Here is a 72,089-nt window from a genome sequence, read left to right as displayed (position 1 = left end):
CTGTGTGTCTTCCGTATTTTTCACACATTACATACCTTGCCGACCCGACTGGTCGGTTTACAGAATCAACCCGAACCGAGGTTGATCGCCCCCTTCCTGAACAACTGGCCCCCATAATTTGCAGGTGTTGCTTGCTCTACCTCTGACCTTTATATCAGGGTCTTCAGCGAACCCTTACAAAAAACCAAAATATTCAAAGATAGGTTGACGGTGAAGTTTACCGAGCACCTCACTCACTCGCCCACGCCGACCAATATGCCCACACACTGATATAGTGCTGGCGTACTCGACCCAGGGCCCCTATTAACCTTAGTTTACTGGAACATGTAGGTATGATCCGAAGAGCATTAACCCTTTCCAGTAAAGGTGGGGTTGTCGGATAGTTCTAGAGTGACCAGCGAACTTCCCTTTTTGAAAAAATAAAAAATTACACAAATCACGTCAGAATGTACAAATAGCGTTTGTGACCCCTTTTACTCTAATGGTACTAGGTCAGATTACTAACTAATGTACACAATTACATGCGGTACAGTCGTTCAGCACATAAGCAACTAATCTTATGTACGGAGCGACCAGTGGAATCGACATTCGGTAGCTGCGAATTCCTTCAGCCTGAGCTTTATTGGCCTATATGGGTGTTGCACCAACCCTTCTTGGTGTTGTGCCTTGTCTCTATAGCGGACTTCCTTGTCTGCTGTACCTGGACCTCCTGGTCTGTTATGCGACATCCTGGTCTGTTACAGTATGACCTCCTGGTCTGCTACACTCTAATGCTCAAAGTTTATGTTTAACCAGGGATGCCTCCCTAGCCACCGTGCATGTCACTTACACGTATGTACCTTCACGAGAACTCGATGATTTCTGTGGTTCAATCCCCAAAATTGTAAAAACAAACACTCACTCACCATATATACACTTTTGTTTCTATTTCTATTTCTGCGCAGAAATTTTCTTTAGACCAGATGTGTTGTAAATTTGGAGAAGGATCTGTTAATTTAAATTTCGGATATTAAAATAGATTTGCGCTATTTATCGCCTGTTGCGCTATTTATCGCCTGTTGCGCTATTTATCGCCTGTTGCGCTATTTATCGCCTGTAAAATCAACACTATCGTGTGACTTGAGTTACGTGGGCGTACCCAGACGCTCCGTTGCGTAATTTACGCTGCGTGCGTCGGCCTTTGCGTACGCGAGTCTCAGCCCTTTGTTAGAGACACGTGTACACAAAACCAATGTCCACCGTAACACAACTAACACGTTTATCAATGTAGATGATCCTCGATCCTCTACTGGACCCCACACCAATCTCTCCTTGTCTCTTTAGGTAGAGCTGTGTGTGTGCTTTACACTTTATCCCTTAACGCATTACTTTTACACTTTAACTATGAAATAGCGACAAATCTCTCTTAGCACGTTTTATCAATTTATAAAATGGCAAACAGGAGAGTGATATATGAAAATACACGAATGAAAAAGAAATGCAGATATGTGCGTGCGTACGCAAGACAGAAATAAACAGTTTTAAAAGACACTAGCGTGTTGTTCTTACCTCCGGTTCCGGATTCCTTCAGCACCCTTTACTAAGCGAAGCAGACGCTTATCCCGTCAGCACTGCGAAGAATATGATCTCCCGCCCTTTGCTGATGGATAATGTCTGCTGAAATTACCTAGCAGAGATATGTGAAGGACAGGACGAGCCGCCAATTGATAAAGCTAAATATTTATCTTATATAAAACCCTTTATGAGGTCTAAGAACACTGTACGCTATTGATGTATGGAGTACCGTAAGGGTACGCACGTTGCATAACAATCGCTTAGCCGTGGTCGAGACGCTCAAGCGTCACGTTCGCTCACGGCCAAGAGATCACAGGCAGGCACGCTATTGGCTGCCGACTAACGTAATGATTCGCTATAGCGTAGCGGACGCTCGGGACCACGAGGAGATCACCAGCGGCGCTGACGCTCACAATGTTAGACCTTTATATCTAAACCATAAACAATGTAATATGCAGTAAAACCTTAGTGTAGAGATAGGGTGTAGATGCAACACAGTGTAACCTTATTAACTTAAAAGCTGTTTGAGCGTCACCGACGCTCTGTGAATACTTAACACTATAAGAAATACACGGATACCTAGGCTTAGGGTCCAACGCCTTATATATATATTATGAATGTTATACTTGCAAAAGAATTAATACAATACAAGTTATACACTACAATATCACATAGACTAACTAACCAGGTAACTACACAGTAAATACAATACAATACTATTACATTTAAGAGAATACGAGAGAAAGAGGAGAAGAGAGAGAGAGATATATATGGCCCATAACAAGAAAGACAATATGATTACGGAGAAAAACTTACGCACAAAGGGGAACGATCGCATGCGCCTCTGGACATCCAGCTCCCGATTATCAGCAGTGAGAACCGTTGAAGAGTGAGAGCTGGATGTGATCGGCTTGTCTATTTATGCCCCACACACAATACAATTCAATGGTCCCTACAATCTCATTGTTCATTGGACACAGGAATTCCTCCTCGCATTATAACAAAAGGTCATAGGTTGATTCATACAGGTGGGCTGTGACGATTTCCAACTGCTCAGGTGGGTGGGAAACTAGGTTTCCCGCCGCATGGATAAGTAAGTGCAAATAATAGTAAATGGACATAAACTTCTTATGTCCATAACTATTCGCACGAGCGATTAATTCGCTTCAAACCAACACCGGAATATTGCTAATTAAATACTCTTCCGATGGATACTAAACATCACTGTATTACTCCTGTCTGACCCTTCATATCAAACAAAGTGGGATTTCTCTGTCCATGAACATGCTACGTTAACTAAACTTTCAGAATCTATCAAAGGGACCATGATCTACAAAATACATTATATGGTGAAAATATGTAACGATTGAGTCGCACGCTACGAACACAAACTCTACCGTAAATGCACATACCGCGCGCCCGCGGGTGCCCGCAGCAGCGAGTATGCGCACGCACGGGAGAGCGCACGCAAGCGCAGCGCGGACCTGTATGAGGTGCAAATATGGCAGTGTGCATAGTGATATTTTTCTGACTTTGACACCATGCAGCAAATTTGTCAAGGAAAGGTGAACAGTGGGCAAGGGGGGTGGTAGATCATTCATTACCTCAAGGAGAATGGGGTAGAAGAGTCAGATAGTGTGGACCTCAAAGGTGGAGATGGTGAGGGAGGGCTCAGGTGGGATGACACAAAAGGTGCAGTTTGGGGAGAGAAGGATGCCCACTCCTGCACCCAGGCAGTCATCAGGTCTGACCGAGTGGGTGAAGGAGAGGCCTCCATAGGAGAGGGCAGCAGGGGAAGTGGTGTCAGAGGAGGAGAGCAAGGTTTCAGTGATGGTGAGAAGGTTTAATGAGTGGGAGATGAAGAGGTTGTGGATAGATGGCAGCTTATTGCAGATTTATCTAGCATTCCAGAGTGCACAGGAGAAAGGAAGGGAGGGGACAGGGGAGAAGGTTTGCTGTGTTCTGAATGTGTTTGGCTGGTCTGGAAATTGTGGGGGTTTGACCTAGCAGTGAGGATTGGTATTGCTGCTACACTAATTAAAACAGCAGATTGAACTGGTGCGTTATCTGGTGTCTAACAAATAGAGGTTTAACTTCACAAAAAATATAAAATAACAGTGCACTTGTTATCTACTTCTAATTACGGGACTGATCTGTGGATGATGCATAAGTTCTTCAGGGCTAATCATCAGCTGTCAATTCTCAGATGAATCAAAGGACATACTGGTTCTAATCTGAAGATCTCCATACATCGGCTCATATTTGTGATTTACCAGTGCATTGGTTTTATGGTAGTATATGAAGTTTTGTGCGGATCCTATACATATATTTATTGGCTACATTCGGTTACAATTAGGTGTATATATACCATTTGACTATATAATAATTGTGTATATTTTATGATTAAAAATTGTTTAACTTTAGTGGAGTTTGCTTGCGCTCTCTTCTTTTTAGTTTTTGGTATTGGACAGGATCGAGAAGCCATAATTCCAGTACAGTAGTGTTGTTCAGAGGAATACTATAGAATGGAGTGGGTGTAATATAGAATTTACAATGAGAAGGGGGGTGTAGTAAAAGCAAAGACAGTGCAAACAGGAGTTTTTGGGAAATAATGGAAGAAACAGAAGGCTGAGATTGTTACAGAGTGGCTGTAGATAGTGTAACTGAGGAGCAGAAAGCAATGTGTGAGAGCAGTAGGGCTGTTAGTTAATCAGACAGGGAGTTCAGTGTCCAGGCTGTGCATTATGCAGGCGTTGGTGGTAGTGGATCAGGTAACTCACTGTAGTATGTTGATTGCAGTTGTGGAGGTGGGGAAGATAGTATGCTGTCCTTCTGTTTCTTTCCTCTTTATCTCCGGTATATCTCCAATGTTCATATTAATATTATCATCAAACTTTACGCTATCATACTTCACAGCTAAGCTTCTTCACAGTCAGCGGCTTCACAGCCTAACATGTACTGTACTGATTAAATAGAAATGCACATATTGATACAGGTTTGATTGCTAGCAGAACCCACCCTCTCAAACTCCATCCACAACAAAAGGTTTACCCTAGGTGTGAACATCAACAGTCCAGTACACCCCCACTAATACACAGTGATTTCCTACTTTAGTACAGGCCAGGAATAGCTAATTAAAAGTATAGTCCCAGATACCTAAGTGGTTTCATATAGGCATGTAAAAGTTGCAGGAGTGAGAGATAAAGTTGCAGTTACCTGAAGGAAAACAAAGAGAAGATAGGGGTCACATCAGCTGAAGCATCTCCGGTATATCTCCAATGTTCATATTAAAATTATCCTCATATTCTACGCTAACATACTTCACAGCTAAGCTACTTCACAGCCTAACATGTACTGTACTGATTAAATAGAAATGCACACATGGATACAGGCTTGATTGCTAGCAGCACCCACCCTCTGAAACTCCACCCACAACAAAAGGTTTACCCTAGGTGTGAACATCAACAGACCAGTACACCCCCACTAATACACAGTGATTTCCTACTTTAGTACAGGCCAGGAATAGCTTATTAAAAGTATAGTCCCAGATACCTAAGTGATTTCATATACTGTAGTTATGTAAAAGTTGCAGGAGTGAGAGATAAAGTTGCAGTTACCTAAGTGATTTCATATAGGCATGTAAAAGTTGCAGGAGTGAGAGATAAAGTTGCAGTTACCTAAGTGATTTCATATAGGCATGTAAATGTTGCAGGAGTGAGAGATAAAGTTGCAGTTACCTAAGTGATTTCATATAGGCATGTAAATGTTGCAGGAGTGAGAGATAAAGTTGCAGTTGCCTGAGGAAGACAAAGAGAAGATAGGGGTCACATCTCCGGTATATCTCCAATGTTAATATTAATATTATCCTCATACTTTATGCCAACATACTTCACAGCTAAGCTACTGTACTTCACAGCCAAGATGTTTTATCATTGCAAACACTCTCATGACAGACACTTTGTTCATACTCCATTATCTAGTAAAACTTTTGTGTGCTCTGGATGGGTGTCTTAATGTGATCTCAACTGAAGAATGTTATGGGGTCAGTCTTCAGTCTCAGGTATGGATTTTTACTGAAGGTCTATCATCTACATAATTGCCTTTGGAACAGTAAAGCCAGGTACATACTGGGCGATTTCAGCCTAAAAAATAAATGATAACAACATAAATGTCGTTATCATTTATTTTTAGGCTTACATCATCCATTGCATATGGCGGTAATATTGGTGAAAGATGAATGATGCGTTCTCCTGAACGTTGTTCAGTGATCACCAATATTGAGCTGACATGCAGCTCAACTTATTAATGACGGGCTGAGCTGCATGTCCGGGAATGCCAGCAGTGATGTCTCTGATTATTATCGTTCAACGATAACGTTCAGTGTGTATGAATTATATCGTTGAACGCTTTATTGTTCAATGATATAGTCGTTCATCGCCGGTATTTCTGCATCGCCCGGCTTTACTACCATTTCCCAGTGAAAGCAGCAAAAGGCATCACCATTTCACTAGCATCTTCACCTGGTACCTTTTCTTACAAAGATATTTATCTTATTTCCTGATTCCTGCTCATTTCATTACACATTGCTAACTGCACAGTGGCTCTGTCTATCATGGAAGTACCAATGGTATCTCACAAATTAATAACATTGTCATAAACCTCATTTTGCCTTTCTGATATTTCCACAAACTCATCTGTATGCAATATTTCAGTAAATCACTCTGACAGGGTATGATTATTCTTTGTTTCCTATTCTGTAGAGTCATTGCATGTTGACAATTTCAACGCATTCATTGTTTCCATATGATGATTTTTTTGTCACAGTATGATCTATTGGCAGACCTGTGTCTATGAGATTCTGCATTTGTTCTCTTTCAGCACCTGTGAAGAAGCAATCCTCCCCCATACTCTGGACTTACTGGACTGCATCTGGGTGTTGAAACTTCACACTCTCATCTTTGCACATCAGCTGTTTCTAACTCCAAGCAAGAAACAATCTCACTCCCACTCTTTCCTGTATTCATGTATTGGTTACCTCCTCTGTAGAAGCATAGCTTTCACACAGACACAACCTGTCTCTGCTCCCATTTTCAATAATAGGCAGTGGTAGATACTTAATTTCATCATCTAAGAATTATATATTTTATAAGCCTCCAATTCCTGTTTTCTATAGGCAAATCATGTATGCACTCTTTTCTCTCTCTCAGCACATCACTAGCATATTGTGCTTCCAATTTCTGCTGAGATTTTTCATATCCATGCACACAATTTTGGACTTCAGCCAGCTGTGTCTACAGTTCATTTATTGTACATTAAAGATTCTATTTCAATCTCTTGTTCATAACTGAACACAAATACTTACTATATTTCCCATTGTCTGTCTGTGTTTTGCGTTAATGTCCAAAACCATTGACAAAACTGTACCAATTGTTGTCTTATGCATGCAGAGAATGGTCCAGAACTAGCCATTAATGCACCCATGTTTTTTAAGCTTGAACATTTTTTTTTCCATTTGAGAAACATTTTTCAGTGAGCCACAGATTTTTTCACTGCAACTACTCAAATACTCCCCCATCCCCTTTCCATAATTGTGAGACAGATACAAGTTCCTGACTGTTCTGCTATCTACATACACTGCTCTTATGCATGGCATAGCAAGAGTCACCATAAAATTACTCAATCACAATATTTTAAGCAATGAAGCCATCTGTCACCTATCTGGAGGGTTTCTACCTTATTAACATACATATACAGTACCCAGTGGCTTCTTAAGAGAGTAGGGTGCTCTTGTGAGTCTCTGGGTGGGCCTCCTCCTCTCCAAGGTGCCGTAGGCTCTGGCATTGTGCCAGAGTCTACTGCGCATGTGCATGTCTCCAGAAATCCAGGTTCTTGCAGAGAGGGTACTCACCTAATATGCTGGAGAGGTGTATCAATAAAGCATATCATTGGTACAGATATCCTGGGCACAAAATGTCCAAAACGGCTCCTGAGAATCGAATGATATATGTGAGTACCTATGATCATACCTCACATATCATGAAGAATATCTATGAACGACATTGGCCATTATTGACCACAGACGCAGGTTTGAAACTGTGTGGAGTCAAACCTCCGATGTGTGCCTACAGAAGGGGTCCTTATCTACGTCAGCTTTTGATGCGCCCTACTATGCAGCCTACAAATGGGTCCTCACATTGGTTACGCTCTGGAAGGACCGGCTGCTTCGAATGTAAGGGGTGCACTACATGCAATTCAATGATAAGTGGCAAAGAATTTCACCATCCACATAATGGCACAATAATACCCATTATGCATAATCTGACATGCACTAGTGCTTTTGTGGTCTATCTAATTATCTGCCCCTCTGTCCTCTATTATATTGGGATGACCAAGAGACCATTCAGGGACAGAATGGCCAACCATAGATACTCTATTCGACAAGCCGTTGATGTTGGGGAAACTGATAAACCTGTGGCAAAGCATTTCCTCCAAGAAAATACCCTCAAGAATTGAGAAATCGGGAGACTTTCTTTTAATGTAGGAGGGTGTTGGCTCGAAGCCTGTAACAAAGTATTCTGAATCGGGCACTGTGTGGGGGCATTCTGGGGGCATATCTTGCACTGTGGGGGTATATCTTGCACTGTGGGGGTTTTCATGTTTCTGGAATTATGGGGGCATATCTGCACTGTGGGGGCATTTATGTATCTGGCACTGTGGGGGCATATCTGCACTGTGGGGGCATTTATGTATCTGGCACTGTGGGGGCATTTATGTATCTGGCACTGTGAGGGCATATCTGCACTGTGGGGGCATTTATGTATCTGGCACTGTGGGGGCATATCTGTTCTGTGGTGGCATTTATGTATCTGGCGCTGTGGGGGCATTTATGTATCTGGCACTGTGGGGGCATATCTGCACTGTGGGGGCATTTATGTATCTGGCACTGTGGGGGCATATCTGCACTGTGGGGGGCATTTATGTATCTGGCACTGTGGGGGCATTCATGCATTTGGCACTGTGGGGTCATATCTGGCACTGTGGGGGCATTTATGTATCTGGCACTGTTGGGGCATATCTGCACTGTGGGGGCATTTATATATCTGGCACTGTGGGGGCATTTATGTATCTGGCACTGTGGGGGCATATCAGCACTGTGGGGGTGTTTATGTATCTGGTACTGTGGGGGCATATCTGCACTGTAGGGGTATTTATGTATCAGGCACTGTGGGGGCATATCTGCACTGTGGGGGCATTTATGTATCGAACTGTGGGGGCATTCATGTATGTGGCACTGTGGGGGCATATCTGCACTGTGGGGGCATATTTATGTATCAGGCACTGTGGGGGCATTTATGTATCTGGCACTGTGTGGGCATTTATGTATCTGGCACTTTGGGGGCATATCTGCACTGTGGAGACATTTATGTATCTGGCACTGTGGGGGCATTTATGTATCAGGCACTGTGGGGCATTTACGTATTTGGCACTGTGGGGGCATATCTGCACTGTGGGGGCATTTATGTATCTGGCACTGTAGGGGCATTTATGTATCTGGAACTGTGGGGACATATCTGGCACTTTGGCCATTTATGTATCTGGCACTGCTGGGGGGCATGTCATGTGTATCTGGCACTGCTGGGGTGCATGTCATGTGTATCTGGCACTGCTGGGGGGCATATCATGTGTAGCTGGGATGGCTGGGGAGCATATCATGTAGTGTTCCCGCTAGGCGTCTGTGGCTAGGCAATGTGTCTCAGTGCTCTGCCTGGCGCAAAGTGTCTAACGTGCTCTGCCTGGCGCAAAGTGTCTAATGTGCTCTGCCTGTCGCAGTGTGTATAGGAGGTTCTACCTGGTGCAATGTGTATTAGCTGCACTACTGTGTGGTGTAATGCGAATTGCCACTATTATGTGGCCACACCCCTTCTCCACGAAGCAATGCCCCTACATTTTTGCTGCGCGCCTTCGGCGCGCACTGTCCATGCTTTTACATTTAGGTAGGGGAGCACCAAGCATTACAGTATGTACATCATTTTGCCACTCTAACTTAAAAATGTGCCCTCCCTGTGATCAGCACCCTGCCCTAAAAAGTGAACACTATCATGTGTAGTTGGCACTGCTGGGGGGCATGTCATGTGTAGCTGGCACTGCTGCGGGGCATGTCATGTTTAGCTGGCACTGCTGTGGGGCATGTCATGTGTAGCTGGCACTGCTGCGGGGTATGTCATGTGTAGCTGGAACTGCTGCGGGGCATGTCATGTGTAACTGACACTGCAGCGGGGCATATCATGTCTATCTGGCAGTGCATATTATGTGTATCTGGCACTATACATTATGTGTATCTGGCACTATACTGGAGACATTGTGTGTAAGGAACACTACTGTGGCTGTTATGTGTAAGACTGCTAATTGTGTGCGTAGAGGGGGTGTGAAAATATATTTATTTATAGTTTGATTATATGAAGTTATGAGACCACGCCCACTTTTCCAGGAGGCCATGCCCACTTTCCAGGAAATTTTCTCACTCAGGGTGCTAGTAGGCCTGGAGCCAGCCCTGGGAACGCATTCCTGGGTGCCGGTGGAGTGTAAATGACGCGCTTCCGACACTTCAGGGTATGTGGCACACACTAAAAATGTGATACAACCTGTGTAGCGCGGACAAGTCATTATGCTGGTGTGTATTTGGGCAGCTATTTTTAGTCTTTTCTATATGGTTATTATATGTTATACATGGTACAGACATCGATATTGGGGATGAGTATGTACCTCCCACTTCCGGTAATTATACAATTAATTGATATTTGTTGTGCTATATAAGGGGACCCGGTAGGCAGTGTCAGTATGCTTATAGCTGGCATGCTGACTGGATATCCCCTATGACTGTCTAGAGAAAGGCCCTATGGGTCGAAACGTTGACATTCCATTGGTGATTTGGATGTATCAATAAAAAGTATTTTATATTCATTTGGATTGGTGAGTGCCCTCTGTTGGGATCTTTGGATCTCATCACATACCTGGTATATATGAAGCCTTTTGGGTTATCTTGAGGAGCACCCCTTGATTGCCGCATATTTAGATGTATGTGCGGACACTCTCAGAGACTATATATATAGGCGAGGAGCCAATTTACGTGATAAAATTGTTAAAACCGACATTACTGGGATGGGCAGTTTACCTGTAGCTAATATTCAAAAAAAAGCCCCGGGGTGCTACCGTTGCCCTAAGTGTGCAACGTGTAATCACATGGTGTCTTGCAAAGAATTTCAACACCCACACAGGAATTTTAAATTTTCCATCAGACAGGTAATCACCTGCAGCACTTCATTTGTGGTGTATGCCATTGTTTGCCCATGTGGTTTATTTTACATAGGGCAAACTACACGTAAATTTAGCGAACGTATGGCAGCACACCGCTCTGCCATCAAACTGACCCTGGAGGGTAAACCTGTGGATCATCCGGTGGCCCGGCACTTTAAAAACGCGGGCCATTCTCTTAGTTCCTTAAAATATTTTGGCATCGAACATGCCCCATTATCTATGAGGGGAGGGGATAGAGCTAGGATCCTACTAGAGAAGGAGACTCGTTGGATTTTAAAATTAGATACGTTTTGGCCTCATGGCCTGAACGATAAGATTAACTGGAATGCACTTGGCTAGGCACTATGTGCCTCTTATCAAATATTTATGTATTCCTATAAAAGTATTGGTGAGTTTGAACCTATGTAGCTTCTATATTCATATAGTAAAGCCCCAATATTATAAGGTCTATTAGCATTAGGTCATTTCTTTTCAGCTATTAAAAGTCTGGTTCCCCTGCTTGGATATGCCTCTGGGTTACAGAGCAGGGATTTCAATGGGTTCCCTTTTTGTGACCTTATTCATGCATGGTTGTATTCAATGTTATTTTCACTTTTCGCTCTGTAATTCCTATGTACAATATTTGTTTTTTGTCATTTCTTTATAGACTGAGGTGCATTAGATCGCCGCCCTCCCCCTCTGATCGCAGGCTCCCAGGCTATGGAGGAAGCTCAGTCGGCCTCCTGTGAGACGCAGCGGTGACGAGGTGAGCCGCAAACATCGGCTCGCTATGGCAACCAGTGACGCGCTGACCGGAAGTGACCCGGCGGCTTCACTCCCGGAAGCAGGGACGCGTGGAGAGGCGACGGCGGGGAGCACTTCAGCGGGTATTTAGGTGGGGTAAGTGTTCTATGTGTGTTTGTCTTGTCCAATATTTGGTGGTGTTGTTGTCTGCTTGAGGAAAGGGCTGTTGCCCTGAAACAGCTGTCCGTTTTACAATACACTTTAATCCTGAATTCATTGCCTCCAGTGCCGTTTCTTTTTGGAGTACTGCATCTGACATCTTTAACGTTGCACGGAGGCTAGCTGTGGTTGTTTAACCTATTGAGTGCCGACTGAATTGCAAGTAGTATATATATATATATATATATATATATATATACTGTATATATATATATATATACTGTGTATATATATATATATATATATATATACTGTATATATATATATATACTGTATATATATATATATATATATATATAAATTCTCACTCCTAATTATGATTATCCCATCATAAACAGTTTACTGTATCTTTTAATATAATATAATATAATATAATATAATATATTAATATATCCTGTTATTGAGAAGTACTTTCTCTACACACTACTAAACAGTCTTAACATCAATGACATCTCTCTGTGTACATTGAATGAGTGAACAGGACATATTTGAATAACAAAATCTACAGACAGGATATTTTGTTCTAGACAAAGACATACTGGGCCAGATGTAGATACGGACGAATTTGCTGAAGTTGTGGGGTGGTTTGACAAACTCTAAGGTTTTTTTAAAGCGGCAATCATTCACAAGGCAAAACCATGCCTTGTAATTGAGTGCCACTTTAAAAAAAACGTCCGAGTTTAGCCGGCATCTGGCACCTCTGGCAAACTTGACCAGAATTACATCTGGCCCTTAGTATGCAAAGTTTATTCAGCTGAATAAGGGAAAAGGGTCACGGTAATATAAACCCTACTGGACACAGATTTCAAGTGCATTTAAAACAGATTCAGGGTTTCAATGACAATCCATCCAGAGAAGGAGGTGGAGGAGGGGGAAAGAAATAATGTGCTCCAAATGCTGTATAGTAATATCAGTATTGCATAAAAGGTACCACATAAGATAGAGTATCATTCAATGTAAAAGATAATGCATATTATGATTTATAGTTAAAGTAAAGTCATGGATGCATGAATCCAAATAATACGTTGCTATACAAATATATGAATCAGTATGGACCCATAAGATATACGCTCAAAGTTGTAAAATAAACAATCACTGCAAAATAAGGTAAATAACTCATTATATGATCCTAGTTGCTGCTCCATGGTCCAGTCCATGCACAGACTGGAACCATTTGTATAGACATGCATTTTATCCAATGGGGCTTGTTCACATTGCCCAGTCTATAGAAACATTATAGTCTTCTTACTGGTCTTACCAAAAAGAGAATCTCACCATTCTGAATGCAGCTGCAGGGTTAATCTTCTTTACTAGATGTTCATCATCTACGGATCTTCTCTGTCAGTCCCTCCATTGGTTACTTGTATTCTACCATATAAAATATCAAATACTTTTACTCACACACAGACATTAACCAAACTACACAAAAGTACATATCTTTGCTTATCTCAAAATGTCTTCACTCTTCCCAAAATCTACATCTCTCACCATGCTCATTATTCGCTCGAATTCAAGATTGCAGGACTTTCTTCGGGCTACACCCACTGTGTAGAATGCCCTCCTATGCACAATAAGACTTTCCTATAGTCTCCAAACCTTCAAGCGTTCCCTGAAAACTCACCTCTTCTGGCAAGTATATCAAATTCCGAAACTGCCCAAGCAACATTCATAAACTTTCCTATACATCCCCACTGTACAGTCCACACATCCTAACATATTTTCTCTCTCTTCAATTTCATATCCTCCTGACCCCTTGCCAACACAGCTGTGTGACCATATCATACAGTCCACCAAAAACCTTTGCAACCTTGTGGACTATTATGCAATAGATAATACCTATCCTCATGCATCAATGCCTATTTCCCTATAGATTATAATCTTATAACCAGGGCCTTCCTACCTTTATGACTGTTATTACCCAGTTTTGTTTGATCACTGTTGTTTCCAATTGTAAAGCTAAGGACATAATAGCTTGCTGCACATGTTAAAAAAAGCATAACATGAGAAAATAAGAATTTACTTACCGATAATTCTATTTCTCGTAGTCCGTAGTGGATGCTGGGAACTCCGTAAGGACCATGGGGAATAGCGGCTCCGCAGGAGACTGGGCACAAAGAGAAAAGCTTTAGGACTACCTGGTGTGCACTGGCTCCTCCCCCTATGACCCTCCTCCAAGCCTCAGTTAGGATACTGTGCCCGGACGAGCGTACACAATAAGGAAGGATTTTGAATCCCGGGTAAGACTCATACCAGCCACACCAATCACACCGTACAACTTGTGATATGAACCCAGTTAACAGCATGATAACAGAGGAGCCTCTGGATAGATGGCTCGCAACAACAATAACCCGATTTGTTAACAATAACTATGTACAAGTATTGCAGATAATCCGCACTTGGGATGGGCGCCCAGCATCCACTACGGACTACGAGAAATAGAATTATCGGTAAGTAAATTCTTATTTTCTCTGACGTCCTAGTGGATGCTGGGAACTCCGTAAGGACCATGGGGATTATACCAAAGCTCCCAAACGGGCGGGAGAGTGCGGATGACTCTGCAGCACCGAGTGAGAAAACTCCAGGTCCTCCTCAGCCAGAGTGTCAAATTTGTAAAATTTTACAAATGTATTTGACCCTGACCAAGTAGCAGCTCGGCAGAGTTGTAAAGCCGAGACCCCTCGGGCAGCCGCCCAAGATGAGCCCACTTTCCTTGTGGAGTGGGCTTTTACAGATTTTGGCTGTGGCAGGCCTGCCACAGAATGCGCAAGCTGAATTGTACTACAAATCCAGCGAGCAATAGTCTGCTTAGAAGCAGGAGCACCCAGCTTGTTGGGTGCGTACAGGATAAATAGCGAGTCAGATTTTCTGACTCCAGCCGTCCTGGAAACATATATTTTCAGGGCCCTGACAACGTCCAGCAACTTGGAGTCCTCCAAGTCCTTAGTAGCCGCAGGTACCACAATAGGCTGGTTCAGATGAAACGCTGAAACCACCTTTGGGAGAAATTGAGGACGAGTCCTCAATTCTGCCCTGTCCGTATGAAAAATCAGGTAAGGGCTTTTACAGGATAAAGCCGCCAATTCGGACACACGCCTGGCTGAAGCCAGGGCCAACAACATGACCACTTTCCATGTGAGATATTTTAATTCCACAGTGTTGAGTGGTTCAAACCAATGTGATTTTAGGAAATCCAAAACAACATTCAGATCCCAGGGTGCCACTGGAGGCACAAAAGGAGGCTGTATATGTAGCACTCCCTTAACAAACGTCTGGACTTCAGGCACTGAAGCCAGTTCTCTCTGAAAGAAAATCGTCAGGGCCGAAATCTGGACCTTAATGGATCCTAATTTTAGGCCCATAGACACTCCTGCTTGCAGGAAATGCAGGAATCGACCCAATTGAAATTCCTCCGTCGGGGCCTTTTTGGCCTCGCACCACGCAACATATTTCCGCCAGATGCGGTGATAATGCTTTGCGGTTACATCCTTTCTGGCTTTTATCAAAGTAGGGATGACTTCGTCTGGAATGCCTTTTTCCTTTAGGATCCGGCGTTCAACCGCCATGCCGTCAAACGCAGCTGCGGTAAGTCTTGGAACAGACAGGGTCCCTGCTGGAGCAGGTCCCTTCTCAGAGGTAGAGGCCACGGGTCCTCTGTGAGCATCTCTTGAAGTTCCGGGTACCAAGTCCTTCTTGGCCAATCCGGAGCCACGAGAATAGATCTTACTCCTCCCCGCCGTATAATTCTCAGCACCTTGGGTATGAGAGGCAGAGGAGGGAACACATACACTGACTGGTACACCCACGGTGTTACCAGAGCGTCCACAGCTATTGCTTGAGGGTCCCTTGACCTGGCGCAATACCTGTCCAGTTTTTTGTTGAGGCGGGACGCCATCATGTCCACCTTTGGTTTTTCCCAACGGTTTATCATCATGTGGAAGACTTCTGGGTGAAGTCCCCACTCTCCCGGGTGGAGATCGTGCCTGCTGAGGAAGTCTGCTTCCCAGTTGTCCACTCCCGGAATGAACACTGCCGACAGTGCTATCACATGATTTTCCGCCCAGCGAAGAATCCTTGCAGCTTCTGCCATTGCCCTCCTGCTTCTTGTGCCGCCCTGTCTGTTTACGTGGGTGACTGCCGTGATGTTGTCTGACTGGATCAGCACCGGCTGACCTTGAAGCAGAGGTCTTGCTTGGCTTAGAGCATTGTAAATGGCTCTTAACTCCAGGATATTTATGTGAAGTGATGTCTCCAGGCTTGACCACAAGCCCTGGAAGTTTCTTCCCTGTGTGACTGCTCCCCAGCCTCGCAGGATGGCATCCGTGGTCACCAGAACCCAGTCATGAATGCCGAATCTGCAGCCCTCTAAAAGATGAGCACTCTGCAACCACCACAGGAGAGACACCCTTGTCCTTGGGGACAGGGTTATTCGCTGATGCATCTGAAGATGCGATCCGGACCATTTCTCCAGCAGGTCCCACTGGAATGTTCTTGCGTGGAATCTGCCGAATGGGATTGCTTCGTAGGAAGCTACCATTTTTCCCAGGACCCTTGTGCATTGGTGCACTGATACTTTGCCTGGTTTTAGGAGGTTTCTGACTAGCTCGGATAACTCTCTGGCTTTCTCTTCCGGGAGAAACACCTTTTTCTGGACTGTGTCCAGGATCATCCCTAGGAACAGAAGACGTGTCGTCGGGATCAGCTGCGATTTTGGGATATTGAGAATCCACCCGTGCTGCCGCAGCACTACCTGAGATAGTGCTCCTCCGACTACCAACTGTTCCTTGGATCTTGCCCTTATCAGGAGATCGTTCAAGTAAGGGATAATTAAAACTGCCTTCCTTCGAAGGAGTATCATCATTTCGGCCATTACTTTGGTAAAGACCCGGGGCGCCGTGGACAATCCAAACGGCAGCGTCTGAAACTGATAGTGGCAGTTCTGTACCACAAACCTGAGGTACCCTTGGTGAGAATGGTAAATTGGGACATGGAGGTAAGCATCCTTGATGTCCAGAGACACCATATAATCCCCTTCTTCCAGGTTCGCGATCACCGCTCTGAGTGACTCCATCTTGAATTTGAACCTCTGTATGTAAGTGTTCAAAGATTTTAGATTTAAAATAGGTCTCACCGAGCCATCCGGCTACGGTACCACAAACAGCGTGGAATAATACCCCTTTCCCTGTTGCAGGAGGGGTACCTTGATTATCACCTGCTGTGAATACAGCTTGTGAATGGCTTCCAATACCGCCTCCCTGTCGGAGGGAGACGTCGGTAAGGCAGACTTTAGGAAACGGCGAGGGGGAGACGTCTCGAATTCCAATTTGTACCCCTGAGATACCACCTGAAGGATCCAGGGGTCCACTTGTGAGTGAGCCCACTGCGCGCTGAAATTCTTGAGACGGGCCCCCACCGTGCCTGAGTCCGCTTGTAGAGCCCCAGCGTCATGCTGAGGACTTGGCAGAAGCGGGAGAGGGCTTCTGTTCCTGGGAACTGGCTGTTTGCTGCAGCCTTTTTCCTCTCCCTCTGCCACAGGGCAGAAATGAGGAGCCTTTCGCCCGCTTGCCCTTATGGGGCCGAAAGGACTGCGCCTGATAATACGGCGTCTTTTTATGTTGAGAGGCTACCTGGGGTAAAAATGTGGATTTCCCAGCAGTTGCCGTGGATACCAGGTCCGATAGACCTACCCCAAATAACTCCTCCCCTTTATAAGGCAATACTTCCATATGCCTTTTGGAATCAGCATCACCTGACCACTGCCGCGTCCATAACCCTCTTCTGGCAGATATGGAAAGCGCACTTACTCTTGATGCCAGTCGGCAAATATCCCTCTGTGCATCACGCATATATAAAAATGCATCTTTTAAATGCTCTATAGTCAGTAATATACTGTCCCTATCCAGGGTATCAATATTTTCAGTCAGGGAATCCGACCAAGCCACCCCAGCACTGCACATCCAGGCTGAGGCGATTGCTGGTCGCAGTATAACACCCGTGTGAGTGTATATACATTTTAGGATATTCTCCTGCTTTCTGTCAGCAGGTTCCTTAAGGGCGGCCGTATCCGGAGACGGTAGTGCCACCTGTTTTGACAAGCGTGTGAGCGCTTTATCCACCCTAGGAGGTGTTTCCCAACGTGCCCTATCCTCTGGCGGGAAGGGGTATGATGCCAATAACTTTTTAGGAATTATCAGTTTTTTATCGGGAGAAACCCACGCTTCATCACACACTTCATTTAATTCCTCAGATGCAGGAAAAACTACAGGTAGTTTTTTCTCACCAAACATAATACCCTTTTTAGTGGTACTTGTACTATCAGAAATGTGTAAAACATTTTTCATTGCATCAATCATGTAACGTGTGGCCCTACTGGAAGTCACATTCGTCTCTTCATCGTCGACACTGGAGTCAGTATCCGTGTCGGCGTCTGTATCTGCCATCTGAGGTAGCGGGCGTTTTAGAGCCCCTGATGGTCTTTGAGACGCCTGGACAGGCACCAGCTGAGTAGCCGGCTGTCTCATGTCATCAACCGTCTTTTGTAAAGAGCTGACACTTTCACGTAAATCCTTCCATAAGCTCATCCACTCAGGTGTCGACTCCCTAGGGGGTGACATCACCATTACAGGCAATTGCTCCGCCTCCACATCATTTTCCTCTTCATACATGTCGACACAGTCGTACCGACACACAGCACACACACAGGGAATGCTCTGATAGAGGATAGGACCCCACTAGCCCTTTGGGGAGACAGAGGGAGAGTATGCCAGCACACACCAGAGCGCTATATATATGTTGGGATAACACCAAACAGAGTGTTTTTCCCTTTATAGCTGCTGTGTATATTATACTGCGCCTAATTAGTACCCCCCCCTCTTGTTTTACCCTTTTCTGTAGTGCAGGACTGCAGGGGAGAGTCAGGGAGACGTCCTTCCAGCGGAGCTGTGAGGGAAAATGGCGCCAGTGTGCTGAGGAGATAGGCTCCGCCCCCTTCTCGGCGGACTTTTCTCCCGCTTTTTTCAGGAATCTGGCAGGGGTTAATATACATCCATATAGCCCTGGGGGTTATATGTGATGTAATTTAGCCAGCCAAGGTGTTTATATTGCTGCTCAGGGCGCCCCCCCCCAGCGCCCTGCACCCATCAGTGACCGGAGCGTGTGGTGCATGAGGAGCAATGGCGCACAGCTGCAGTGCTGTGCGCTACCTTGGGGAAGACTGATGTCTTCTGCCGCCGATTTTCCGGACCTCTTCTTGCTTCTGGCTCTGTAAGGGGGCCGGCGGCGCGGCTCTGGGACCGGACTCCGAGGCTGGGCCTGTGTTCGGTCCCTCTGGAGCTAATGGTGTCCAGTAGCCTAAGAAGCCCAAGCTGGCTGCAAGCAGGCAGGTTCGCTTCTTCTCCCCTTAGTCCCTCGCTGCAGTGAGCCTGTTGCCAGCAGGTCTCACTGAAAATAAAAAAACTAAAACTAACTTTTCCTAAGAAGCTCAGGAGAGCCTCCTAGATTGCACCCAGCTCGGTCGGGCACAAAAATCTAACTGAGGCTTGGAGGAGGGTCATAGGGGGAGGAGCCAGTGCACACCAGGTAGTCCTAAAGCTTTTCTTTTTGTGCCCAGTCTCCTGCGGAGCCGCTATTCCCCATGGTCCTTACGGAGTTCCCAGCATCCACTAGGACGTCAGAGGAAAAAAAAAATTTAAACTAAGAAGAACATGAGGTTGCCACCAATGGAAGACTTCCAGATCTGGTCACTTCAATTTTTCAATAAAGTTTTATCCTACTTAAGGAGCTTCAAGAGACCCAGCACCTATCCTTAATAAAGAATCCAACTGGATTTGAAACACGTTGGTCTGAGTGGTAGCAGACAGCAGATGAAATATCACTAGCCGGCGGCGGCGTCTGATATCATTAGAAGTGGACACACCAACTTCCAGTTGTATGCGCACCAGCACCAGATGGTTGCCAGAGCTTGCCACTTTCAAGTGCAGGGTAAGATAAGGACAGCTTACCGTAGCCTGCAAGACATAAGCGACTCATATACTGTTGCAACAGGATATTGTCCCCATCTCTAAAATCACCCAAAAAGGGGCCATAAACATTGTGGTCATTTGACCGTTTTTGCATTTGTTTTTATGTTCTCATTGTGTATGCTTTTTATGTGTTTGCTCTATCCTATTTACCCATTTACCTTTTTTATTTTAGTTTTGTTTATTTCATTTTGATTTACAGTATTTTTAGTTCATTAAATTTGATTGTGTTTTCTAGCCACTTCACTACATCACACATAGCGTTTGGTTTTGTAATGGACTTTGCTGCACTATATAAGAAACTGTTAATAAATAAAATAAATAATGATTTTGACGCATTTAGATTTTTTGTTCTGTTGTATACTTTTGTTTGAGTACCATTTTCATGGTTTTGGATATATGGCTCATGATCATCAATTTTACTTTGACAGATTATTGTTTGTGCATGCTGTTTTTGTCTTTATGTATTGGTATTGGTACTATTGTTTTTCCTGTTTACTGTAATTCTTTTTTATTTTATTTAAAAAAATTATAATAAACAGATAAAAAAAAGACCTGGGCTGTAATGGCGGAGTTTGGAAAACTGCCTTATTGCACTGAATTGCCTGCTGTGACATAAAAACACAAACATATATGTTGTTGTGAGCGGAAATAGTTCTTCAGAGAAATTATAATAAGTCTCTACTAATTGTAATTACAAATGAATGTCTGGATCTGTTCAAACCACATTCCTGATTCACAACATAATTTAAAACACTTTTTCCTTACAACTTAAATATTAATATTAAAAGAGAAAGTCTTCCTATCACATCCTGCATATTGCTAAATATAAAAAAAGAAATACTGTACTGTAGGTCATAATTCTTGCAAATGGCTTAACATCTCTCTAACCATCTCAAATCAAAAAGTGTAAGTGGCAAGTACACTTACTCATTAGTACAAGCAAAAAAGTAAGTACGGTGTGTTGCATTAGAAAGAAACATAGTATTAAAATACACAATCATTTATTAATCTGTATGAGACTATATCATTAACTGAAATCAGCAGGTTTTGAATGTGCTGCTTAGATTATGCTAATAAAACCACCCAATGTGATTTCATCCATACACATATGCTAAAACAACACCCCAATGTGATTTCCTCCATACACATAGGGGCAGATTAATTGGCCATGGTTAATTACCAAGGGTCAATTGAACTGCCAGGGCTATTCATTTATAGCCCATGGTCAGAGCCGGATTAAGGCCCCGGGAGGCCTGGGGTACTAAATTGCAGGGGGCCCCCATGGACTAAAAAAAAAACTGATTAAAAAAAAAAAAATATATATATATATATATATATATATATATTTTATTCGTTTTTTAGTCCACTGAAGGAGGAGGGATTTATATATATATATATATATATATATATATATAAATAATTTATCTAAGAATCCCTCCTCCTTCAGTTCAGCGTGCAGCGCGCCAATGACTGAGCCGCAGGCTTGCTGAGCCGGACAGCAATTGGACAGCTGAGCCGTCGCTCAGCTGCCCTGGCTACAGCTGTTAGAGCACTCTTCTTAGAGCTGTAGTCAGCACAGCTGAGCGACGGCTCAGTTGTCCAATTGCTGTCCGGCTCAGCAAGCCTGCGGCTCCGTCATTAGTGCGCCGCACGCAGGGCCGTTTCTAGACAATTTGGCTCCCAGTGCGAGATTTCAAAATGTGCCCCCCCCTTGCTATAAATTTTTTTTGCGTGCCCCCCCCCATATAGCCAGAAATAGAAAAAGCATGCGCGCGCGCTCCCGACATGGGTGTGGCCTGATTAAAATGGGTGTGGTCTCGTTAAAGTGGGCGTGGCCTCATCTGATATCATCACACCCACCACAGGGGAAAAAAATAAAAATAAAAAAGTCCCCTTTTTACACATTACACCAGGCAACTGTCCCCATATTACACAGTACGCAGGCAGGTGTTCCCATTTTACACAGTACAGTAGGCAGATATCCCCATTTTACACAGTACGCAGGCAGATATCCCCATTTTACACAGTACGCAGGCAGATATCCCCATTTTACACAGTACGCAGGCAGATATCCCCATTTTACACAGTACGCAGGCCGGTGTCCTCATTTTACACAGTACGCAGGCAGGTGTCCCCATTTTACACAGTACGCAGGCAGGTGTCCCCATTTTACACAGTACGCAGGCAGGTGTCCCCATTTTACACAGTACGCAGGCAGGTGTCCCCATTTTACACAGTACGCAGGCAGGTGTCCCCATTTTACACAGTGCGGCAGGTGTCCCCATTTTACACAGTGCGGCAGGTGTCCCCATTTTACACAGTGTGGCAGGTGTCCCCATTTTACACAGTACGCAGGCAGGTGTCCCCATTTTACACAGTACGCAGGCAGGTGTCCCCATTTTACACAGTGCGGCAGGTGTCCCCATTTTACACAGTACGCAGGCAGGTGTCCCCATTTTACACAGTATGCAGGCAGGTGTCCCCATTTTACACAGTACGCAGGCAGGTGTCCCCATTTTACACAGTGCGGCAGGTGTCCCCATTTTACACAGTACGCAGGCAGGTGTCCCCATTTTACAAAGTACGCAGGCAGTTATCCCCATTTTACACAGTGCGGCAGGTGTCCCCATTTTACACAGTACGCAGGCAGGTGTCCCCATTTTACACAGTGCGGCAGGTGTCCCCATTTTACACAGTACGCAGGCAGGTGTCCCCATTTTACACAGTACGCAGGCAGGTGTCCCCATTTTACACAGTGCGGCAGGTGTCCATATTTTACACAGTACGCAGGCAGGTATCCCCATTTTACACAGTGCGGCAGGTGTCCCCATTTTACACAGTGCGGCAGGTATCCCCATTTTACACAGTGCGGGAGGTATCCCCATTTTACACAGTGCGGAAGGTATTCCCATTTTACACAGTGTGGAAGGTATCCCCATTTTACACAGTGCGGCAGGTGCCCCCATTTTACACAGTGCGGCAGGTGCCCCCATTTTACACAGTGCGGAAGGTATCCTCATTTTACATAGTGCGGCAGGCAGGTGTCAAGTGGGGGGGAGGAAGGGAGGAATAGAGAGAGAGAAAGAGAGAAAAAAAAAATACTTACATCTTCCCGCTCTTCGGGTCCCGCCAACTCACGTCCCTCGCGCCGGCCGCCTCCTCCTTAGATGCTTATCTCCTCTCCTCCCTCTCTCTCCCCCCGAGCGCTCCTGCTCGGGGGGCGGGGCTTCGCGGAATGACGCGTTTGCGTCGTGACGTCACGACGCAAACGCGTCATTCCGCGAAGCCCCGCCCCCCGAGCAGGAGCGTTCGGGGGGAGTGAGAGGGAGGAGATAAGTAGTCACAAAATGCCGCGGCGGGCGGCCCGTGTGGTTGCACGGCTCGCCCGCCGCTAAACGGCACTGGCCGCACGCTGTACTGAAGGAGGAGGAGTGACAGGGCAGCGGGGAGCCGGGGCTCGTGAGCGCTGCACCGCAGATCGGATTGAAGAAAGATCCGATCTGTGGTGTGGCAGGGGGCCCTTTTTGAAAGGGGGGCCCGGGGTACGTATCCCCGGGACCCCCCCTTAATCCGGCTCTGGGTGTGGCAGGGGGCCCTTTTGGAAAGGGGGGCCCGGGGTACGTATCCCCGGGACCTACCCCTTAATCCGGCTCTGCCCATGGTAGCCTGCAGGCTGCAGTTAATACAGATTTCTGTTCTAGCCTGATGTGGCTCGAGCAGAAATACACATTTTCTGCCCTGAGTGTGGTTGCTGATAAGCAGTTAACCCATAGCTCTGGGAATTTATCCCAGATTATACGGGTCATTTCACGGTAGCTGGTAATTTACCACATGAGGAAAAAGGGCTGTAATTGAATACCCTCTGGTGTTAAAGCCAGAGACTACCACCCTTTTCCTGGCATGGTAAATTACCACCGTTAATTGAATTTGGTCCATAGAGTGAGTAATCATGTCACTTAAATTAATTGAATACAGAACTATTCACCTTTCATATCAATACAGTGTTTCTTTACTATATTTTTCAAAAGAAAATCATGAGTGAGAGTGTAATTCAAAACACATACTGTATACATAACACATGAAAATGACTAAAGATGGGGACAAGTGTTATCTTACATAAACTATGTGTAAGGACTCCCAAGTTTGGCGGCCACACAGGATTCCAGCCGAATGCGGACATTTTTTTAAAGGGGCAATCACTTACTGTACAAGGCAAAACCACACCTTGTAAGTGATTTCCCCTTTAAATAAAATATCCCAGTTCGGCGGGCATCTCTCACGGCTTCCAAACTCGGGCGTCATTACATCTGGCCCTATAACTCCAATCTTATATACTCATGTGGCCTGCATTATCTATTCACCAATGTTTATAATCACAAAAGTATAATGTTCCAATAAGGTAAATACACAAATCTCATTATTCATAATGGTCCAAATTTTCATTTGTGCATACAATTATAATGTATTTAAATCTAGTGCAGAGATACACTAAATATGTTTCAAAAATAATTACACAATTGAGCTAAAAACCCATTTCTATAATTTATTTAAGAGAGAGAGACGAGGTGATGCAGAGTTAAATGCAAGTCAGTTTTGCTTGCATAACGGTGGTCATTCCGAGTTGATCGCTCGCTAGCAGTTTTTAGCAGTCATGCAAACGCTAAGCCGCTGCCCTCTGGGAGTGTATTTTAGCTTAGCAGAAATGCGAACAAAATGATCGCAGAGTGACTACAAAAAAAAATGTGCAGTTTCAGAGCAGCTCCAAATCTACTCAGCGCTTGCGATCACTTCAGACTGTTCAGTTCCGGATTTGACGTCACAAACACACCCTGCGTTCTTCCAGCCACGCCTGCATTTTTCCTGGCATGCCTGCTTTTTTTCAAACACTCCCTGAAAACGGTCAGTTGACACCCAGAAACGGCAACTTCATGTCAATCACTCTGTGGCGAGCAGTACGACTGAAAAGCTTCGCTAGACCTTGTGTAAAACTGCATCAGCCGTTGTGAAAGTACTTCGCGAGTGTGCATTGCGCCGCATATGCCATGCGCAGAAGTGCAATTTTTTTCCTCATCGCTGCGCTGCAAACATTTTTATCTAGCGATCAACTCGGAATGACCCCCAATGTGTCTTGCATGTTTTACATGGGAGTTGGGCATATGCAACTTTGGGTAATACAGGTTGAGTATCCCATATCCATATATTCCGAAATACGGAATATTCCGAAATACGGACTTTTTTGAGTGAGAGTGAGATAGTGAAACCTTTGTTTTTTGATGGCTCAATGTACACAAACTTTGTTTAATACACAAAGTTATTAAAAATACTGTATTAAATGACCTTCAGGCTGTGTATATAAGGTGTATATGAAACATAAATGAATTGTGTGAATGTAGACACACTTTGTTTAATGCACAAAGTTATAAAAAATATTGGCTAAAATTACCTTCAGGCTGTGTGTATAAGGTATATATGTAACATAAATGCATTCTGTGCTTAGATTTAGGTCCCATCACCATGATATCTCATTATGGTATGCAATTATTCCAAAATACGGAAAAATCCGATATCCAAAATACCTCTGGTCCCAAGCATTTTGGATAAGGGATACTCAACCTGTACTGAGTTTTCACATATAGAAAAAGTTTAATGAGGACATATCGAGTGCATTTGGATCAAATTGCACATTATACAAAATTGTACATACATGTAATTACACCGGTTTTCAGACATCCTGTATGTTTTGCAGAAAGGATTAGGCTGGTGCAACTTTATAATGATAATGATCACAGTTATCAAACTAAACATATGGACAAGGAGCAGTTTGGCTGTAGACAGGCATGCAATGCAAAGGCAATTATGGTCGACTTGCACTTTACTATGCTTTGGCCCCGAGAGTGCCTTAGATATTTCTGTAGCTTGATCTTGATAGGACAATTCAATCACATGGGTTTACTCTCCTTATAAAACACACTGCTAACTTAATTAGCTATAAGTTTAGTTGACCTTTTGTAAGCAGGAGAGAATCTGTACTCACATATATATAATCTAACAGGAACCAGGAATAGGCTAAATTGTTATCGCTATACTGTATACTTCTGGTGGTAATCTAAACAGTTAATAATACTTATTTAATCAGATTTTAAAGTAATAATTATCTATCTGCAGTGACATTAATTTGAATCTTTAGATATCCTTTTAATTCCCAAAAAACTGTTAGTTTGTATTCATTTCCCAACACATACTGTATAGCGTAACTAGAAATAAAGTCAAGAACTGTGATCTTATGGCTACCCTGCTGATCTCTGAAGCAATCAGCAGATGGTCACATCTCAAGAAGTTTGTGTTGCATATTAGTGTGTGGTAAAAAAAAAAAAGTATAATTAAATATATTATCGCACAAACACAAAGCTAAATAGGAATTAATACATGTAGAAAATATAAATGTTCTATAAAGGCAAATCTAAATAATGTAAATAATAATTTTAATAGACATAAAAGAAATTGTGAATAACTTAAAATCTCTAGACACATAAAATCTGAGTATGAATAATTAACAAATATAACAATAAATCAGTGCTACAGAGTATTACAGTATGACCACAATTATTAACATATCCTAAACAATTCCATTTCGATCCACTGCCTCATTTACACTTTCCGAATGAAAAGACTTCAGATAAAACAAGAATAACTCCTGTCTCCTGTTTATAGATGTTTCTGACACCCTCCCTACTCCCCATATGACTGTCAAATGAATGTGTTCAATACCAATCATTCTCAAAATGTAAGGTCATTAGCATTCCACATTTCCAATGTCTTGACACACCACTGTATGTTTCTTTATTTAAAATAGCTACAGTATGTTTCATAAATCTCACTTTCTTTCAATACATTGTAATATGAGTAACTTAGTACAATTTCTACTTCTAACTATATTTTTACTTGTAGTTGACACATTTATTGATATGCTTGCACAGGAATCAGGAGACCGAGATCAGGATCGCTGTGCTCACCATGCTTTGTGCCTAGTGGTGACCTTTGGTAGCAAGATTAAGAGTGTTTAACCACTCTAACTCCTGGCGCAAATAAAAATTGAATTTAAGATGGCTATACAGCAGCTGCAAGCACTGGGGGGACTGCTAATTCCCTCAACCAACTAGAAAATATATACACAAAAGTGCTGCGCTTGATGTATGCTTAATAACAATTAATAAAAAGAAAAAAATATTTTTTATATATAGGTGTCTGCTTAGATCAAATTAAAACACATATGGAACTTGCTGGTAAATTATAAACAAATTTAATTACACATACAATAATAAACAAAAAACCATTTAAAAGAAGCTCAAGCACACTGAAAGACGTTTCTAAAATGTCACTTAGTTGAAGTGATTCGTAACAATGTATCCGCAATGCTGCCACATAGACCTTAATTGTGGTCTCTTAGTATCAATGAACTGAATTGCAACAGTTAAAGCCTGCACGAGAAAAACTTTAACTCCTGTCCTCAGTGCTACTGGCGTCCCAGTGCAGAGGAAATGATGCTGATCATATTTACCCGACCTGCGGGGAGATTCAGGAGAAAACGGAGTACCTTCCAAGCGTCCGCCGCCGGCACTATCGCGGTGCAGATGCTTCTGTCCTGGCGGGCGGGTACGGACGCTGCTCTGGAGTGCTGACCTGGTGTTCCGGTAATTCCAAGCGTCCGCCGCCGGCACTAGTGTGGTGCAGATGATTCTGTCCTGGCGGGCGGGTTAGGACGCTGCAGTGGAAGACTGACCAAGTGTACCGGTGCAGGTTCTCTGAGGCTGTTTGTCAAATTCAAATTCGCCGCTGTAGGGAAAAGTGGCTAGCAGTAATCAGTGCGTCAGTGGGCTTGAGCCAAAAGGAGTGACGTCAACGCGTTTCGTCCCGTCTTCCGGGACTTCCTCAAGACGATGGGGCTCACTCAATACTGGCCCATATTTAACTCCCCATAAGGACCGCCTCCATAATCATTGGAGGCACTAGTGTGCATAAATAACTTAGTTAATTAGATTAAATCACGCACTACCATAAAATCAAGCAAGTTCCAACTGCGTAATAAAAGAGTATTCTCATTAAACCAAATCACTGGATACATAATTAATTGAAGAAATACATTCTAATGCCATTAGTACCATATAGTTAAATTGACCGCTTTTTTATTTATAAACATAATAAATCTTACTTATCAGGATTATAGTATAATCATTTAAAACTCAATTGATGTTTAATAATTTATATAGTTTTCATATTATTCTAAACTACCTAAACCTCCATATTAATTTAAGCCAGTTGATTCAGATATATACTTATTGTTCCAGCTATACTCAGTAATCCCTTAGAGCGAATTTATGATATTAAATCAAAAATTAACAATAAAGCATAATAGAATATAAATGTGTACATAAATAAAATATACAAAATAAAAATATATATGTGAAATAATAAATAAAAATAATAATAATAATAATAATGGTAATAATAATAACAATAATAATAATATTAATGATAATAATAATGGTAAAAAAATATATAATAAATGAAAATATAAAATAGATATTAAAAATATAAGTAAAGAAAATAGTGCTACAATGAAAAACATACAAAAAAATATATATATATACTTATTGATAAAATAAAAACTATAATAAAAAACTGTACTGAAAAAAATGTTTTTGTTGTTAATTATACAGATGAAGTTCATCTTAATGATATAGATGAATATAGATAAATTAATAAATAATAATTACTAAATAGTCCAATAGAAAATCTTAATAAATCTTAGTATACTAAATAATAATTTGTTGAACATTAGCAATAGATACTAAATAGAACAACAAAAATCATAATAAATATAAATATTAATGACTAGCACTATAGGATCATAAGATTAACACCATAGATATTACAATGGTGTAAACTATAGATATTAAATATTAAACTCCAATCAGAACATACCCCCTCTTAAAGATTAACTCCTTATTTCCCAGCATGAATAGCTTAATCAATGCACGTGTAGTCAATAGCCTCATTTAACCCTTTAGGGTTAAGGGTATCGAGTTTGAAAATCCATGCAGATTCACCAATGCATAACTGTCGAAATCTATTTCCTCCTCTCTTTGTCTGGCGGAACTGTTCAACCCCCATTACAGATAGACCTATAGGGTCTCCATTATGACATTTTGCAAAGTGTCGTGAAACACTATGTTTAATGGATTTATTCAGAATGTTACACCTGTGTTCCCTAAAACGACTCTTGATAGATCTAATAGTCCTGCCAACATATTGCAGTTGGCAGGGACATTGTAAAACATACACAGAGTATGTAGATTCACAGTTAAGAAATTGATTAAGGTTTTATTCCCCCTCGGGTGGTGGCGTGAATCAACAGCTGAGTGGGAATTTCAGCCAGAGGGCAGGATTCTGATAGCCAGTATTTCACCGGGTGTTGGGATTGTAAAGTCAGTGTCCTGACTGCTGAGATCCAGATGGCTGGCAAATTGAATGCTTTCTGCTTGCATGTTACCATAAATAGGACAAAAAGAAAATAATTATCTAGGTACATCATATAAATAAAAAAATAAAGTTTTGTATTTAAAGTATATATTTTTATAAAATATTATTGGGAGTTTATCAGTAGCGAATGCTAAACCATTTCTTCTTAAAATTCATCTATATTTGAAGATAGTACATAGTTACCCATGCAAAATGCAAAAAAAAAGTATATATGCAGTACAGTTTGACAAAAACACATAAAGTTGGCTTACATGTTACAATAAGAGATGAGCGGGTCCAGTTCTCTGAGAACTAAACCACCTGAACTTCCCAAACCAGGCCGGGATCTGAGGCCGTCTTTCTAGTTTTCCTGTCTGACTCAGATCCCAAAACAAGGCAAAATGTAATCCTTCCACTGTCAGATTATATAAAGGTCTCCGGTGAGTGTGCCATCATCACACTGGTTGTGGAGCTTGTACAGTGCATACATACATACTTGTGCTGTGTTCATCCAAGGGTGCTGTGTTGTCCATCCAGGGGTGCATCCGTGTTGTCCATCAAGGGGCTGCTGTGTCCAACCAGGTGTTCTTTGCCAGTCTGAAAAGGGGTTGCTGTGTTCTCCAGGAGTGCTCTTTCCGACAAGGGGCTGCTGTGTCTATCCTTTAAGGGACTGTTGTGTCCTTCAAGGGGCTTCTGTGTATGTCCAGAGATGCACTGTCAATGTAGGGATGCTCTACCCAAGTGTAAATCAAATAAAAGCTAAAAATATAATTGAAAACACACAAACACACACACACACACACACACACACACACACACACACACACACACACACATATATATATATATATATATATATAATGTTATTCCCCAGTGTACTATACTATTATTTTCCTGTGACACTGCTGGTAAGACTACAGAGTATCACACTGTACATCTATTGTGATACTGTAGGTGGTCTGTATTGAACATAAAAGAATGCTCTGTCTGTCCCCAGGGGTGCTTGGTTGTACATAAAGGAATGCTATGTTGTCCATCTAGGGGATGCTGTGTCCATCCATCAATGGGTTGATGTGTCTGTCCATCCAGGGGTGCTCTTTCAATCTAGGGGTGCTCTGCCCCAGTTTAAAAAAATTAAAAGCCAAGCATAAATGAATATATATATATATATATATATATATATATATATATATATAGCAGCAGTAAATGGATGGTACGGCACTCCAAGCGTCTTAAATAATCAGTCTTATACCAGCATAAGGAACGACTACGTTTCAGTGCTTTTATTGTAGCACTTTCGTCAGGTCAGCATACAGACAAGTGAACAAAAACATACCTTATTAGCAGCCATAGATCTCCCAGTGACTGGCGTCTTCCGGGAGGCGGATCACCCGCCCGCTCCGGCCGGCGCTCAGACGATGACGTGCACCTAGGCTCCGTCATCATTGTGCTCCCCATCACCAAGGTAACGGAATACATACTGTTGAGACATAATGAAGTGCTAAGCAAGAATTACATCATATAGTCTATTATATAAATTAGTATACCAAAGGCTAACACCCATATAGTATACAATGAAGCTTTAGACTGCATGCCATAAATACACATGTCAATTGGCATATACAGGATGAATACCTATTTGATTTTACCCTGACAGTGCTAGCAAACACTATTCCAAAATGGCAATAATGCCACAATTGTATACCAGTGTTAAATAATAGTCATAATAATGGAACAGCTAGAACACTAAAGAGGTAATGACACTAAAAAAAGCAACCGAGGCCAATGTGATCATTCAGGCCTCTCGGATGCCCTGTATCCAATCTATGAATCCATTGAGATTCCAGTTGCAGCAATCGTCTGCCACGATCCCCCCCTCTGGGCAGAGGTTGAACCTGATCGATCATTCTTTAACGTAATGACACCAAGGGGTGGCGAGCCTGACTAAAATGTCTGGCCACCGGTTGTTCACTATCCCCCTTCATAATCGCGGTCTTAATTGCTGACCTGTGGGCTGCCATACGTTCTTTGAACATAAGTTCGGTCTTACCAACCTATGACAGCCCACAGGGGCATATGAGTTGGTACACCACAAATTTCGATGAACACGTGAATCGATGTTTAATATAAAATGTACGGCCAGAGTGTGGATGCTGGAAAGTCTCTCCAGCAATCAAGAACTGGCATGTGGTACAAGTGCACCTAAAGCAGCCCTTCTTTAAACCCAGTCTTACTTCAGATCTAGGGGAACGAGATGTTATATCAGTACGAACCAAGATGTCTCTGAGGTTCTTGCCTCGTTTGTAGCACGACATTAATTTGGTATCTGCAAGTTTCAATTCTGGATCACTTTGAACAATATGCCAAAGATTTTTTGATATCTGATTGATTCCCTTATTAGCAGCATTATATTGACCCACCCAGGGGATAATAGGACCTACTTGGGTTGTTGCTGACTGTTTTTTTTTAATAATTCTGCTTTATCCAGATTAAGGGCCCTGTTTTTTGCTTGTTCTAAAGAATCAATATGATACCCTCTCTCAATAAATTTTGACATCATCTGGTTCATTTGGGTCTCAGCCAAAATAGGGTCGGACGTAATACGTCTGACACGTACAAACTGTGAGTATGGCAGCCCGTGTTTAAGAGGTATTGGATGAAAACTGGCATAATGTAAAAGGTTATTCCGATCCGTCGGTTTTGAGAATATGGATGTTTGAATATAACCTGCCTCCAAGGTGATATTGACATCAAGATAGTTGATACTAGTATCCTCCATGGTGTATGTCAATTTCACCGGATGGGTCTGCGTATTATGTTGGTCAAGTATATTCATCAATTCCTGTCGAGATCCTTTCCAAAAAAGGAGCAAATCATCGATATAGCGACAATAGAATATAATTCTATCAGCTATATCAGGATTGTCAAAAAAAAATATTTGTTCAACTTCAAACATAAAGATATTAGAGTATGCCGGGGCCACTGAGGACCCCATAGCACACCCCGTGCATTGAAGGTAAATGGCACCATCATGTAAAAAGAATTTTTTTGTCAAAATCATATTAAGAAGCTGTATGCAAAACTGAACATTCGGACCCTTAAACTCAGCATGTCCATGTAAATACCGTTCTACCGAGGCTAACCCCATTTGATGTGGGATAATCGTGTATAAACTTTGCACATCAATGCTACACAGTAGTACATCGTCATCTAATTTTGGTAATTGTTGTAATTTCTTAAGTAATGAAGTTGTGTCCAAAAGAAATCGATCATGTGTCTGAATACACGGTTGAAAGAGAGAGTTCAGAAAAAGTGCTGTGGGTTGAAACAAAGCTTGTCTGGCTGAAATTATAGGGCGTCAAGGGGGATTAACCATAGATTTATGAATCTTCGGTATAGTGTAGAGTACAGCACAGTGAATTGGTACGAGAAATTGAACGGGCAGATTCAAATCTACAAGAGAGACTTGATTAAGTTCAAGTCCCAAAAGAGAATTAAAGTAGATCAGGATTATGAAAATCATACTGTATATAGATGGTCTGATACATCAAACAGACGTGAATTTAAACGGCCTTTCTTCCGACGACGCCCGCAGAGGCAACGAGATCTGGAGTCCTCTAATGAGTTCACCTCCACTGGGAGTGAATCAGAAAATAAGAACATTTCTACTAGTAACACACACCCTTTAGGTGTGGATACCAGGACAAAGGGCCCAGGAGGAGGCGCCAACGTGCGTTCACGAGGAGAGGACAGCAATGCCAAAGGCAGAGGAAGAGTGGGCAGACCACCCAAAAACAAGACACGGTAGTTGTCAATCTGTCCGATTATGAGTTATCCTCTACGGAAATTTCAGTCCTATCAAAAGGAGTATCATTCGTACCTACGGGCCATTGGGATTCTCTCCAGTGACAGGTTGAGAAATCTAAACTACATAGGTCCTTGAAACTTAAGGAACATTTTGCCAAAAATCCTCCGTCCTCTGCACCTGGAACATCTGAGATCCCGGTGAAGGTGCAAAAAATTCTGCCAAAGTCTACATTTGATCCATTGTCATCTAACGCATCAGTACGCACGTTTATGCATTTGTTGGACAAACAAACAGATGAATCCTTGGAAAATATTCCTGCAGTTCGTAATAACTTGACAAAGTTGGAAACACAAGCATTAAAACATCTAGCAGCACAGTCACAAATTATATTTAGACCTGCTGACAAGGGGGGGGCACTGGTGATCCAAAATCTTGAGCAATACAAATTGGAAATTGAATGCCAACTCGCAGATCAAGTAACTAATAAGAAGCTGACTCAAGATCCTACAGCTAGTTATAAGAAAGAACTTATCACTATTCTTGATGATGCGGTACGAGAGGGTGTTATCTCCAGTAAGATCCGTGAGGCATTAGTTCCAACTCACCCTGTGATGCCTGTACTCTACACTATACCGAAGATTCATAAATCTATGGTTAATCCCCCTGGACACCCTATAATTTCAGCCAGACAATCTTTGTTTCAACCCACAGCACTTTTTCTGGACTCTCTCTTTCAACCGTGTATTCAGACACATGATCGATTTCTTTTGGACACAACTTCATTACTTAAGAAATTACAACAATTACCAAAATTAGATGATGATGTACTACTGTGTAGCATTGATGTGCAAAGTTTATACACGATTATCCCACATCAAATGGGGTTAGCCTCGGTAGAACGGTATTTACAAGGACATGCTGAGTTTAAGGGTCCAAATGTTCAGTTTTGCATACAGCTTCTTAATATGATTTTGACAAAAAATTTCTTTTTACATGATGGTGCCATTTACCTTCAATGCACGGGGTGTGCTATAGGGTCCTCAGTGGCCCCGGCATACTCTAATATCTTTATGTTTGAAGTTGAACAAACATTTTTTTTTGACAATCCTGATATAGCTGATAGAATTATATTCTATTGCCGCTATATCGATGATTTGCTCCTTTTTTGGAAAGGATCTCGACAGGAATTGATGAATATACTTGACCAACATAATACGCAGACCCATCCGGTGAAATTGACATACACCATAGAGGATACTAGTATCAACTATCTTGATGTCAATATCACCTTGGAGGCAGGTTATATTCAAACATCCATATTCTCAAAACCGACGGATCGGAATAACCTTTTACATTATGCCAGTTTTCATCCAATACCTCTTAAACATGGGCTGCCATACTCACAGTTTGTACGTGTCAGACGTATTACGTCCGACCCTATTTTGGCTGAGACCCAAATGAACCAGATGATGTCAAAATTTATTGAGAGAGGGTATCATATTGATTCTTTAGAACAAGCAAAAAACAGGGCCCTTAATCTGGATAGAGCAGAATTATTAAAAAAACAGTCAGCAACAACCCAAGTAGGTCCTATTATCCCCTGGGTGGGTCAATATAATGCTGCTAGTAAGGGAATCAATCAGATATCAAAAAATATTTGGCATATTGTTCAAAGTGATCCAGAATTGAAACTTGCAGATACCAAATTAATGTCGTGCTACAAACGAGGCAAGAACCTCAGAGACATCTTGGTTCGTACTGATATAACATCTCGTTCCCCTAGATCTGAAGTAAGACTGGGTTTAAAGAAGGGCTGCTTTAGGTGTACTTGTACCACATGCCAGTTCTTGATTGCTGGAGAGACTTTCCAGCATCCACACTCTGGCCGTACATTTTATATTAAACATCGATTCACGTGTTCATCGAAATTTGTGGTGTACCAACTCATATGCCCCTGTGGGCTGTCATACGTTGGTAAGACCGAACGTATGTTCAAAGAACGTATGGCAGCCCACAGGTCAGCAATTAAGACCGCGATTATGAAGGGGGATAGTGAACAACCGGTGGCCAGACATTTTAGTCAGGCTCGCCACCCCTTGGTGTCATTACGTTATAGAATGATCGATCAGGTTCAACCTCTGCCCAGAGGGGGGGATCGTGGCAGACGATTGCTGCAACTGGAATCTCAATGGATTCATTGATTGGATACAGTGCATCCGAGAGGCCTGAATGATCACATTGGCCTCGGTTGCTTTTTTTAGTATCATTACCTCTTTAGTGTTCTAGCTGTTCCATTATTATGACCATTATTTAACACTGGTATACAATTGTGGCATTATTGCCATTTTGGAATAGTGTTTGCTAGCACTGTCAGGGTAAAATCAAATAGGTATTCATCCTGTATATGCCAATTGACATGTGTATTTATGGCATGCAGTCTAAAGCTTCATTGTATACTATATGGGTGTTAGCCTTTGGTATACTAATTTATATAATAGACTATATGATGTAATTCTTGCTTAGCACTTCATTATGTCTCAACAGTCTGTATTCCGTTACCTTGGTGATGGGGAGCACAATGATGATGGAGCCTAGGAGCACGTCATCGTCTGAGAGCCGGCCGGAGCGGGCGGGTGATCCGCCTCCCGGAAGACGCCAGTCACTGGGGGATCTATGGCTGCTATAAAGGTATGTTTTTGTTCACTTGTCTGTATGCTGACCTGACGAAAGTGCTACAATAAAAGCACTGAAACGTTGTCGTTCCTTATGCTGGTATAAGACTGATTATTTAAGACGCTTGGAGTGCCGTACCATCCATTTACTGCTGCTGTCACTTCCTCGTTCGGGCACCCGGCGCACAAATACCACTGACGGGAGAGCCGGACCACCAATTGTATGTATATATATATATATATATATATATATATATATATTCCATAGACAAAAAACCTTATGGTTTCACATGTCCCATTAAGGCTTCTTACACATGATCTGGCATTTCAGAAACCTGTTGTAACTCTTCCACTCAAACTCCAAAAAGCAATGAAATTCCGAACATTAAGGCTGATGCCTTAATGGACGTGTTCCTTGCGCAATACAGATATGGTATGCCATCACAGCCTGTGGCTAAGTGCCGATTCAGCACTAACAGAGTGAGATTGCTGTCACTCACACAATGGTGGAGCTGCTAATTCACATATTTGTGTGCTCATTGGAATACACACATGGGGGTATATTTACTAAAATTCGTACTTGTACCGATTTGGAGGGAGAATCATCACGAATGACATCGAATGTGTAATTGTGGAACGTTTTGAATTTTTTACGACTAATTTACTAAGCTGTCGTATTTTTTTTTCCGTGTTTTCCGATGTCGATGTCATTCGTAGTTTTGTAAGGTAGAATGCGGCCGATTTTGTGGTTTTGCGGCCGTGTTATGTGTTTTTTTTACGACTGCGTCACATTTTGATTACGGCAGTGTTTGTCCGTTCACGGCCGCGTTTTTTTCCTAAGTTTCGTTTTTGTCACTCGTCCGTGATTGGTTTGATTCGTGATGGAGGAGTATCTGTGCACATTACTATAAAAACGCCCCAAACCGTCAGCACCTCGTGGGTTTAGCTAGTGGAGAGGTGAGAGGAAGGTGTGTTAGGAGTTGGAGAGTTGTTTGGAGTTTGTGGAGGATTTGAGGAGGTTATTTGCGATTGTTGAGTGCTGTACTGTGTGTGTAAGTAGTCTTGTCATACTTGTTGTGTAGTTATTTTAAAGTTTGTTTACTTATTTGTCATTGTTTTTTATTTAACGTCTATCGTCATTGTTTGTGAGTGAGTGAGTGAGTGAGTGTGTGTGTGTGTGTGTGTGTGTGTGTGTGTGTGTGTGTGTGTGTGGTGTGTAGTGGTAGTGGAGGAGTGTGTTTACTGGGGGTTTTTTTCCAGTGTTATTTGTTGTTTGTCCTGATTATGTCCCAGTCAGAGGTGAGTGAGGTGGGGGAGGTGAGTGAGAGGGAGGAGGTGAGTGAGGTGGAGGAGGTGAGTGAGAGGGAGGAGGTTAGTGAGGTGGAGGAGGTTAGTGCGGAAGAGGGGGTGGCTGCTGCTGCGGCCTCCAGTGATAGTGATGGTGTTGTGGCTCCGCAGCCACGCACCACTACAAAGACTGGCCGCAATGTCAAATTTAGCTATGCAGAAAATATGGCTTTGGTGCGGGAGCTGATGAGGCATCATCGGCAGTTGTTTGGCCATGATGCTGCAAAGGTGTCGTCACGCAGGAAGAGTGTTCTGTGGGGGAAGGTCATTGCGGCTGTGAATAGTGAGGTTGTGGTGAGGCGGACCGAGGACACGTGCCGTAAGCGTTTTTACGACATAAAGCGCCGTGTCAAGGCGAAGATGGCCAAGGAGGCTAAATCGGCCCGCCAAACCGCGGGTGGACACCCCTTCCGTGCATCTTACCGAGATTGGGAGGAGCCTGTGCGTGCACTCATTCCGCAAGAAGTGGTTGGTGCCACTCATGTCCGGGATTCGGATCGGCCAAGGCAGGATGGTGAGTTATTTTTGTTTTTTTATAAACAATTTAAGCATGTGTGCTTTGTCCTTAGTTGTCTGAAATGTCTTCTAGCTAATTGTGGTTGTCAGTTTGTTCATTCTTCTAATGTGTTGGTGATGTAGTGCAGGCCTGGCTAACCTGTGGCTCTCCAGCTGTTGTGAAACTACAAGTCCCATCATGCCTTGCCACAGTTTTGCTATTAGGGAATGCTAAAACGGTGGCAGGGCATGCTGGGATGTGTAGTTTCACAACATCTGGAGAGCCACAGGTTTGCCAGGTCTGATGTACTTTTTTTTTTAAATCTTACTGGTTGCCTTGGAGTTTTTCTGGTGTTGTAAGTCAAAAGTAAATGTTTGTAGGTGTGTTTTCATGCTTTAAAATTTTTGTTTTTGAAACAAAGGTTGTTTGTAAATACATTTCATATCATTTATGATTATTGTGTGTTGTTATGGGTTGCCCTTTGTGTGCTTGATGTGTTTTTGAATGCATATTTGGTTGTGATGTTTCCAATTTGAACAAGATATTTTTGTCTAGTGTTTTATTATTATTTAGCAAAATTGAGACCTTAGCGTGCAATATTGTGGTTGTGTCAAGCTACGACGTTTTGTTTTTAATTGGTATAATTGTTTGCATTATGCGCCTTTGTGTATTGTATTTTTGGCATAATTTATGCAAATTTATAGAATACGCACCCAATGACGTCAGGCAGAAAAGCATAAGCATCGTTTAGTTTAATTCTCATCAGGTACCACATATGTTAACATCACAATAAGGAATTTGGAAAAAAATAACACCAAAATAGTATGTTCATAAGTACATTCTTCATATTTCTACAGTACGCCAGAGAAGCAGCACAGCCAGGCCACAGCCAACACTGCCAAGAGATGCAGATGGTGGCAATGCCGGTAAGATTTAACTGTATACACGTATTCTGCAAGCACATAGAAACACAAAATGTTAATGATTATCTTATCACACAGGTTCTTCTTCGGCAAATCCACCTACACTAAGGCGCCCATCACAGGGCTCGGTTACTGTGGCAACGAGGCCACCCAAGAGACCCCGTCTTGAGGCTCCAGCACCAGCATCACCACCCCAAAGGCGCATCTCCGCAGTGTCGGCCGTGCCACCACTAGTTCTATTGGCCAGCCCCCAAAGTGAGGATCCACAATCCCCTCAGTTGTCTGGTGAGTAAACATAACAATTACGTGTAAATAAGTAAACAAACAGTGTTGTCGATTTATTAACCTCGAGAAGGCATAGGGATTTGAAAAAAAACTGATATGTGCAAGGTGATAAAGGCAGCAGTACAAAATAAACACAACTGTTAATGTACATATTGGATCTGTTTGCCTTGTGCCTTTATCACCTTGCACATATCACTGCTTTTTCACTTCCTTATGCCTTCTCCATGTTTAGACATCTGCCCCACTGTTAGTACATAGAAAATATAATTAAACTAATGACCAGTCATCCTTGCAATAATCAACAACAACAAGCAGATGGTGTTAAGGTATTTTTAGATGGATAATTGTCAGATGTGATGTTGGCCATATCAACACATTTTTGACACAAAATTTTTGGAGTAAAAAAACAACATAAATGTTAAGTCTCATCCAATTGTTTTGCATGGCCAACAACACCACTTCTAAACATAGTGCACCGTAATACTTTTTCTACAATTGTTAATGTGTACATTTTAGGACACTATATTTGGTTATGTTTTTGCCAGACCACTGACTGCCTTGAACAATGTATGAGTGTATTGGTAAACACATTTATTGTATTGTGTGTGTTGTTCCAAAGGAAGGTACATTCCCAATATGTAAATGTAGTAATTTGTATTTGTTCGAGTTCTTCGTGGTTGCACATTAATTGTGGCTCAGAGTCCAACAATTAAAAAAAAAACCATCAACTGAGTCGTGAAGGATAGAAGCAACATATTTATACAAACAGATAAACAACATAGTCAAGTTTATGCCACAATCTATTGATCAATTAAAACATGAATATTAAGAAGAAATGCATGTTGACGTAAAGCTAGAGTAAGACCAATGCTAAAAAGTTACTAAATACTGGCTGTCTTCAACCCCATACAGAACCAGCCATCATGCCCGAGGATGTCCAGCAGGAAAGTGACCAGCAGGATACATACACTCTTCACCTGCAACCCATAGATGATACCCAAACAACCACGCCGCAGGACATACCCCAAACATCCCACAGGCCACAATTGAGCACAACACCAGCCCAGACACAAATGGACACTGAGTTTTGGAGCGGATGGGCCAAACAACAGGAACTGAACTATGCGTGCATTAACAAACAAACCCAATACCTGGCAAGTGTGCCCCATCATCTGCCTAGACTGGCTCGAAACTCTGGCAGACTTATCGTTCAAGTGGGAAGAATAGCCAATTCAATGGAACAGATGAGGGCAGACAACTGCCAAATGCAAGCAAATCTCGTACGCATCATGGATGAGCAACAGCGCTAACAACAATCCCTAATTCAGGTCATCCAACACAACCAAATTATCAATGAAAACATGTCCAGAATAATAGCAAGCCACACTGCAGCTAATACGCAACTCACTGCCAGCCTCAATATACTCAGCCAAAGCCTTAATGTTTTGGCATCACACCAAGTCAGCTCTAGCTCGGGAACAACTACACCAAACCAGACCCCAGTTCAATCCCCAGTTAGACGCTCCAGTAGAACCAGGAGCAACGAGCCAGCACAATCCTCGGCACCCAGCACACAACAAAGAAAAAAATAATGTGGCCTGCAGCTAATTTTTTCACTATTATAATATTATGTTGAGTTGTTGTGGCAAAAATGCCTTCGTTGTAGGAAATAAATTGCTCACACAGAATATGTGTTCTGTTTAATTAGCTACAGAAACAACCTGTACATTAGTGTCTAGGACCAGATGTGAATTGTTAGAAATATATTGGCTGCCCCTAGGTGTCCTCAGCTCAATGTGTGGCTAATCTATGGCACCCAGAACATTGGCCATGGCCGCAAGATCAGATCAAGCTACCCTGACTGCATGCCACTGCGACTCCTGGGTAGGAAGCAGAGAGAGGCATGTATGTAGCCATCCAAGACACCCAAAACCTGAGTGGACAATCCAAAATTAAAGGTGAGTGTCATGACCTGTAATCAATACAATACTGTGTTCTATTACATTACAGAAGCACGACTTAGACATAGACGTGTATGTATGTTTTAACTCACCTGAATTAAATATTTATAAAAGGTGGCCTGTGAGATACTAATTACATTGCCAGTCACAGGCTGGAAGCTGCCATTAGCCATAAAGTGCAACACAGCCAGGAGTTTGAGCAGGCCTGAGACAGAGCGAGAGCGTGCTGTCTCAGGGTCTAGGTTCAGTTTGACAAGGTCATACAGACGGAAAATGTTATTTACATTTAGTCGGAGCATCTGTATAACATGGTCATCAGCAAATGTGTTATCGTTTAAACGCACACTAAAAAAACAAGCCATGGCCAGCCTACGCGGAACATGTACAACCTGCTTACCCTGTAGTTTTTCCTGGCCTCGGTTTATTGTAGCCTCATGGAGCAGTGTCAGGTATCCCCCAGCAAACAAGACAGCAGTATTACACACAGTAGCAGCCATTTCAGATTGAGAGTGGTGAAAAATGTGTTAGGGCCCAATTTAAAGGTCCAAAAAATCAGGTGTGACTAATGTAGAATTGGCAACACATGTAAACACGCTTCTCAAAAGCAGGTCTATTTTTTTTAGGCTTTTTGTACGATTAGTATTTTTTCACGGCCGCACATGCATTTTCACGGTAGAGATTTCAAATACGAATGTTTAGTAAATGACCGTGTTCCATACCTAAACAGCAGCGTTTGACCGATGGTGTATTCATTCGTATTTTATTTCTTGGACTTCCAAATAAATACGAATGCCCTCATCACTGCCGTGATTTGAGTTTAGTAAATTCCCGAGATGACACTTTGAAGAAAAAACACCATCTCGGTCAAAATCGGGAGCTTAGTAAATTTCCCCCATGCAGTCTATGCAACTGAAGGTCTGAGCAGTTATGTGGTGCACCCATCCCACACAGTGCCCACAACAATCCCATTCGGTCACCTCAACAATCCCACCTAGTTACAACATCCTTCTCACTCCATACATCCATCTCACTTCGTATACACATTTAGCTCCCTCAAACATCTTGGTTAATTGCCAAAACTATAATACCCCATCTACGGTCTATGCATCTACACTTACTTCCCCTATACACCCCGATGCTGCTCTGTCTTCCCCAATCCCTACTGCTGTGTTCTCCCATCTGTGCTAGTCTGTACTAACTTATCTGTACCATCTGTCTTTCCCCATCTGTGCCTTGTCTGTACCACCGTTTCCTTCTCTCTGTGCTGCTCAGTGTTTCCCTCTTCAACGTCACTCTGCCTCCTCCAATACATGGCAGACTGTCTTCTCTCCCATCTGCACCAGTTTTCTACCCATCCGTGCCAGTGGTTTCAACCCATCTGCATCGTTTCCCCCATCCGCACCACTGTCTCCCTTCCCATACTTGCTGCTTAATCTACCCACTATCCACACCACTCTTACCCTATCCATGTAGCTGATAGCCTGAAGGTAAGTTTTGTGGGTCACTATTGGGTGGATTGGATAGGGCAACCCCCCTTCCCCCCAAGGATTAGGTCTGGCTGCTGCCCCCCAAGGGAAGGTAAAAATACTTATCCCCTCTGATGTTGGGACTGTATTCCCCTCATCCATGCTGCTCTGCCTTCCTCATCTTTGCTGTTTATTTCCATCTGTACTGCTCTTACCCCTCCCACATCTTTGCTACTCTTTCCCCCTCATCCACACGGCACTGTCCACCGATCCACACAGCTCTGTCTCCCCACCATCTGTGCTACTGTCTTTCCCACATCTATTGCACTCTGTCTTACCTCCCCCCATCTGTGGGGGTTATTCAGAGTTGATCGTAGATGTGCTATTCTATGATCATTTACTCTGACATGCGGGGGGACGCAAAGGGCTAGTCTGTCCCGCATGTCAGGCCCTACCCCCTCCTCCCTAACAGGTATAAAAGCATTGCATGGCGGTAATGCTTTTGTACCTGACAAGTAGCTCCCTGGCAGCGCAGCTCCTGCACTCTTGGCAGGGGGACAACCACTGCAGCCCGCCCCCCCCAATGGTCCTGAAACACCTCCGTTGTGCAGACCTTGCCGTGCCAACGGCATTCTAACCCTGTTGGCACGCCCCCCTCCTTCCCTGCAACAGCCTCTGCCTGTCAATCAGGCAGGGTGATTGCAGCCAGTGAGATGCTGATAGCATCTCACTGGGCTCCCGGGGTACGCATGTGCAGTGCGACCATTGCGTGTACGCACCCCACAAACTAATTCAGACTGCGATCGCTGCCGCTGCAGTCTGAATTACCCCCTGTGTTGCTTTGTCCCCCCCATCAGTGCTGCTTAGTTTTCCCTCTAACCACACACTTCTGTTCCCCCATCCACACTGCTCTGTCTCCTCCCTCCAATCAACAACACTCTTACCTCATCCGAGCAGCTTTGTCTTCTGCTCAGACCTTCAGTTGCATAGACTGCATGTGTGTATTCCAATGAGCACACAAATCTGTGAATTAGCAGCTCCACCATTGTGTGAGTGACAGCAATCTCACTCTGTGAGTGCTGAATCTGCACTTACCCACAGGCTGTGATGGCATACCATATCTGTATTGCACAAGGAAAGCGTCCATTAAGGCGTCAGCCTTAAGGATCGGAATTTCATTGCTTTTTGGAGTTTGAGTGGAAGAGTTACAACAGGTTTCTGAAATGCCAGATAATGTGTAAGAAGACTTAATGGGACATGTGAAACCGTAAGGTTTTTTGTCTATGGAATTTCATAGCTTTTTTTCAATTTATTATTTTAATTCAGAAATGTAATATTTCACTGTAAGAACAAACATTTGGGGCCAAATGCAATGGAGTGCGATTTTTCAGGTGTCTAATAAATCACATCAAATGGCACGTTTGTAAAGTGTGATTTTTTTTGCTAAAAATTGCAAATGTAATAGGGTGTAATTTTTGGGTTAAAAACGTGAGTCGCATGCAATATTTTGCGATTTTTTTATGAAAGGAAACATGCAGTTTTTTATTAATAAAACCATTTGTTTTTCAAGACGTTTTCATTACTTTATGCACTTAGCCAGTAGCGTGCATGGGGGGGTCATTCTGAGTTGATCGCTCGCTAGCAGATTTTCGCTGCCGTGCAAACGCCAAGCCGCTGCCCTCTGGGAGTGTATATTAGCTATGCAGAAGTGCGAACGCTTTCATCGCAGAACGACTACAAAAATAATTTGTGCAGTTTTAGAGCAGCTCAAAACCTACTCCGCGCTTGCGATCACTTCAGACCATTCAGTTCCGGATTTGACGTCACAAACCCGCCCTGCTTTCATCCAGCCATGCCTGCGTTTTTCCTGGAACGCCTGCATTTGTCCGAACACTCCCTGAAAACGGTCAGTTGCCACCCAGAAATGCCCACTTCCTATCAATCACTCTGTGGCAGCCAGGGCGACTTAAATGCATCGTTAGACCCTGTGTGAAACTACATCGTTCGTTGTAATAGTACGTCGCGCATGTGCATTGCGACGCATATGCAGAAGTGCCGTCTTTTAGCCTAATTTCTGCGCAGCGAACAAATGCAGCTAGCGATCAACTCGGAATGACCACCATATATCAGTATGATCTGTGCATGCTTCTCTTTGGAACAGTAGATTAATAGTTAAAAATAAAACATGCAGGTTCCCCCCAAAAGCATAATCAGCCCCGGCTATTTGAGCCAGTCCTGGTTGCATAAATATGGGGAAAAAATTAACTAGGGTTTTCCGTATTTCAACAACCAGCACCAGGCTCTTGGACCGGTCCTGGCTCCAAAAATATGGGGGACAAAAGAAGTAGGGGTCCTCCGTATTTTTAAATCCAGCACCAGGCTCCACTAGCTAGGGAGGTGAAGCCACAGACGGGGGACACTTTTATACAGGTCCCTGCGGCCACAGCATCACTCATCCCAACTAGTCACCCCTGGCACAGATTCCCTGTGGGAGTGTATCCCCTTAAATAAAGGGTCCCTCCCAGGCACCCAAGGGCCAGGGCTGATAGCAATTAACAGTGTAAATTAAAAAAAAAAAAAAAAATATATATATATATATATATATATATATATAGATATATATATAGATATATATAATCTATCTATATATCTAGTCTTTTGTTGTGGAACTACAGGTCCCAGCATGTGGGGCATTAAAGGGCCCACTGGTACCTGTTGTTCCACAACAGAAGAAATATTCAACTAAAGACTCACACACTGCAAAAGTATAAAAGTTTATCAATACACACTTACACACTCACACATACCTACATCCCACGCCGCCATTCACATCCCCTTCTCCAGTAGAATCCATTAGGATACCTGTAAAAAAGAAAAAATATACTCACCAACAATCTGGCGGAGAACGGTCCTCTTCGTTCCAAGTAGGCATCCACAGGGTTAAAAAAAGACCCAAAAAACTAAACAACCCGGTCCTTGCAACTAAAGGGTATACATGTTTACACATGTATTCCCTTTCTCTGAATGCCGGGACCCCTCTTGACTCCTGTCACTAGAGGACCCGGAAGCCAATCAGGGAGCACCACGTCATAGCGCTCTCCTGATTGGCTGTGCGCTCCTGGCCTGACAATCAGGCCGGGAGTGCTTAGGCCAGGCATGTCCAAACTGCGGCCCTCCAGCTGTTGAGAAACTAAACATCCCAGCCTGCCCTGACACAGCTTTAGCATTCTCTGACAGCAAAACTGTGGCAGGGCATCTTGGGATTTGTAGTTTTACAACAGCTGGAGGGCCGCAGTTTGGACATGCATGGCTTAGGCAATAATAGGATTTTAATTATCTACAGGTAAATCAGTTTCTCGCAGTCCGTAGAAGATGCTGGGGTCCACATTAGTACCATGGGATATAGACGGGTCCACTAGGAGCCACTGGCACTTTAAGAGTTTGATAGTGTGGGCTGGCTCCTCCCTCTATGCCCCTCCTACCAGACTCAGTTTAGAAAATGTGCCCAGAGGAGCCGGTCACAGCTAGGGGAGCTCTACACAGCTTCTTTAGTTTTATTATTTTCGTAGAGTTATTTTAGGCACAGGGACGCTGCTGGCAACAGCCTCCCTGCTTCATGGGACTAAGGTGGAGTGGGGGGGAGTAGTGTCCGTCCCGAGAGGTCTGAGCCACTATCTCCGCTGACAGGATATTAGCTCCTGAGGGTGCTGATCGCTAGCCACCCCAGGTGACCGCTCACTCCCGCAGCATGCCGCCATTCCCTTACAGAGCCAGAAGATTTTGGTGGTGAGTCAGGTGTCCCGCGAGCGCATGCGTGTGTGTGTGTGTCAGGTGTCCCGCGCGCGCGTGCCTGTGTGTCAGGTGTCGCGCCTGTATGTGTGTGTCAGGTGCTGCTTTTTTATGCGTTAGCTGCCGCGTGTTTGTTAGGTGTCGCGCCTGTATATGTGTGGGAGCCAGGTGCTGCGCGTGTGTGTATGTGGGTGCCGGGTGCTGCGCGTGTGTGCTTGTGGGTGCCGGGTGCTGCGCGTGTGTGGGTGCAGCGTGTGTGTGTGTGTGGGTGCCGGGTGCTGCACGTGTGTGTGTGGGGGTGCCGGGTTCTGCGCGATCGAGTGTGTGTGGGTGCCGGGTGCTGCACGCGCGAATGTGTGTGTGGGTGCCTGGAGCCTGTGTGTGTGTGTGTGTGTGTGTGTGTGTCTGTGTGTGTGTGTGTGTGTGTGTGTGTCAGGTGCTGCATACCTGTGTGTGTGTCAGGTGCTGCATGCCTGTGTATGTCAAGTGCTGCATGCCTGTGTGTCAGGTGCTGCATGTTTATATTAGTGTGTCAGCTGTTGCGCTTTTGTGTGAGTCAGGTGTTGCGCGTGTATGTGTGTGTGTGTCAGGTGTTGCAAATGTATGTGTGTGTGTGTGTGTGTGTGTGTGTGTCGGGTGCTGCATGCCTGTGTGTGTGTGTGTGTGTGTGTGTCGGGTGCTGCATGCCTGTGTGTGTGTGAGGTGCTCCATGCCTGTGTGTGTGTGTGTGTGTGTCAGGTGCTGCATGCCTGTGTGTGTGTCAGGTGCTGCATGCCTGTGTGTGTGTGTGTGTGTGTGTGTGTCAGGTGCTGCATGCCTGTGTGTGTGTGTGTGTGTGTGTGTGTGGTGCTGCATGCCTGTGTGTGTGTCAAGTGCTGCATGCCTGTGTGTGTGTGTGTGTGTGTGTGTGTGTGTGTGTGTGTCAGGTGCTGCATGCCTGTGTATGTCAGGTGCTGCATGCCTGTGTGTGTGTGTGTGTGTGTCAGGTGCTGCATGTTTATATTAGTGTGTCAGTTGTTGCGCTTGTGTGTGAGTCAGGTGTTGCGCGTGTATGTGTTTGTGTGTCAGGTGTTGCTAATGTATGTGTGTGTGTGTGTGTGTGTGTGTGTGTGTCAGGTGCTGCATGCCTGTGTGTGTGTGTGTGTGTGTGTGTGTCAGGTGCTGCATGCCTGTGTGTGTGTGTGTGTGTGTGTGTGTGTGTCAGGTGCTGCATTCCTGTGTGTGTGTGTGTGTGTGTGTGTGTGTGTGTCAGGTGCTGCATGCGTGTGTGTGTGTGTGTGTGTGTGTGTGTGTGTGTGTGTGTGTCAGGTGCTGCATGCCTGTGTATGTCAGGTGCTGCATGCCTGGGTGTGTCAGGTGCTGCATGTTTATATTAGTGTGTCAGCTGTTGCGCTTGTGTGTGAGTCAGGTGTTGCACGTGTTTGTGTGTGTGTTAGGTTTTGTGCGTGTTAAATGCCATGTGTGTGGGTGTCAGGCGCCGCATGTGTATATTAGTGTGTCTGATGCTGTGCCTATGTGTATGTGTGTGTCAGGTGCTGCTTTTGTGTGTGTCAAGTGCTGCGTGTGTGTTAAATGCCGCTTCCCCCTCCCACACACACATACCGAGATCTCTGGATCTGCTCTCACTCCTGAGAAGCACTGTCTTCCACAGATGCTGGCAGGTTGTCACCGGCTCTGCTGTAAGCGTTCAACGACTGTCAGCATGCACTGCTTGTATGACTGCAGATCAGTGGTACCCCTCATACCCCTATATAAAAAAAAGGCGCAGGGGACTGTACGGGGGGCGGCACGGAGGGCACAGGACTGTACGGGGGATCGACACTCAGGACGCAGGGGACTATACAGTGGGGAAATGCACAGGGCGCACGGAACTGTGTAGGCGGCGACACATGGTACAGGGGACTGTCAGGGAGGGATGACACGCAAGGTGCAGGGTACTGTATGGGGGCAACACGTAGGGCGCAGGGACTTACTGGGGGGCACGCAGAGGACTGTAAGGGTGGGGGCGACATGAAGGGGACTGTACAGGGGGGTCAACACCTGGGGCACAGGGGACTGTATAGGGAGGCGGCACGCAGGATGCAGGGAAATGTACAGTGGAGCAAAACGCAGGGCGCAGGGGATTTTACAGGGAGGGGGAAACGCAGGACACATGAGGACTATATGGGGATATGACACGCAGAGCACTGTGGACTGTACAGGAAGTGACACGTAGAGCACGGGACTGTACAGGAGGTGACACGCAGGGCTCAGGGAACTGTACGGGGGATGGTGACATGCAGAGCGCAGGGGACAGTACCGGATGAAAGCAACACGCAGTGTGCAGGGGATTGTACTGAAGGGGGCAACACGCAGAGCGCAAGGGACTGTACTGAAGGGGCGACACACAGGGTGCAGGGGATGACAACACGCAGGGGAGTGTACCGGGGTAGGGTGACATTCAGGACGCAGAGGACTGTACGTGTGTGTGTGTGTGTGGGGTGGCACATAGGGCACAGTGTCTGGGAAAGCGACACGCAGGGCACAGGACATGGGGAAAGCAACACGCAGGGTGCAGGGAACTGTGTAGGGGGGGACATGCAGGTAGCAGGGGACTGTATGGGGAGCGACACCTAGGGTGCAAGGAACTGTATGGGGGGCAGCACGCAGGGGACTGGTTAGGGGGTAACACACAGGGACTGTATGAGGGAGCATCACGCAGGGCGCTCTATGTGGGTGGCAACACGCAGGGGATTGTACAGAGGGCGACATGCAGGGGAGTGTACGGGGGGTGACATGCAGGGCGCAGGGGACAGTACTGGGGAAAAGAGACATGCAGGGCGCAGACGTCAGTACCGGGGGAAAGGGACATGCAGGGCGATGAGGGTGACATGTAGGACACAGGGGACTGTACTGAAGGGGGCGAAACAGAGCACAGGGGACCGTACAGGAGGGGTGACATGAAGGGCACAGAGGACTGTATGGGGGGGAGGAGACACATGGGAATGTACATGGGGCAGCATGCACAGCATAGGGGACTGTATGGGGGGCGACATGCAGGGGTCTGTACAGGGGGGATGGTGTTACACACAGGGGACTGTATGGGGGGGAAGACACGCAGGGGACTGTACAGGACAACATGCAGGGCATAGGGGACTGTATGGGGAGTCGAAACAGGGTACTGTATGGGTGGGGGCAACGCGCAGGGGACTACCAGGCTGAGCGACATGCAGGAGACTGTTTGGGGGAGCCATATACATGGGGGAGGGGAGCGACTTGTAACAATCTGGGCAGCACGCACCTGGTGAGAAGGAGCAGGATCAGGCATGAAGGAGTACACCGATGGTTATCCCTGTTTAGAGTGATCCTAGGCGCTGGGTGCATAGACAGAGATGAAAGGCAGTCAAAGGGGAGGGCTGTCAATGAACATATCCGGGCACCTGCAGGAAGGATCAGTGGGGGCGCCAGGCACACAGCATGGGGGTATAAAGCGGGGGCGCCGGGCACACAGCACGGGAGGAGGAGCGGGGAAGCCAGGCACAAAGCAATGGGGTGGAGCCGAGAACACAGCACGGGGGAGTGGAGTGGTAGGGGGAGCCAGGCACACAAAATGGAGGGTGGAGCGGGGCAACCAGGCACACAGAACGGAGGGGGGAGCAGGGGAGCCAGGCTCACAGAAGAAGGGGGAGACGGGCACACACAGAAGGGGGGAGCCGGGCACACAGCACGGAGGGAGGAGCCGGGCACACAGAAGGGGGGGAGCCGGGCACACAGCACGGGGGAGGCGCGGGTGTAGGAGGAGATGGGCACATGGAACGGAGGGTGGAGCGAGGCAGCCAGGCACACGGAACGAAGGGTGAAGCGGGGCAGCCAGGCACACGGAACGGAGGATGGAGCAGGGCAGCCAGGCACACAGAACGAGGGTGGGGGGGTGGAATGGGGCAGCCAGGCACACGGAACGGGGGGGGGGTAGAGGCGTGGGGGAGCTGGGCACATGGAAGGGGGGGAAGTGGGCACAAAGACCGGGAGGGAGCAGGGCACACAGCACGGGGGGAGGTGCGGGGGAATCGGGCACACAGCATAGAGGGAAGGAGTCGAGAACACGGCACGGGGGGGTGCCAGGCACACAGAACGGAGGGGGGAGCCAGGCACCCATAATGGGGAGAGAATGAAGGAGCCAAGAACACAGCACGGCGGAAGGAGTGGGGGGCTGTGCAGACAGCACGGGGGGGGGGCGTAGATGGGGAGGCAGGCACACAGAAGGTGGGGAACGTGGGAGCCGGGCACACAGCACGGGGGGTGGAGCAGGGGAGCCAGGCACGGAGGGAGGAGCCGGGCACACAGAATGGAGGGAGGATCTAACTTACCAGGGGATCAGGCCCTGTGGGCCTGCCTACGCATGCACGTTACAGTGGCCTGGGTCCCAGTACCACCCTTTATTCACCAAGGGAGCACAATTTATTCTGGGCCTAATGCCCCCTAATTAACCACAGGCTAGAGGCCTGACACTTAGCCACGGCCTGGTGCCCACTTATCAAGGGGCCTGCTGGGTGACCTGGGCCTAATGCCCAGGGTCACTATATTCCCTAATGGGCCACACATACACTAGGGCCTAATGCCCTCTATTACAGGCACAGGCCTAATATTGGCTCCGGGCCTAGAGCCTGCTTACTGTGCCCACAGGCCAGAGGCCTGACACTTGGCCAAGGGCCTGGTGCCCGCCTATCATGGGGCCTGCTGGGTGACATGAACCTAATGCCCAGGGTCACCTTATTCCCTAATTTGCCACTCGTCCTCTATCCTGAGTTATGCGTTCCCAAAAAACTTTCCATAGACTATATGGGAAAACCATCCTCAAAAGCCAAACAGGAAGTCGCAGAAAAAAACTGACAGTTGAAACTTTAGGTTACTCCCAATTCCTAATTTTTTATTATGTTGCCCTGAAATTTGGCAAGCAGCACCGGGTGACGATTCTACGCGTCCATGCCAAATTTCAGCTCAGTATGTCCAATCACTTTTGAGGTGTAGCCCATCAAACACCATGCCCCCATCTCAGAAGTTCCCTATGGGAGAATTCCGTTTGTTCGATTCAGCCTTAATATAAGGGCACGACCGTGCCCTTATAATAATATATATATATATATATATATACACACACACGTATATAACACAATGATATGAGAGCGCTGGTAAAGGTGTTCCTAGTTTAAACCATCCAAGATCTAGTTATTAACATGGTAGATACATTTATCAATAAAACACTGTTTTTTATATATATATATATATATATATAATTTATTCACAATGAGACAATTTACTGTACATAAAGGGATGCTGTGTTTTCCACCAAGGGGCTGCTGTGTCCATCCACCAAAGGGTTGCTGTGTCTGTCCATCCAGGGGTGCTCTGTCAATCTGGGGTGATCTGGCCCATTTTAAAACAAAAAAAAAGCCAAACTTTTTGGAGCCAGGACGTGTGGACTGAGAGCTGGTGAGGAAAGCCAGAGCCCTGAGACAAAGACAACCAGGACTGCCAGTGTCCAGCAAGAACCGATGTGTCTTGCCTGGATGGTCAATTTGTGATAATTGAAAAATTATCTATTGAAAAAGTCACAGGAAGTGACGAAATGCATTTAGGACTCCATAGATTGCTGAATCTCACTAAGGGAAGTTTTTCCAATTGACCCTATCAATAAGAGCTCCAGCCGCCAATCTCCTATGCTGCTTCAACTGCCGGCACTGAGATCAGCGAGGACACTGACAGCCGCTGTGACTACCCGCTGCTACCAACCAGGATGATTGCCGCCCATACCGAGGACGCTCAGTTAGGAAGCCCTCCAGCTCTCATCCATCAACGAGTCCCGATCGCAAGGATATAGAGAGCAGTGGCTTCAAACTGCAGCATTTGTCATAGAGATACACTACAGCGGGATTTTCTGATATGAACTACACTACAGTAATTTGGCACGTGGTGAGGCAGCTGAGGGTAATGGTCTATTATATATATTTATGATCTTTCTTTGGATTTCTTCCTCCAGCTGGATACTAACATTCATTTATTTGTATTCAATCAATGTGACTGCTACAAAAAATAACCACATAATTTCCTTATTGAGGCACATTGGATACATGTAGCATTGATATTGCAACAGAAACAACTGTGTATAGTTGCTATATGTGGATACAATTATTGTTTCTATGACTGTCTCTGAGGTTCCAGCATATTGATAAAAAACTATATATATATATATATATATATATATATGGTTGGTAGAAGGCGGCACTCAGGAGACTTTCACAAGTATAGAAACGTGCTTTGATGTACATCAACGTTTCGGGAGTCGCACTCCCTTCCTCAGGACACAGCAAAACAAGTGAGAAACAGTGCAAATACATTGATTAAATAACTTACCATCCCCTAGCTCGTCAACCTCCGTCACGGCCAGCGGCATCCCGGTCCACGGAGCCCGCACTTCCGGATTCGGCTGTACCCGCCCCGTGGACCGGGACGCCGCTGGCCGTGACGGAGGTTGACGAGCTAGGGGATGGTAAGTTATTTAATCAATGTATTTGCACTGTTTGTCACTTGTTTTGCTGTGTCCTGAGGAAGGGAGTGCGACTCCGAAACGTTGACGCACATTAAAGCACTTTACCATACTTGTGAAAGTCTCCTGAGTGCCGCCTTCTACCAACCATATATAGAGCTACTTTGCTCAGGGAGGGCACCGGAGCCGATACCCTGCGGGAATAAGGAGTGCTAGTCCAAGCATTGTGTTTTATATATATATATATATATATATATATATATATATTCTGTTGTGTTGAATATGTTTTTTTAAATATATTAAGAATTTTTATCAAACCACTGGTGCATATTGTGACCGATTACTGCCTGGTTTATAGGCGCAACCCTGTTTTATCCTTTGCTTATTCTCTAAATTGAAACTGGGACAGACTGGTTTCTAGGGTATGCTGCATATAAACCAATCATGATACAATCTCTGTAATTAAGGATATGTTACAAGAGGACATCTTTTATATGTGTACATATTAGAGATGAGCGGGTTCGGTTCCTCTGAATCCGAACCCCCCCGAACTTCAGCCTTTTTACACGGGTCCGAGGCAGACTCGGATCTTCCCGCCTTGCTCGGCTAACCCGAGCGCGCCCGAACGTCATCATCCCGCTGTCGGATTCTCGCGAGGCTCGTATTCTATCGCGAGACTCAGATTCTATATAAGGAGCCGCGCGTCGCCGCCATTTTCACACGTGCATTGAGATTGATAGGGAGAGGACGTGGCTGGCGTCCTCTCCGTTTAGATAGAGAGTGAGACACTTGATTTACTAGTAATTTAATTTTAGTAATTTTGGGGAGCATTAGGAGTACTCAGAGAGTGCAGAGTTTTGCTGATAGTTATACTAGTGACCACCAGTTTTATTTATTATTTAAAATCCGTTCTCTGCCTGAAAAAAAAACGATACACAGTCACATACCATATCTGTGCTCAGCCTCAGTGTGCTGCATGATAATATCATCTATGTATATCTGACTGTGCTGAGTGCTCGCTGCTCACACAGCTTAATTGTGGGGGAGACTGGGGAGCAGTTATAGCAGAAGTACATAACAGTGCACACTTTTGCTGCCAGTGTGACTGACCAGTGACCACCAGTATATTGTCTGCCTGAAAAAGTTAAACACTCGTGTGGTGTTTTTTTTATTTTATTCTATAAACGCATTCTGCTGACAGACAGTGTCCAGCAGGTCCGTCATTCATTATATTATAATATATACCTGCAGTAGTGATATATATATATTTTTTTATATCATTATCATCCAGTCTATACTAGCAGACGCAGTACGGTAGTCCACGGCTGTAGCTACCTCTGTGTCGGCAGTGCTCGTCCATAATTGTATACCTACCTGTGGTGGGTTTTTTTTTTCTATCTTCTTCATACTAGTAGTTTAGGAGTCTGCTGCTGACAGTGTCCAGCAGGTCCGTCATTATATAATATATACCTGTCCTGCAGTAGTGATATATATATTTTTTATATCATTATCATCCAGTCTATACTAGCAGACGCAGTACGGTAGTCCACGGCTGTAGCTACTTCTGTGACGGCAGTGCTCGTCCATAATTGTATACCTACCTGTGGTGGGGTTTTTTTTTCTATCTTCTTCATACTAGTAGTTTAGGAGTCTGCTGCTGACAGTGTCCAGCAGGTCCGTCATTATATAATATATACCTGTCCTGCAGTAGTGATATATGTATATTTTTTATATCATTATCATCCAGTCTATACTAGCAGACGCAGTACGGTAGTCCACGGCTGTAGCTACCTCTGTGTCGGCAGTCACTCGTCATCCATAAGTATACTAGTATCCATCCATCTCCATTGTTTACCTGAGGTGCCTTTTAGTTGTGCCTATTAAAATATGGAGAACAAAAATGTTGAGGTTCCAAAAATAGGGAAAGATCAAGATCGACTTCCACCTCGTGCTGAAGCTGCTGCCACTAGTCATGGCCGAGATGATGAAATGCCATCAACGTCGTCTGCCAAGGCCGATGCCCAATGTCATAGTACAGAGCATGTAAAATCCAAAACACCAAATATCAGTAAAAAAAGGACTCAAAAATCTAAAATAAAATCGTCGGAGAAGCGTAAACTTGCCAATATGCCATTTACCACACGGAGTGGCAAGGAACGGCTGAGGCCCTGGCCTATGTTCATGGCTAGTGGTTCAGCTTCACATGAGGATGGAAGCACTCAGCCTCTCGCTAGAAAAATGAAAAGACTTAAGCTGGCAAAAGCACAGCAAAGAACTGTGCGTTCTTCGAAATCACAAATCCACAAGGAGAGTCCAATTGTGTCGGTTGCGATGCCTGACCTTCCCAACACTGGACGTGAAGAGCATGCGCCTTCCACCATTTGCACGCCCCCTGCAAGTGCTGGAAGGAGCACCCGCAGTCCAGTTCCTGATAGTCAGATTGAAGATGTCAGTGTTGAAGTACACCAGGATGAGGAGGATATGGGTGTTGCTGGCGCTGGGGAGGAAATTGACCAGGAGGATTCTGATGGTGAGGTGGTTTGTTTAAGTCAGGCACCCGGGGAGACACCTGTTGTCCGTGGGAGGAATATGGCCATTGACATGCCTGGTGAAAATACCAAAAAAATCAGCTCTTCGGTGTGGAAGTATTTCAACAGAAATGCGGACAACATTTGTCAAGCCATGTGTTGCCTTTGTCAAGCTGTAATAAGTAGGGGTAAGGACGTTAACCACCTCGGAACATCCTCCCTTATACGTCACCTGCAGCGCATTCATCATAAGTCAGTGACAAGTTCAAAAACTTTGGGCGACAGCGGAAGCAGTCCACTGACCAGTAAATCCCTTCCTCTTGTAACCAAGCTCACGCAAACCACCCCACCAACTCCCTCAGTGTCAATTTCCTCCTTCCCCAGGAATGCCAATAGTCCTGCAGGCCATGTCACTGGCAATTCTGACGAGTCCTCTCCTGCCTGGGATTCCTCCGATGCATCCTTGCGTGTAACGCCTACTGCTGCTGGCGCTGCTGTTGTTGCTGCTGGGAGTCGATGGTCATCCCAGAGGGGAAGTCGTAAGACCACTTTTACTACTTCCACCAAGCAATTGACTGTCCAACAGTCCTTTGCAAGGAAGATGAAATATCACAGCAGTCATCCTGCTGCAAAGCGGATAACTGAGGCCTTGGCATCCTGGGCGGTGAGAACCGTGGTTCCGGTATCCATCATTACTGCAGAGCCAACTATAGACTTGTTTGAGGTACTGTGTCCCCGGTACCAAATACCATCTAGGTTCCATTTCTCTAGGCAGGCGATACCGAAATGTACACAGACCTCAGAAAAAGACTCACCAGTGTCCTAAAAAATGCAGTTGTACCCAATGTCCACTTAACCACGGACATGTGGACAAGTGGAGCAGGGCAGACTGAGGACTATATGACTGTGACAGCCCACTGGGTGGATGTATGGACTCCCGCCGCAAGAACAGCAGCGGCGGCACCAGTAGCAGCATCTCGCAAACGCCAACTCTTTCCTAGGCAGGCTACGCTTTGTATCACCGCTTTCCAGAATACGCACACAGCTAAAAACCTCTTACGGCAACTGAGGAAGATCATCGCAGAATGGCTTACCCCAATTGGACTCTCCTGTGGATTTGTGGCATCGGACAACGCCAGCAATATTGTGTGTGCATTAAATATGGGCAAATTCCAGCACGTCCCATGTTTTGCACATACCTTGAATTTGGTGGTGCAGAATTATTTAAAAAAATGAGAGGGGCATGCAAGAGATGTTGTCGGTGGCCAGAAGAATTGCGGGACACTTTCGGCGTACAGGCACCACGTACAGAAGACTGGAGCAACACCAAAAACGCCTGAACCTGCCCTGCCATCATCTGAAGCAAGAAGTGGTAACGAGGTGGAATTCAACCCTCTATATGCTTCAGAGGTTGGAGGAGCAGCAAAAGGCCATTCAAGCCTATACAACTGAGCACGATATAGGAGGTGGAATGCACCTGTCTCAAGCGCAGTGGAGAATGATTTCAACGTTGTGCAAGGTTCTGCAACCTTTTGAACTTGCCACACGTGAAGTCAGTTCAGACACTGCCAGCCTGAGTCAGGTCATTCCCCTCATCAGGCTTTTGCAGAAGAAGCTGGAGACATTGAAGGAGGAGCTAACACAGAGCGATTCCGCTAGGCATGTGGGACTTGTGGATGGAGCCCTTAATTCGCTTAACAAGGATTCACGGGTGGTCAATCTGTTGAAATCAGAGCACTACATTTTGACCATCGTGCTCGATCCTAGATTTAAAACCTACCTTGGATCTCTCTTTCCGGCAGACACAAGTCTGCAGGGGTTCAAAGAACTGCTGGTGAGAAAATTGTCAAGTCAAGCGGAACGCGACCTGTCAACATCTCCTCCTTCACATTCTCCCGCAACTGGGGGTGCGAGGAAAAGGCTCAGAATTCCGAGCCCACCCGCTGGCGGTGATGCAGGGCAGTCTGGAGCGACTGCTGATGCTGACATCTGGTCCGGACTGAAGGACCTGCCAACGATTACGGACATGTCGTCTACTGTCACTGCATATGATTCTCTCCCCATTGAAAGAATGGTGGAGGATTATATGAGTGACCGCATCCAAGTAGGCACGTCAGACAGTCCGTACGTATACTGGCAGTAAAAAGAGGCAATTTGGAGGCCCTTGCACAAACTGGCTTTATTCTACCTAAGTTGCCCTCCCACAAGTGTGTACTCCGAAAGAGTGTTTAGTGCCGCCGCTCACCTTGTCAGCAATCGGCTTACGAGGTTACTTCCAGAAAATGTGGAGAAGATGATGTTCATTAAAATGAATTATAATCAATTCCTCCATGGAGACATTCACCAGCAGCAATTGCCTCCACAAAGTACACAGGGAGCTGTGATGGTGGATTCCAGTGGGGACGAATTGATAATCTGTGAGGAGGGGGATGTACACGGTGATGAATCGGAGGATGATGATGAGGTGGACATCTTGCCTCTGTAGAGCCAGTTTGTGCAAGGAGAGATTAATTGCTTCTTTTTTGGTGGGGGTCCAAACCAACCCGTCATTTCAGTCACAGTCGTGTGGCAGACCCTGTCACTGAAATGATGGGTTGGTTAAAGTGTGCATGTCCTGTTTATACAACATAAGGGTGGGTGGGAGGGCCCAAGGACAATTCCATCTTGCACCTCTTTTTTCTTTCATTTTTCTTTGCGTCATGTGCTGTTTGGGGAGTGTTTTTTGGAAGGGCAAGCCTGCGTGACACTGCAGTGCCACTACTAGATGGGCCAGGTGTTTGTGTCGGACACTAGGGTCGCTGAGCTTACTCACACAGCTACCTCATTGCGCCTCTTTTTTTCTTTGCGTCATGTGCTGTTTGGGGAGTGTTTTTTGGAAGGGCCATCCTGCCTGACACTGCAGTGCCACTCCTAGATGGGCCAGGTGTTTGTGTCGGCCACTAGGGTCGCTGAGCTTAGTCACACAGCTACCTCATTGCGCCTCTTTTTTTTCTTCTTTGCGTCATGTGCTGTTTGGGGAGTATTTTTTGGAAGGGCCATCCTGCCTGACACTGCAGTGCCACTCCTAGATGGGCCAGGTGTTTGTGTCGGCCACTTGGGTCGCTGAGCTTAGTCACACAGCTACCTCATTGCGCCTCTTTTTTTCTTTGCGTCATGTGCTGTTTGGGGAGTGTTTTTTGGAAGGGCCATCCTGCGTGACACTGCAGTGCCACTCCTAGATGGGCCAGGTGTTTGTGTCGGCCACTTGGGTCGCTGAGCTTAGTCATCCAGCGACCTCGGTACAAATTTTAGGACTAAAAATAATATTGTGAGGTGTGAGGTGTTCAGAATAGACTGAAAATGAGTGGAAATTATGGTTATTGAGGTTAATAATACTTTGGGATCAAAATGACCCCCAAATGCTATGATTTAAGCTGTTTTTTAGGGTTTTTTGAAAAAAACACCCGAATCCAAAACACACCCGAATCCGACAAAAAAAATTCGGTGAGGTTTTGCCAAAACGCGTTCGAACCCAAAACACGGCCGCAGAACCGAACCCAAAACCAAAACACAAAACCCGAAAAATTTCCGGTGCACATCTCTAGTACATATAGCCATTCGCACTATTAGGGTAATTTAGTATCAATTTGTGATAAGCCTATATAATTTTTTTTACATGTATGTGCAATATGAAGTAAAATTGAATTGTTTTTAATGATACTGCACTATCTGCACCCCCTTTGCTTGTTGTTTCAGAAATATAAACTACCCTTGAGGAATGGTGAATAAGGGAGCAGTGGCATCTGCAAACCAAGTGGATGCTATATGGACTTTTATATGATTAACAAATACTAAAATTTGTGCTTGATACGGTTTGTACTATGGAGGTAATTCTGAGTTGATCGCAGCAGGAACTTTGTTAGCAGTTGGGCAAAACCATGTGCACTGCAGGGAAGGCAGATATAACCTGTGCAGAGAGAGTTAGATTTGGGTGGGTTATTTTGTTTCTGTGCAGGGTAAATACTGGCTGCTTTATTTCTACACTGCAATTTAGATTGCAGATTTAACACACCACACCCAAATCTAACTCTCTCTGCACATGTTTTATCTGCCCCCCCTGCAGTGCACATGGTTTTGCCCAACTGCTAACAAAGTTCCTGCTGCGATCAACTCAGAATTATCCCCTATATACTGTGATTGAATATATACATATATATATGTAGATATTATACACTACAGTCTGACCGGCATTGTCACAGAAAAATAATAGTATAATACACTGGAGTGTAGCACATACATATACATATACATATATATATATATATATATATATGTGTGTGTGTGTATGTATATATACCTTGACAAAGGGGCTACGGGCCCCGAAACGTTGGAATAACAGTGTTTGTTATGCCTTAAATTCAAGAATTTCATCACAACAAGCCCCGGAGTGCCGCTGCTTTTGTTCTTTATATATATATATATATATATATATATATATATGTGTGTGTGTATGTGCTACACTCCAGTGTATTATACTATTATTTTTCTGTGACAATGCCAGTCAGACTGCAGTGTATAATATCTACATTGTGACCCTGTAGGTGGTCGAACCCCAGGGGTATTTTGTTGTACATAAAGGGGTGCTGTGTTGTCAATCAAGGGCTGCTGTGTACATCAGTCAGGAGGCTGCTGTGTCTGTCCATCAAGGGGCTGCAGTGTCTATCAAGGGGTGCTCTGTCAATCTAGGGCTATTCTGCCCCAGTGTAAACAAAATAAAACCTAAAAATATATTTGAATTTTTTTTTATGCTTTACCCCAGTGTACTATAATATTATTTTTCTGTGACAATCATACAGTGCAGTGAATCATACACGTATTGTATGACATTGTATGTGGAAGTAAACTGCAGTGTTATATTATTATTTCTGACTTATACACATATTTTGTGACACTGTAGGTGGAAGTGAACTGCAGTGTTATAGTATTATTTCTGACTCATACACATATTTTGTGACACTGTAGGTGGAAGTGAACTGCAGTGTTATAGTATTATTTCTGACTCATACACATATTTTTTGACACTAGGTGGAAGTGAACTGCAGTGTTATATTATTATTTCTGACTCATGCATGTATTGTGTGATACTGTAGGTGGAAGTGAACCACAGTGTTATATTATTATTTCTTACTCATACACGTATTGTGTGAAACTGTAGGTAAAAGTGAAGTGCATTGTTTTTTTTTTGTCATTTCTGACTGATACATGTATTGTGTGAAACTGTAGGTGGAAATGAACCACACTGATATATTATTTCTGACTCAAACACATATTGTGACATTGCAGGTTGTAATTTTTTTGTACAATTTGTGGTGTGTGCTGTACCCCACTTCATTCATGTCTGCTGATAGATATGGAGGATGAACAACTGAGAAGAGTGCAGTAATACACGTACTAGTGCTGCAGCTGCCATCAGTCATGACAATACAAGTCCGTCAATGTCAGCTACTAAAGCCGAGGCCCAAGGGTATATAGGTCTTAAGTAAGGGCATGTAAAATAAAAAAAGAAATATACTTTTACAGTGGTAAAGATAAAAACATTAAAAGTAAAGTTAGCTACAGAGAAACAAAATTGGCACTATGCCATTAACCACACAAAGTGGAATTGAAAGACTTTATTTCTCTGACGTCCTAGTGGATGCTGGGTACTTCGTAAGGACCATGGGGTATAGACGGGCTCCGCAGGAGACTGGGCACTCTCAAAAGAAAGATTAGGTACTATATCTGGTGTGCACTGGCTCCTCCCTCTATGCCCCTCCTCCAGACCTCAGTTAGTATCTGTGCCCGGCCAGAGCTGGATGCACCCTAGGGGCTCTCCTGAGCTTCCTAGAAAAGAAAGTATTTGTTAGGTTTTTTATTTTCAGTGAGATCTGCTGGCAACAGACTCACTGCTACGTGGGACTGAGGGGAGAGAAGCGAACCTACCTGCTTGCAGCTAGCTTGGGCTTCTAAGGCTACTGGACACCATTAGCTCCAGAGGGATCGAACACAGGCCCAGTCCTCGGTCGTCCGGTCCCGGAGCCGCGCCGCCGTCCCCCTTGCAGAGCCAGAAGAACGAAGAGAAGTTGAAAATCGGCGGCTGAAGACTCCGGTCTTCATTAAGGTAGCGCACAGCACCGCAGCTTTGAGCCATTGCTCCCTTAGCACACCACACACTCCGGTCACTGATGGGTGCAGGGCGCTGGGGGGGGGGCGCCCTGGGCAGCAATTAGATTACCTTACTTGGCGAAAAGCACATAATACAGTCTGATAAACTGTATATGTGCATTAACCCCCGCCATTAAAGTACATAAAAGGACAGAAGCCCGCCGCTGAGGGGGGCGGGCGTTCTTCCTCAGCACACCGGTGCCATTTTCTCTTCACAGCTCAGCTGGAAGGAAGCTCCCCAGGCTCTCCCCTGCAGTATCCTGGTACACAAAGGGTAAAAAAGAGAGGGGGGGGCACATCAATTTAGGCGCAAAACTGTGTTTATAAGCTGCTATAGGGGAAACATCACTCAGTATAGTGTACATCCCTGTATTATATAGTGCTGTGGTGTGTGCTGGCATACTCTCTCTCTGTCTCTCCAAAGGGCCTGGTGGGGGAACTGTCTTCAAATAGAGCATCCCCTGTGTGTGTGGTGTGTCGGTACGTGTGTGTCGACATGTCTGAGGTAAAAGGCTCCTCTAAGGAGGTGATAGAGCGGATAAGTGTGTGGGAGGGTGTCTCCGTCAACAACGCCGACACCTGTTTGGATATGTGTAAGTGCTGAGGTAAAATTATTGCACAAAAGGTTAGGGAACAGAAAGGAAATCTACCCTGGTCTGTCCCTATGTTACAGAGTCCTTCAGAGTCTCTCTATGCTCACTATCCAAAATAACAAAGTATCGACACGGAGTTTAACTCCACTGTTGACTACGATAATGCAAAGTTACAGCCAAGAGGGCTAAAATATATTCAATATATGATTATTGGAATAAAAGATGATTTGTTAAGGGGAAGAATGTTGAGGTAAATTTCCCTCCTCTCATGAGGAAAAAGAGCGGGAATCTCCAGACAAGAGACGGCAGCTTCCCACAAGAGAATTCTCAGGCTGTATCCTTTCCCCACTAGGGCCAGGATGTGTTGAGAATCTTCCCCTTGGGTGTCCTGTTTGCACTAGCTATTCTCAGGGATCCTGCAGATAGTGTGCACATTCTAGTATACTACCCAGACCGGCGATTGTGTCGGCATGGGTTTATAGCGCTGTGGCAGCATGGACAGGTACCTTATCAGCAGAGATTGAGACCCTAGTATGCATATAAATATTTTAAGATGCTGTCTTAAGTGATAGATATATAATTATAAAGCATGCCCAAAGGGACATGAGTATACTGGGTCCTAGAGACAAAAGCTATGTCGATTTCTGCTTGACGTGTCCTGTAGAATATACATTGGACAGATGATGCTGACTTAAGAGGCATATGGAAGGCTGAGGATTGTGTGGAGAAAGGTTCTCGGGCCTGGTCTCCACAGCTATAGCTGGTAATTCTGATATTTTGCCTTATATTCCTGCACAGCCTAGGAAAGCACGACATTATTAAATGCAGCTTTTCGAATAAAGAAACAAGAAAGTCTGAGGTGCGTCTTTTCTTGTCAGAGCCGGGGGCAGAGGAAAGAAGCTGTACAACACAGCTAGTCCCCAGGAACAGAAGTCCTCCCCGGCCTCTACAAAAATCCACCGCATGTCGCTGGGGCTCCACAGGCGGAGCTAGGCCCGGTGGGGACACGCCTTCGTAAATTCAGCCACAAGTGGGTTCACTCCCTATTAGATCCCTGGGCAATAGAAATTGTATCGCAGGAATACAGGCTGGACTGTGAGAAGATGCCCCCTCACCGAGGACCCGGCGGGCTTCCCCCCAAGAGAGCAAGCCAGTGTTAACTGCAATTCGTAAATTGTATCTTCAACAGGTGGTGGTCAAGTGTCCTCTCTTTCAACAAGAGGGTGTTATTATTCGACCATGTTATAATCCCGAAACCAGACGGTTCGGTTAGACCCATATTGAATTAAAATCCCTGAACATATACCTGAAAAGGTTCAGGTTCAAGATGGAATCGCTAAGAGCGGTCATTGCAAGCCTGAAATGAATCGGGACATAAGGGATGCATACCTTCATTTCCCCATTTATCCACCTCATCAGGCGTACCTCAGAATTGCGGTACGGGATTGTCATTACCAATTTCACAAAGGTAATGGCGGATATGATGGTGCTCCTGCGGAATCAAGGTGTCACTATTATCACATACTTGGATGATCTCCTCATAAAAGCGAGATCAAGAGAGCAGTTGCTGGACAACGTATCACCTTCTCTGGAAGTGAAACGGCAACACGACTGGATTCTATATATTCCGAAGTCGCAGTTGGTTCCTACAGCTCATCTGCCTCGCCTAGGCATGATCCTAGACACAGACCAGAAGAGGGTTTATCTCCCGATAGAGAGAGCTCAGGAGCTCATGACACTGGTCAGGAATCTATTGAAAACCAAAACAGGTGTCAGTGCATCACTGCACTCGAGTCCTGGGAAGGATGATGGCATCATACGAGGCCATCCCCTTCGGCTGGTTCCATGCAAGGACATTGGAACTTACTGGACAAGTGGTCCGGATCACATCTTCAGATGCATCGGTTAATCACCCTATCCCCCAGGGCCAGGGTGTCTCTCCTGTGGTGGCTGCGGAGTGCTCACCTTCTCGAGGCCGCAGATTCGGCATTCAGGACTGGGTCCTGGTGACCACGGATGCAAGCCTCCGAGGGTGGGGGGCAGTTACACAGGGAAGAAAATTCCAAGGTTTGTGGTAAAGCCAACAGACTTGCCTTCACATCAATATCCTGGAACTAAGGGCCATATACAACGCCCTAAGTCAAGCGGAGTTCCTGCTTCGCGACCAACCAGTTCTGATCCAGTCAGACCGCAGGGGCTCATGTAAACCGCCAGGGCGGCACAAGGAGCAGGGTGGCGAGGGTAGAAGCCACCAGAATTCTTAGCTGGGCGGAGAATCAAGTAAGCGCACTGTCAGCAGTGTTCATTCCGGGAGTGGACACGACCTCCACTCGGGAAAGTGGTGACTTCATCAGAAAGTCTTCACGCAGTTTTGCAAATTGATGGAAACTGCCTCAGGTGGACTACATGGCCTCCCACCTCAATAAAAAGATAAAAAAGGTTTTACGCTGGGTCAAGGGACTCTCAGGCGATAGCTGTGGTCGCACTAGTAACACCGTGGGTGTTCCAGTCGGTCTACATATTCCCTCCTCTTCCTCTCAGACCCAAGGGCTGAGAATTGTAATAAACGGAGGAGTGTGAACAATATTCTTTGCTCCGGATTGGCCAAGAAGGACTCGGTACCCGGAACTGCAAGAAATGCTCTCAGAGGACCCATGGCCTCTGCTTCTCAGTCAGGACATGTTGCAACAGGGACCCTGTCTGATCCAAGACTTACCGCGGCTGCGTTGGACGGCATGGCGGTTGAACGCCGGATCCTAGCGGAAAAGGGCATTCCGGATGCAGAATTTCCTACGCTGATAAAGGCAAGGAAAGACGTGACAGCAAGACTTTTTCACTGTATATGGCGAAAATAGGTTGCTTGGTGTGTGGCCGGGAAGGCCCTACAGAGGAATTCCAGGGGGGTCGATTCCTGCACTTCCTACAGTCAGGAGTGACTATGGGCCTAAAACTAGGATCCATAAAGGCCAAGATTTCGGCCCTATCCCTTTTTCTCTCAAAAAGAACTGGCTTCACTGCCTGAAGTTCGGACGTTGTTACAGGGGTGCTGCATATTCAGCCCCTTTTGTGCCTCCAGTGGCACCTTGGGATCTTAACGTGTGTTGGATTCATAAAATGCCACTGGTTTGAGCCACTTAAGACTGTGGAGCTAAAATATCTCACGTGGAAAGTGGTCATACTTTTGGCCTTAGCTTGGACTAGGCGTGTGTCAGAATTGGCGGCTTTGTCATGTAAAAGCCCATATCTGATCTTCCATATGGAAACGGCAGAATGGAGGACTCGTCCCCAATTTCTCCCTAAGGTGGTATCATCGTTTAATTTGAACCAACCTATTGTGGTGCCTGCGGCTACTAGGGACTTGGAGGATTCCAAGTTGCTGGACGTAGTCTGGGCCCTGAAACTTTATGTTTCCAGGACGGCTAGAGTCAGAAAAACTGACTCGCTATTTATCCTGCATGCACCCAACAAGCTGGGTGCTCCTGCTTAAAAGCAGACTATTGCTCGCTGGATCTGTAGCACGATTCAGCTTGCACATTCTGCGGCTGGACTGCCGCATCCTAAATCAGTAAAAGCCCATTCCACGAGGAAGGTGGGCTCTTCTTGGGCGGCTGCCCGAGGGGTCTCGGCTTTACAACTTTGCCGAGCTGCTACTTGGTCAGGTTCAAACACTTTTGCAAAATTCTACAAGTTTGATACCCTGGCTGAGGAGGACCTTGAGTTTGCTCATTCGGTGCTGCAGAGTCATCCGCACTCTCCCACCCGTTTGTGAGCTTTGGTATAATCCCCATGGTCCTTACGGAGTACCCAGCATCCACTAGGACGTCAGAGAAAATAAGAATTTACTCACCGGTAATTCTATTTCTCGTAGTCCGTAGTGGATGCTGGGAGCCCGTCCCAAGTGCGGACTCTCTGCAATATATGTATATAGTTATTGCTTAACTAAAGGGTTATTGTATGAGCCATCTGTTGAGAGAATCTCAGTTATTGTTCATACTGTTAACTGGGTATAGTTATCACGAGTTGTACGGTGTGATTGGTGTGGCTGGTATGAGTCTTACCCTGGATTCCAAATCCTTTCCTAGTAATGTCAGCTCTTCCGGGCACAGTTTCCCTAACTGAGGTCTGGAGGAGGGGCATAGAGGGAGGAGCCAGTGCACACCAGATATAGTACCTAATCTTTCTTTTAAGAGTGCCCAGTCTCCTGCGGAGCCCGTCTATACCCCATGGTCCTTACGGAGTACCCAGCATCCACTACGGACTATGAGAAATAGAATTACTGGTGAGTAAATTCTTATTTTATGACTGGTGGTTCTGCTTCTTGTGATGATGCAAGCCCTCCTTCCTGTAGAAGTTTTCATTTAAATGAAACTAGTTAAGGCACAGGATCCAACTGTGTGCTCAGAAACATCACAAATCCCTGAGGATCTAAGTGTGTCCACGGGTGCCTTGTTTGAGCTTGTTTGTGTAAATCAGGAACCAGTGGAAACAGATGTTGCCCATGATAAAAAAAAAGCCCATTGTCATGATAGGGCAAAAGACAAAAAAAATCCACCTCTTATTTGTGCAATTATTTCTACCCAAATCCAGACAACAACTGTCAAACCATCTGTACCCTTTGTAAAACCATAGTAAGTAGAGGTAGGGACCTTAACCACCTAGAAAAAAACTTTTGTGACATTTTCAACATTCAGCAAGTGCATGTCGGAGATTGCCACACCTGCAAGTACTGTTGAATTTGCCCTGCCATTAGCTGAAGCAAGAGCTAGAAACTACGTGGAATTCTACCTTTTATATGCTTCAGCATCAGTAAATTTTGATAAGGGATGCTTTGTAAGATGTGTCATTTTTAGATACTATAAGGTTTCTGGGGACTCTGAACATCTAACCAATATCTCAATGTCCATTGATGGCATTAAATAAAATAGATTATCTTCTATATGGTAACTAACATTACCTGTGTATTTAAGTCAATATCATACACTTGATAAATGTTATCTAATACTTTGTCCCTTTTTAGAAAGCAAATTGAGTGTGAAAATACAAAAAGGATCTAGAAAATGGTAGCTACATTTATTTAATGAAATTCTGATATTTTAAAATATACAAAAGGTTGAAGCATTGGTAAGATGATGATCGTTTGAGGGCAAGGGACAGGGGACCCCATTGGACATTTTTTTGTGCTTTCATATGTTTTTATGTTTGCAAAGACAGAGCAAGTAATAGATGGAGGACCTCATACATGAAACATACGCTTTTGTTGCATGTAATAGATATACCCCATGCTGTATGTATTAGGTATTGGGGCTGTGGTTTGAGCTGCCTGTGTTTTCCACTAATTGGCTCCCAGGGTTACACTGCTCTGCGTAAGACTGTGTGCTGGGGTCCATGCTGCAGTGTCATTGACCGTGAGTGGGTCTTATAAGGAATGAGTCCTCACCAAGTACTTTTTGACAATTATACAGTGGGATAATATTTTGGGTACCCCCTGGATTAAAGTCACCAAACTGCTTCAGACCATTACATTTGTTCAGAACATTGAAGGTTGAAAAAGTCGATGCGGTGAAAAGGTTGATGCAACAATGGTTGACAGAAAAATAGTCAATTTTTTTTGGCCCAATTATTGTATAATGCATGGCATGTGACCACCATCAGTACAAACACGCCCAATTCCTAAGAAGTTGAATCTAAGGGAATCATTCAGTAGCAGTTGCTACTGTGATGAGATCGCATCTGGCTGATTTTTGGGTCTTTGTGCACATGCGCAGGGCCTGTTCTGCGCACGCGCCACCCGGGAAAAGCGATTGCATCGCAATAATGTGAACACCTCTGTCTGATTGACAGTCAGGGGTGGTGACGCAGCATTGCAGGGGTGAGGCAATAGAAAAGTGGGCAGGCCTGGGCCATTTTTGGGGTGACATTACATGCGGGAGCCCACGCAGCCACTGCAAAACAAAACATTGCTACCCTGTGCCTGTCTTTCAGCCAGGCTGCGCAGGCAGGGGGCTATCCTTGTTTTGTGGGGTTTGCAATGTTTTCTCAATTGAATTGTGATCACATTTCTAGCGGCTATTTGCATACTGGGCAGTCTTGTCCTGTGTTGGGCGGCTCTCAGTATGCAATTCTAGGCAGTTGCAGTTTTGCTAAATTAGTTAAAGAGGATCACAAACACTACATTGGAAACATTAGAAGTATCAGTAATGACAGCTTTTTACTGTACAATACTTGAAAGAAAAGGTGGTCTACTTTTACAGGATTATGTTTTTCCTGAGAAAGATGTCATTGACATCAAATGCACAGATATAGTGCTGTGTACTTTGGCAGAGCCATGTCAATTACGTTTCAAACATTTCTCTGATATGCCATGTAATATTGAGTTTTGTTAAATGTTTATTGTTATATTGCACAGAATTTAATGTATATTATTTGTGTAACAGTTATATTATGTGATATTAGTTATAAAAATGTATGCCTATTTTGATAAATATTAAGCATAAACATAACTGGAAATTTATGGTACATCATTTAACTATGTATAACATAACGTTATGTAGAACTATTGCTATTATAAAGGGAAAAGTTGCCATTTACCTCATTTAACAAATGTATTTAAAAAAAAGTTTAATACCAAGGTTTTTTTAATTATTCATGGCCCATAGTCCTAACTTTTAAAAATATGTTTCTCTGATTTACCAAGTAGAATTGAGTTTATCCTTATTATCCCGGTCCACGGAGCCCGCACTTCCGGATTCGGCTGTACCCGCCCCGTGGACCGGGACGCCGCTGGCCGTGACGGAGGTTGACGAGCTAGGGGATGGTAAGTTATTTAATCAATGTATTTGCACTGTTTGTCACTTGTTTTGCTGTGTCCTGAGGAAGGGAGTGCGACTCCCGAAACGTTGACGCACATTAAAGCACTTTACCATACTTGTGAAAGTCTCCTGAGTGCCGCCTTCTACCAACCATATATAGAGCTACTTTGATCAGGGAGGTCACCGGACCGATACCCTGCGGGAATGAGGAGTGCCAGTCCAAGCATTGTGTTATATATATATATATATATTCTGTTTTGTTGAATATGTTTTTTCAAATATATTCAGAATTTTTATCAAACCACTGGTGCATATTGTGACCGATTACTGCCTGGTTTATAGGCACAACCCTGTTTTATCCTTTGCTTATTCTCTAAATTGAAACTGGGACAGACTGGTTTCTAGGGTATGCTGCATATAAACCAATCATGATACAATCTCTGTAATTAAGGATATGTTACAAGAGGACATCTTTTATATGTGTACATATAGCCATTCGCACTATTAGGGTATTTTAGTATCAATTTGTGATAAGCCTATATAATTTTTTTTACATGTATGTGCAATATGAAGTAAAATTGAATTGTTTTTAATGATACTGCACTATCTGCACCCCCTTTGCTTGTTGTTTCAGAAATATAAACTACCCTTGAGGAAGGGTGAATAAGGGAGCAGTGGCAGCTGCAAACCAAGTGGATGCTATATGGACTTTTATATGATTAACAAATACTAAAATTTGTGCTTGATACGGTTTGTACTATGGAGGTAATTCTGAGTTGATCGCAGCAGGAACTTTGTTAGCAGTTGTGCAGAGAGAGTTAGATTTGGGTGGGTTATTTTGTTTCTGTGCAGGGTAAATACTGGCTGCTTTATTTCTACACTGCAATTTAGATTGCAGATTGATCACACCACACCCAAATCTAACTCTCTCTGCACATGTTTTATCTGCCCCCCCTGCAGTGCACATGGTTTTGCCCAACTGCTAACAAAGTTCCTGCTGCGATCAACTCAGAATTATCCCCTATATACTGTGATTGAATATATACATATATATATGTAGATATTATACACTACAGTCTGACTGGCATTGTCACAGAAAAATAATAGTATAATACACTGGAGTGTAGCACATACATATATATATATATATATATATATGTATATATATATGTGTATGTATATATACCTTGACAAAGGGGCTACGGGCCCCGAAACGTTGGAATGACAGTGTTTGTTATGCCTTAAATTCAAGAATTTCATCACAACAAGCCCCGGAGTACCGCTGCTTTTGTTCTTTATATATATATATATATATATATATGTGTATGTGCTACACTCCAGTGTATTATACTATTATTTTTCTGTGACAATGCCAGTCAGACTGCAGTGTATAAAATCTACATTGTGACCCTGTAGGTGGTCGGACCCCAGGGGTATTTTGTTGTACATAAAGGGGTGCTGTGTTGTCAATCAAGGGCTGCTGTGTACATCAGTCAGGAGGCTGCTGTGTCTGTCCATCAAGGGGCTGCAGTGTCTATCAAGGGGTGCTCTGTCAATCTAGGGCTATTCTGCCCCAGTGTAAACAAAATAAAACCTAAAAATATATTTGAAATTTTTTTTATGCTTTACCCCAGTGTACTATAATATTATTTTTCTGTGACAATCATACAGTGCAGTGAATCATACACGTATTGTATGACATTGTATGTGGAAGTAAACTGCAGTGTTATATTATTATTTCTGACTCATACACATATTTTGTGACACTGTAGGTGGAAGTGAACTGTAGTGTTATAGTATTATTTCTGACTCATACACATATTTTTTGACACTAGGTGGAAGTGAACTGCAGTGTTATATTATTATTTATGACCCATGCATGTATTGTGTGATACTGTAGGTGGAAGAGAACCACAGTGTTATATTATTATTTCTTACTCATACACGTATTGTGTGAAACTTTAGGTAAAAGTGAAGTGCATTGTTTTTTTTTTTGTCATTTCTGACTGATACATGTATTGTGTGAAACTGTAGGTGGAAATGAACCACACTGATATATTATTATTTCTGACTCAAACACATATTGTGATATTGCAGGTTGTAATTTTTTTGTACAATTTGTGGTGTGTGCTGTATCCCACTTCATTCATGTCTGCTGATAGATATGGAGGATGAACAACTGAGAAGAGTGCAGGAAACACGTACTAGTGCTGCAGCTGCCATCAGTCATGACAATACAAGTCCGTCAATGTCAGCTATTAAAGCCGAGGCCCAAGGGTATATAGGTCTTAAGTAAGGGCATGTAAAATAAAAAAAGAAATATACTTTTACAGTGGTAAAGATACAAACATTAAAAGTAAAGTTAGCTACAGAGAAACAAAATTGGCACTATGCCATTAACCACACAAAGTGGAATTGAAAGACTTTATTTATGACTGGTGGATCTGCTTCTTGTGATGATGCAAGCCCTCCTTCCTGTCGAAGTTTTCTTTTAAATGAAACTAGTTAAGGCACAGGATCCAACTGTGTGCTCAGAAACATCACAAATCCCTGAGGATCTAAGTGTGTCCACGGGTGCCTTGTTTGAGCTTGTTTGGGTAAATCAGGAACCAGTGGAAACAGATGTTGCCCATGATAAAAAAAGCCCATTGTCATGATAGGGCAAAAGACAAAAAAATCCACCTCTTATTTGTGCAATTATTTCTACCCAAATCCAGACAACAACTGTCAAACCATCTGTACCCTTTGTAAAACCATAGTAAGTAGAGGTAGGGACCTTAACCACCTAGGAAAAAACTTTTGTGACATTTTCAACATTCAGCAAGTACATGTCGGAGATTGCCACACCTGCAAGTACTGTTGAATTTGCCCTGCCATTAGCTGAAGCAAGAGATAGAAACTACGTGGAATTCTACCTTTTATATGCTTCAGCATCAGACAATTTTGATAAGGGATGCTTTGTAAGATGTGTCATTTTTAGATACTATAAGGTTTCTGGGGACTCTGAACATCTAACCAATATCTCAATGTCCATTGATGGCATTGAATAAAATAGATTATCTTCTATATGGTAACTAACATTACCTGTGTATTTAAGACAATATCATACACTTGATAAATGTTATCTAATACTTTGTCCCTTTTTAGAAAGCATTGGTAAGATGATGATCGTTTGAGGGCAAGGGACAGGGGACCCCATTGGACATTTTTTTGTGCTTTCATATGTTTTTATGTTTGCAAAGACAGAGCAAGTAATAGATGGAGGACCTCATACATGAAACATACGCTTTTGTTGCATGTAATAGATATACCCCATGCTGTATGTATTAGGTATTGGGGCTGTGGTTTGAGCTGCCTG

The sequence above is a fragment of the Pseudophryne corroboree genome, chromosome 5 (genome assembly GCF_028390025.1).
Source record: "Pseudophryne corroboree isolate aPseCor3 chromosome 5, aPseCor3.hap2, whole genome shotgun sequence".
In the NCBI taxonomy this organism is placed as follows: Eukaryota; Metazoa; Chordata; class Amphibia; order Anura; family Myobatrachidae; genus Pseudophryne; species Pseudophryne corroboree.
Note: the sequence above shows the minus strand (reverse complement) of the source record.